This window comes from Ylistrum balloti, unplaced genomic scaffold, assembly GCF_031769215.1.
Source record: "Ylistrum balloti isolate Yb309-2 unplaced genomic scaffold, AGI_CSIRO_Ybal_v1 Utg370434, whole genome shotgun sequence".
In the NCBI taxonomy this organism is placed as follows: Eukaryota; Metazoa; Mollusca; class Bivalvia; order Pectinida; family Pectinidae; genus Ylistrum; species Ylistrum balloti.
The window spans coordinates 292576-364664 of NW_026782291.1; the positions used below are offsets into that span (position 1 = coordinate 292576).

Below are 72089 nucleotides of genomic sequence, written 5' to 3' on the forward strand. Positions count from 1 at the left end.
AAAGATCGCTGTATACCGAGTTTATAGTTTACAATTGTCTAGAAAAATCACTGTATACTGAACATAATATGACTTCTGTTTAAAACCTTCATTTAAACTTAGGCATGTATTTTTTTATGTATCTTAAAAGTCTACCTACAACAATTTTGTGTATGCAATCTTGTACTAGGATATTGACATGACAAGATTACATTGCTGATCAAAGCATGGAAAGAATACTGTATCTAAAAACTGAATAAAACAAGATATAAGCATCTGTATCATGTTTTTTATTATTATTATTATTATTATTTTTCCATAATGTCTGTCCACATGGAATTTGTAAGCACTCTTGTGCATTCTTATACCACCAAAAGGGTGGGTAAACTGGAATCAGGTTGTCTATCAGTCCATCCATCTGTTTGTCTGTCTGTAGACACATCTTGTCTGGACAACTCCAATGAAACTTTTCAGTAATATTCAGGACAATGTGTAGATGTGCATGCACCATTTTCCCTCGAAATATTGATTGCCATGGCAACTGGTCAATATAGACGGGTTTTGCTTGTCAGTCAACTTCTAAACCTGTGGACCAATTTCAACAAAACTTTGCATGAATGTTAGGGAACGTGCACATGCCGCTGTGTTTCAGAGGATGTTTCTGTGCAAAAGGTCACCATGGGGAGATAGCTAAGGCTGTGGGTGTTGGGGGTATTAGTTATCATTTGGATTACAGTTTCAGTTATCCCTGGGCAATGTGGAGAGGATATAGTAATGATTTTGAGGATTGAATGTAGAGGTCACAGTACTTGCATAAGTACTATATGATTACCTTGTAAACGCATTGAGACTAAGACAGTATACCTTAATCAAATTTGGAACATGTATCCCTTATGAGGAGAAGTCGGTTTCTTTAGAAATTCAGGGTCAGATGTCAAAGATCAAGGTCACAGTCAAAAAACGGATAGATGCATGGGGGTGTTCTTTGCATTACCCTCATTTTTCTATCAAATTTTACAACCTAAAAGATATTCACATCTTGCAAATTTCAAGGTCACTGTAAGGATGTTAAAAAATGATAATACAAGAGGAATAAAATATCTTGCGACAATTTTTAGAGAACAAAGAATATATAAACATGTCAACAGAATTGTAGAACCAGCAAAACAAGTGTAAAATTGAAACAAAGACAATATCTACTCAAGATTCCCTGAAAAAGTACAAGGAGAATAAGACCAGGTGTTCCGGAAGAATAGGCATCTTTTATTTTAAGTTATGGTGACATATCATATTTGTTTTAGAAAATTGGCACTCTTATGCAGTCGTTTACAAACAATCTGGAAAATGAAGCTGCCCAATATTTGTATGTAGCATGTTACTTGCATGATGATCTAACTAATGGTCTTAAACCAATAAGATACGCAGTCTCTAAAGTGATAATATGGTGTCCAAGATCAACATTTCCTACAATGTATCCAAAGAAATGGACAACTTCCCTATCATTGCATCTTTGAGCCTACTTGGGACATGTATTGCATAAGTAATACTACTATGCTTGTTATTTCTGATATCTGCTGGTCATTTTTATGGGCTGCAATGATTTACTGCTTGCATATAGTTGGTTTCAGTATATAGCAAGCTAATAACAAAGAACTTATTTTTTCAATGGTCTTAACATACCAGTACTTTCAGTACTTTGATTAATTTTCCTATAGTGGTTAAAGGAATAATTCTTATTTGCTTATCTTATGACTTCGTCATGAACTGAAGTTTCTTTTCTTAAATGCGGTTAAGTCAGTAATTATTACATGTTGTATATCTCTTTAGATATGTCTTCAATAGAGGGGTTATTTTCCCCCATTCAAGGCTAGTTCCTTTTTTTCCATATCATTGTTTCACTTAAAAAAATGCGTTTTGATGTACATTTAACGAGGGGCGTTTTCTGATCCCCATCTTAGACTTGTTTAATGTTTTTTCATAACATTGTTAACAGGAACATTTGGTATATGATGTACATTCATGAGAGTTTACATATGTACATTTATATACATACGTCGTTAATAAAAACGGCCAATTTCAATTCATATTGAGTCTTTGTGGTTTATTTACAAGTCTAACTAGCTGGCCATGGTAGCTGTTCATAGTGGAATCATTTATAAATAACAACAGCCCGCCGTGGGCCTCACAAGTGGTCAGCATCACTGTTCCCAGTCCGAGCAAGACCGTCACTCGGTATCGATGAGGGACATTAAAGGGGTGGATAGGCTATGCACGTTTTTTAATTCATTTCCGGTTTAAAAGATGTCTTGTATAAATACATTTTGTAGTAATTTGTATTGATTGAACTTAACAGAGAAAATTACATTTTACTACATTACTCTTCGCGGGCCCCTAGATACATGTACCCTTTGGACAGTGGGACCCCCTGTGACTAGCAGATGGACAGCAAGCTTCTGGCAATAATTAACGGGTGGTCACGCAAGCAAACATTCACACCTTATGTCTAAAATTATCATTACAAGCAACCGTGTTGGGATTACTGTCATTTTGGAGTTTGGCAACAAGAACCTCCTTTACAACATTGTGCTGAAAAGCTTGATTTTATTCTTCTTTTTCTTTTCGGTTATATGATTAAGGTGATTTTCATAATACATCTAGAAGGTAATTTATTATCGCAAATGGGATGCTGCGAGCACCTCCAGCTAGGCTAACGCATCACAACCTTCAGGTGTGTTTGTCCGTCCAAAACAAACATTCACACCTTATGTCAGAACTTATCATTTCTAACATTTTTCCGCCATTTTGTTTTATGCACTTCATGATTGACGCAGCACCTCATCCGCGTGACACATGTGGATATTTTATTTCTGCTCCTCATCCAGGCGGTTATACTGTGCCGCTATTTTGTTTCTGCACCTCATTCTCATGACACCTCCGGCCGCCATCATGGTTTTACACCGCATTTCAGTTGACACGTGTCACACCAAGGAGGTGCTGCACCACATTTTAGGCGGGCCTAAAATCTACATAATATGCTACTCAGAAGTCAATGAACATAAAAGTTTTCGTTGGATATTAGAAACTTGTGTATTATGGTTTTCTTGGTGTTTTTTCATCGGTTATGAAAAAAAACAGATAATAGAAATATGATGATGAAATTGAAAATGCTTGCTTTGCTTATTCAGAAACATTTTTTTCAGTTCTTCAGCAAATGTTACTTAAAATTACGTTCACAATCAATTCAAGAACATGTAACTTTTGGTAGATACAACTGACGAGTTTCATGCATTTTCAATGAGCCTAAGATTATTTATTTTATAAGTGTGCTAGATTAGCCACGTAATGGTCCCCGTTACAAGAAATGGTCACATTTGTCTTATTGGTTTGTCCATGTATGCTGTATGCAGGAATGTGTACGAAACGGATTTAAAACAAATCTGGCGAAAACTGAAGTTCAGATTTAATAAATAGACTAATTCTAGTTTGTTCCGTTTGTTAATTTATATTCTAAGAAAGGTATCACCCACGGTTACCGTCTTCATATGACCCTAGCTTTTGTGAGACAAAAGACCAGCCATGCACAGACAATACGGATTATTGTAAGGGTAGTGTGTATCTCTAATGAACCATAAAGTTATAAACCCGTGCAGGTTGATAATATATACTATTATCTATGATAGATATCTTACAACGATTTACAGAAGGAGACTTAAGGGACTGATCAGGGAACGAGATAACATCCGGGTACTCAGTATACAAGCTGTAGTGTTTTATCAATATCCTCGTTACTTGTCAGTTAATCACTGAAGCGTCGTCCTCCGTAGCCTACAGAAGGAACTACGGCGATTGTATGGTTTCCTGTCATCCAGTAATGAAATCGAACGTTCATATCAGTGTTCTTTAAAAACTGGATGTATCAAAAATACCACACGGAAAATTGCGGTTAGTATGTTTTCATTATAATTGTAAATTTCCAGTTGCCTAAACATTTGATAGTCTGTTACACCTTGGAGTAGCATGATTTTAAGTATTATTCTTGCCTTTCGTTTTCTTTCGGAAGCTCTTAACAGGGTCTTTTATTGATACCACAAAGCTTCTTACTGACTAACATTGGTAAAAAAAAAATAAAAACAAAAATAAGCTAGTTCAGTGGATATTCGGGGTTCCGGGCCGATCCTAACGGAAATAGTGCGGAGTTACAAGCACTGTTGTACATATGCTTTCTTGAACACCTTAGTATTGATAGTATTGTCAGGCTCTTTCCACTGGAGTACTGCGTTCATGTACTCTCGTCAGGCTCAACTCAAACCTATTTGCGTTCAAGCCAAATATAGATTACAAGAGGTAGGGTTATAACTTGACAACTGATAACGACTTACAATGTGGCTATGTCGGAACGTTTATTAATAACTACGTTGTCATCTTAACTTTCAATAAAGAACACGTTTCATTCTGTGCACTCTCAGACTTTCAACTTCTTTACTTATCTTAAATGTTAAAGTCAAGAATAAGATTGTTAATTACGACATTTAGATATGTAGATATGCACCATGCACTATTCAAACACTGATGACGTTATAGATTCCGGACTACCTAATCTGGGCACGGGTTGTGGGTCCTGTAATGTCACAGTAAACATTTGCGATAACACAGGGCTAGGCCGCTAGCACATGATCAACACACAATACTATCACTAAACGAACCGTTGTCAAACACCGCAGTCATACGTAAGCTATGTCGCTTGTCAAGTGTTTGTAAGATCTATCAGTATTTACTACGGAATATTTCTCGACTTTTTGGGGGTATTTTTCACCCAAAATGATGTGGCTTAATACATAAGACAATTGATACAATTGTAAACATGTTTTCCTGATTACATACGCATAAAACAGATGGATTTCCGGATTACGGCGTTGGACGTACTGAAACAGCTGTATTTATTCTAAGCAAAGGATTATGTTCTGTAAATTTACTAGATTCAGTAAGGTAGGTAGAAGTACATTTATTTATCATCAGACGCCAATCAGACTTATCGATACAAAAATGAAGTTTGCTTTTCAGAATATCCATACAATACATTGATTCCAAGCCATAAATATATACATATATGTTTGATTTTCAAATTTCCGATCTATTCACATAGATATGACTTTTCAACATCCGATCCATCCACAAAAAACGTCATTTCAACGTTCGATCCATCCACATAAATATGTTATTTCAACGTCCAATCTACTCACATAAATATGTTATTTCAACGTCCAATCTACTCACATAAATATATTATGCACATGAATATATTTGTTCAGAGTCCGATCTGTCCACTTGTCCACGATACAAATGTATTGTGACATGCTAGGATATATACATAAAGCCTGTTGTTTCACATCATAATTTTCCTTCACATGCATTAAAGTAAGACTCAGAACGTATAATGTAGAGCATTTATTGTTCTAAAGAGGAAGACACTGCCTTCTTGGGCATGACCTACATAGAAATATCAACAGTTTTAAGCAATACTATCTCCTGAAGCAAACGATGATGAATCGATCTTGGTAACCATACTAACATGAATATAAATTTCTAAATCCATATATATATATAAAATTTTTAAAACTGTTTATTTTTGTGTGAATTTCAAACACGATTTTAAAAGATTGCATTTCATTTGTTTTCTTCCCTCTCGTAACAAAACGAAGAAAATATAATTAAATATCAAGTGCCATTAGACATAAGTCCTTATCTCTATAATATACAAGATTCAAATAGTATGTCCAGACATAACTTAAAAACAAGTTATTTTCCTGGTATGATAAAGGGAAACCACATTAAGTCTATTTTAGAATATCGTTCAGTTATTATTGAATTCAATATCAGGAAAATCATATATAAAAAAAATAACTTAAATCAGTGATCTTCAAACACGAACTGAAACTCAACAGTTTCCAGAAATTGTGACGGTACTCTAATATTTGTTTTTACATAAAGATATTGAAAATATTTCATAGTTTTACCTGAGACAAGTAAACAGAAAACGCATTCGTGATACGCCCTATAGTGTGACTGTTTACTTTAATGCGTTTTGAATAAAGCATTATGAATACAGGACATAGCCAAGAACTCTGTTTCAGATGGTATAGTAAAGACGTATGTACTTTGACTGTATATATACCATGTATGATAATATTGGTATTACTATTCTAAAGAATTCTAAACCAGTGTGATCAAAATAATATGTTATTACACATTCCTAAAACACAAAACAGTTGTTAGTTATACATGAGACCATGTAGGCTCATAATCAGCCCAGTTACATTCTTTAGGCGTGTAGCAGATAAGCGGAAGTTTTATTCCCGAAGCTAAAAATAGATTCAAATAGCTCTCCTTGCTGTCACTCAACACGTTTTTTAAGAGAGATCACTGTTGAAAAAATATCATCTTTAGTTTTTTTAATTTGATAAGTTGCCTACACTCATAATATGGAAGATTTATCGTAATGATCAAAACAAACAAAAAATATAATTGAAATGACTAGACAAAATTTAAAACAATAACAACATACATATTAGATGTACACGTACGTGTATCTAATTATGAGAACATCTAATCGTTATCAATAGAATGATATAAACAATATCTTAGGAGAGAGATTTTCAAAAGAAAATTCATGAAATAAATGTTTGAAAAAGGTCAAATAGAGAAAGCCAAAATATGATAACTAAAAGGAAAATAGAAAAGAAATATTCTGCAATTTTCAATCCAGATGACGATAACGTAAGCATAGTTAGTATACGTTGAAACATGTCAGGTATTTGCAAATGTGTTCTAGTGAATAGTCAATGAATGTGTAAGCATGTCCGGCTTGTTATTAATGTGCGTGGTCATATCCTTGTAGTTTCCTGTAAGGAGGGTTCAATTTATAATTTTTTATTTGTGTAAATAACAACTTTAAACAAATAACTTGACGTACCACCAATGTTTTATAAGCAGCATACATTAAATAATGTTGATTCATCATAAAAAACACGCAAATATTTGGACATGGCGGGCCTCTTTTATTAGCCCACCATCATTAGATGGTGGGTTGTTCAAATCGCCCTGCGTCCGTGGTCCGTCGTCCGTCGAGCCGTCCGTCCGTAAACAATTCTTGTTACCGCTATTTCTTGAAAAGTACTGGATGGATCTTTCTCAAATTTCATATGCAGGTTCCCCTTGGTCCTTAGTTGTGCATTGTACCTTTTTTGAACTGATTTGCATTCAAGATGGCCGACAGGTGGCCATCTTGGATTTTGGAAGTGAAAGTTTGTTACCGCTATTTCTGGAAAAGTACTGGATGGATCTTTCTCAAATTTCATATGCAGTTTCCCCTTGGTCCCTAGTTGTGCATTGTACCTTTGTTGGACTGATTTTAATTCAAGATGGCCGACAGGTGGCCATCTTGGATTTTGGAAGTTAAAGATTGTTACTGCTATTTCTTGGAAAGTACTGGATGGATCTTCCTCAAATTTCATATGCAGTTTCCCCTTGGTCCCTAGTTGTGCATTGTACCTTTGTTGGACTGATTTTAAATCAAGATGGCCGACAGGTGGCCATCTTGGATTTTGGAAGTAAAAGATTGTTACTGCTATTTCTTGGAAAGTACTGGATGGATCTTCCTCAAATTTCATATGCAGTTTCCCCTTGGTCCCTAGTTGTGCATTGTACCTTTTTTGGACTGATTTTAATTCAAGATGGCCGACAGGTGGCCATTTTGGATTTTGGAAGTAAAAGATTGTTATTGCTATTTCTTGGAAAGTACTGGATGGATCTTCCTCAAATTTCATATGCAGTTTCCCCTTGGTCCCTAGTTGTGCATTGTACCTTTTTTGGACTGATTTTAATTCAAGATGGCCGACAGGTGGCCATCTTGGATTTTGGAAGTAAAAGATTGTTACCGCTATTTCTTGGAAAGTACTGGATGGATCTTCCTCAAATTTCATATGCAGTTTCCAATTTGTCCCTAGTTGTGCATTGTACCTTTTTTTGACTGATTCGAATTCAAGATGGCCGACAGGCAGCCATCTTGGATTTTGGAAGTAAAAGTTTGTTACTGCTATTTCTTGGAAAGTACTGGATGGATCTTTCTCAAATTTCATATGCAGTTTCCCCTTAGTCCCTAGTTGTGCATTGTACCTTTTTTGGACTGATTCGAATTCAAGATGGCGGACCGGTGGCCATCATGGATTTTGAATGTAAAAGTTTGTTACTGCTATTTCTTGGAAAGTACTGGATGGATCTTTCTCAAATTTCATATGCAGGTTCCCTTTGGTTCCAAGTTGTGCATTATACCTTTTTGGACTGATCCGAAATCAAGATGGCTGACAGGCAGCCATCTTGGATTTTGAGAGTAAAATCTTGTTACTGCTATATCTGAGGAAGTACTGGATGGATCCTTCTGATATTTCATAGATATTGGTTTCTCTTGGTCCCTAGTTGTGCATTGTACCTTTTTTGGACTGATTTGAAATCAAGGTGGCCCACAGGCAGCCATTTTGGGTGTCGACAGTAATACAGCACAAACATATTGTCCATTATCCACCTGTAACTGACTGCTATCTAATAATACTTTTGGATCTTTTTCAAATGATATTTGCTAATAGGTGCTTCATAAAAAGATCTTGTGCCATCATTGAGTACATTCAATGAAGACCAGTTCATGAACATTTACAACACCTGTAACAAACAAAAAAAATAAACAAATCTTCAAGAACTGAAAACAGATCCTCAAATGGTGGGCGCCAAGATCCCTCTGGGATCTCTTGTATACCATGACATCAGATTTTTTCTTATCACGACCAGCGAACGTGCTGACGTCTGATACAAGTATATTTTAAGAAATCGAAATTAGCCATGATAACAGTATGATAAAGAGACTAAAATAGACATATTACTTTAATGTAGGCCTAACGATCTCACATTTTATTCAATTATTCAATTTTTGTAAAAGATTTTTTTTTTTTATTTTTTTATGTTTGAATGACGATTGTGTTAAATCATTACACAGGTACATTTTCTGATACACTGAAGCGTTGTTGAGTATGCGCAGTAATATGATAACAATATAAGGTAGCAGTAAACAGTTAAATGGCCATTTTCTGAAAAATAAGGGACACATTCCCTATAATTACACACAGTAGATTAAGCGTGCAAATCAGACATATTAAAGTATATATTTTCATAAAATACACACCATATGCAGTTCTAATACACAATAGAGCATTTTCTAAATACATGTTTACTCTGTATTAAACACTGTTGAAATCCATGGTTACCACATTAAAAAACACTGAAAATAGCAAAATATTGTGATTTTTGACTGAAAATCTCACAAAGTCAGACAGAAATTTGAAGTATGACACATATCAACAATTTATCACTACATACCTGAGAGCAGAATGATTTATGTTTCAGGAAAATGTAACTCGGAAATTTTTCACAACATTACCTCGTGTCCAGACATCAGAATTTGGCTGCCAGTAAAGCTAGTTTTTCTGTATAGGTACACTTTCGTCTAATGGCCAAAATTGTAATCTCAAACTAGGTACATTTTTTTTCATGTAAAGCCCCAATATCCAACATCATCATGAATATACCAAATTTTGCCCCCTTTTTTCATTTTTATCTACATGCATTTACACAGATGTTCTCTATTGTACAAAAAAAATCACCCTGGCCACACCAAGAAACTGTGTACTGCTACCTAAGCAGTCCAAGATGAAAGCAAATGTACAAAGTCTTTATAAGGCTACTTTGTAGAGATACTGTATGGTCTGTTAGGAATATCTATGGTGATTGCATCAACATTTTTCTTATATTCATTCCGGTGGATAAAGTTTGATATTTGGATCTGAAATTGTGACTCATTATCTGCCAGTTAATGGGAAATTGACATTGGAAATTTGTAAACAAAGACTATTCTTCATATCGTCCAAACATTTCAAATGCCTTAAGATATTTCGCATAAAAATGTGTTGTGTATCGATCTTAGCTGAATGCCATAAGCTTGCTTTGATAACAGCCTCAGGAAACTCAATAAAATGTACATGTTTATATATTTACAAGATATTTCCGTTTTCATCTGTAATACATCTTACGTAAATGTTCAATCAAAGAAGTCATTAGTAAAACAACATCACATACAAACCTTCTCCCCCCTCCTTACCCCAGGCCTCCCTTCCTCCAGCCCCCGCTTCCCCCCCCCCCTCCTTCCACCCCAATAATCAATAATCGTTATTTACGTGAACCATTGATGATTACTTCATTTCTCGATTGTTTCTTCATTACTAAATTCATTTAGATGATTTTGTTGTCCTATCAATGGCGGCGTTTCCGTAATTAACGTTAAAACAAGGGTACTCTACGCTGTCTCCTGACCCAAATCAGTAGCATGTCCGCCCACCACTGGATACAGTCGCTGCTCTGACTTTCCTTAACATTGGCCCATCAAGGCGTTTATTGTCCTTTTAGGGATAATATTCCACTCTTGAATAAGGGCCTGTGTGAGGACTGAGTACAAATCTAGACTGTAAGATGGTCAATCAAGAAGTGGGACGTTAGCTTGAGCCAGAACGTCACGACAAACCTTAGCAACATGGGACTTACGTTGTCCTGCTGCAATTAGTTAGGGAGGTGCGAGAGACGTATGCTTCTATCGAATGAGACATTATGCAGCTCTGAATGTTTTAGTCAGCTTTTCGTATTATCCTTTAGTTTCGTATTTTTACTGTACTTCCGGATTCTGTTGTTGACACTGGCAATGCATTTACTACAACGCAATGCTATTTCCAAATTAATGTTTGCCATGTTTTATGCAACTGATATGGTATCTGATATTTTTCCACGCATAAAACATGTCGACATTTCTTTGAATCTTCGCTGTCCATTAATAAGTCGTAATTATATTTTTCGCCAGTTCGATTTTCAAGACTCTGCGACATAACTTCAGCCATATTTTTACTGTATGACAGCACTGAAAATACACAGTATTTGGTTTCCATGGAAGGTGCTGTATTAGTAGGTCGGTATCCATTATGTTCTATAGCAGGTCGTTATCCATTGTGTTCATACTGCCTAGAATGATCATGGACATGGATGGCCATTCGTATTCTTTGGTAATTAAAAAAAAACCCTCACAATGGAAACAAACGTATTATATTACTGCTTTAAGTGAGCTGGATGTTACCATCCGCATGGCTAAATTTATTAGAAATTCTACATGGATAGCCTGAATGTGTGTAATTCATGTTTCTATGTTATATATATATGATAATATGCAGGAAACTCTATCTCAATACAGTAGTATGTTTATTATATTCCAATTGTTTTAGACACTTTATGATGTGTACATTCTATGTTATAAGGATAGGGCGTTAATAATACTCGCATTACTTGTGTCCAACCCTATCGTCTTTTGGTACTGAAATATTTGAACTGGGAAAAAGAAATGTCCACTGGGTAAAAACTGAGATATAAGACAATATCTTAACTGCATTTTTAGAATGCATAGCAATCTTATACAGTCCATGTATTGAATTAATAATAACCCATAAACATCCTTAGTTCCATATTACTGACCAGAACTATTGACATAGTGGAGTTACACAGAGAGCCTATAATCAGTAGTTCAGTTAATATCTTGAAGTTTATACTTTAATGTACAGTCTCAAAGAATTTGCCTCTACAGACATCTGGTTTTCAACACTTGGAGACAAATGCATGAAATGTTTCACAGATAGGACTCCAAATTAACTTGGCACCATAAAAACCCAACACATTAAATTTTGAAACAGAATTTCCTTTCCTTTTTTAAACTTGTTAAAACGAAAACCAGAGGGCCATGTCCCTTAATGGTTATCTGACAATCTATGTATGGATGGACAAACCATATAATTCACTGATGGTGGACTGACAAATCTGGTGAATTCAAATTTTGAACATTCCTTGAAAATATCAAACTCATAAATGGTAGGTTCTGTGCATCAAAAACAGTTGCACAATCATGTTACAAAATGTGGTTAACATGTTGAAGTTTTGATCAGAACGAATAGAAACAAGAAACCATATCTTTCTTTAAAAATATCAAACTCCAATTATTTTTCTCTTTGGTTTAACTGAAACGTGAGAAGTTCAGACTATTTGTTCTAGATGAATCATGTTGGATTTTGGATCAAAACGTACAAATAAGAGGTGGTCAGGACAATCTTGGGATCACTCACACATGTTTGATGTCATTGACACTCCCCGATGTTTCAGGCCAAATGTTGGTTGAAATCTACCCATTTTGGAGCCTCTCCCCTTAGGCCCTAAGGGTTGAATCAACTTTCTAAATTCAATAAGTATTTGCTGACCCCTACTGATGTTACAGACAAACTTTGAATGGAATCCACTCAAGCATTAAGGAAGAGTAACGTTTTTAAGTGAAGTATCGTCTAACTACCCTTTTGGGGCATAAACCCCAGATGCCAAATCAGATTTCAGAATTTAAGAAAATATCCCCCACCCCAAATAATGTTTCAGACCTAATTTGGTTGAAATCTGCTTAGGTATTAAGCAGGAGTCGTATTCTAAAGGAAAAGTTTACGCATGGCAATTGACAATGTACGATAGCAATAGGTCATCTGTACCCTTTGGGTAAATATGAATTATTAAATATTGTCTTAATATAAATATAGTCACTATAGTAGTAAGATGCTCTTCTGATTAATTTTCCATGAAACAATCATGAATAATAATTACATTTTGGAACCATTTACTTCACAAATTCCTTACAAAATTCTGCTTCAAATTAAATAGAATACTATAAATTTCCACATATAGTGCACACTTTTTTAGGTTAAAAGTGTCTTGTCGAAGAGGGGGTGCATACTATACACAGGAATATGCAATTCTTGGGGTTATTCTCGAGATCTCTGGTCCGCCATATTGGACTTCTGTCTTCACCTAGTTAGATGCATCGGTCATATATGATAGACTGAAGATAAAAACAACGAAGAATAAAACAAATTTCTAATGTTTTAATGCAGATAAGTTTCATTATTATTTATATAAAGCCAAGTAACAAAAAGTATTTGATAATACTACAAATTTTAACAGAACAGGTTCCATAGTTCTTACGACTTGCACGAATGGAACAGTAGACCGATAAATCCATAGAGTACTTAGTAATTATAAGCAGTTCATAGTACTGAAGTCATTTTACACCAATCACAAACATAACCACTGATCACTAAACAAAAAATTCCTCATCATCGTCACTGTTAAAGAAGGATGCGGCGTTAAAGTCTGCCTCTATAGTATTCTCCGATTTGTCATGTTTAAAGAGGTCGTCATCCATCATCCTCCATGTCAACATCAATGGTGGGTCCACTATCATGGGTCATCTGTTCACAGAATGTCCCATCCCATTGATGCTTTGAAAGTAGTGACCTTATGACCTCTCTGAATCTGCATCTGTAAAACAATTTCATCTCACATTCATTTATTAGATATTTGACTAAAAGCCTAATATTTTTATCTTAAGAACATAAATCAAATGAACTTCCATCATATATGACGTTAAGATGTACATTTCTTTTTCCTTTTTTATGTTGGGAACATCATGTATGAAAAAGCATCAAGAAAATTTCTAATAAGCTAAGGTATTTCTTTATGCATGTGCAGACATATGCAAACCAGTCAAGTATTGACCACCCTGCAAGAGATACCAATTTTCCTGTAACCAAACCTTCAAATGTTCTAGAGGTAAGCTATCAATGGTACTTTATCTATTAAATACAAATAAATACAATAACCTATAATAAGAAAACTATGTACATGTGTATATCATATGTGTATATTAAGATAAAAAAGGTATTACCCTGCATCTTCACAGCAACATAGATTAAAATTCCATATAATAGCAAAAATATCAATGATGGAGATATACAATGATGTAAAATATACAGACAGTGTGAAGCATCATGAATGTCTACCAAAAGCATAATTACCTTTTAATGTTTTGTTTAGACATCAGTATAGTACAGCATTGTTTTAATTGAAAAAATCTACACAGGACACCTTAAATGTTGGAGAAAACTCTACAGTATATATTTAAATATAATAAATTAGTTTTTTAATCGTGGATTCTTTTGTTTTGATAATCTGTGGAATCCTTATGTATGCTGAATTTGTTCCAATATACAATCTGTGCATTCTAACATATCATCAGCACATCAATTATGTCGCGCTAGTGTGAACCGGATGTGGGATAAATATAATTGTACAATAAGCTATATTTGATTCATGTATGCTGAAGATGACCCTGGGGCCATGAAATTCACAACTTTGGTAAGCACCTTAAGATGCTTCCAGTTATGAAGAGTGCTTGATTCTACAATACCTAGGTATTGAGAAGACAACTTTTGAAATATGAGTCAATTTGACCCCACCCCGCAGGGCCCTGTGGGATGGGGACTGTATAATTCACAATTTTGGTTCATCTTAGGTCGGGAAAGGTTTCTGCAAAGGTGATTGCAATAGGTCACCATGAGACTTTGTCTCAGACGGCCCAATAATAACTTGTCAAATTCAAGATGATCACTTTTCAGCCATTTTGCTTTTTTGATCAGTACAAAATTCAAACGGCCTAACTACGGACCAAAGAGAAAGATATAAATAAGACAAACATTCCTGCATTACTTCAAAAATGATTGGAAGGAATGTTTATGGATGAATAGATCTGAGATGAAGGGCAATTTGAACAGCTCACCATCTAATAATGGGCTAGAAATGTCTAAATGTTCACACCTGAAGCATGAGGATCATCATTTTGACAAGATCATAAAATTTGATCTGCAAGGACAAAATAATATTTCCTACAAGAAACAGACTTTAATACTTCAACTGTGTGCTACGCAAATCATACTGAAGTCTGAAGCTTGTTTTAGCTGGATCCAAACAGCTGTCCATCTGTGTAAATGGTTTACTGAAGGCCATGATGATGGGATCAAAATAGAGTAATTTGATGACATCATCATGTATTGTCCATTGTCTACCTGAGAAAGATTGCGGAATCAATGTATCCAACAACAGCATACTACATGTAGATTATGTGTATGACAATGAGCAACCAGAAAAACTTACTTTAATTAATTATCTTCTAACTTTTAGCCTCGAAATAAAGTAGTTTTCGAAGGCTTTTCAAAGGTACTTGAACATGTGTTTTCCTGACATACACTATAGCCACAGGTAACAAGGACCACAAGTTCATATGGTTTGGAACACTATTTTAAAACATGTCAAAATGTTACTTTTCTGGGTTATGTGTTTTAGTTTTCTATAATTTTTTATGGCACTCCTCATGAAGTTTTAATTTTTGCATAAAATAAAAAAAAATCATTTTATTCACATTTCATAAAATCTCATATGAAATAACCAAAATACAAGTAGGTTTTAACTATTTCGTTTTTAAGATGTGTGATATATTATTATCTATTCACTATCTTTAAAATTACTGAAGTTACAAAGTTTTAATGAAATATAAACCATACTTAATATATTTATGTGTTCCGTCTTTATAATCAGGTTAAAGTCAATATTGACTGATTGCCGAATAACTCAACAGCTAAATGTAATGTGCTTCATAAGTAGCATCATTGAGATCACTGTTAGTTTGATGATTTTAATGAAAATATATTTTGTGATATTAACCTTTTGTAGTCTGACTGTCTGCAAGAATTAAGATTATAGTAATTAACAAAATATATAACAGTATCTATTTTTAGACAAAATTTTAACAAGGTGCGGAGTGTTACACAAAAATTGAATATTTTTCTAATTTTATTGACATTTCAATTATCTTAAACATCAGACACATCTTAATTAGTATAATTTAGATGTATGAAAACTGCTTCTAGTTTTTAACTAAAAGGTATATAAATCATTTTATGTATCCAAATATGCATTAAAATATTTCATTTAAACAAAATTGAGAAACATATTGGTCATGGCAACAATAATTCAACAGTTGTTTTCCCATACTCCTATAATATCTACAGGAATTTCATCTTTAAATACAATGCAGCCATGAACTCGTATATGCTGTCAACTACACAACCACTTCTCCAAAGGAATTTGGATACTGCGGTGCCACAAATCAACTCACCATCATGATTTAAACGCCTTATATGCGAAGATCATACAACTGCAATCCTAACCATATTTTCAGAACGAAATCTGCTTTAGAATTGGCTTTACAAACGAGAAATAGAATTTTTACGTACCCACATGCTTGTAGACCGGCGCGAAAGGAAACTTTCGGAATACTTTAATTTCGTTCGGGGAGAAGGATGTCTCGGGATTATACCAATTACTTTCAAGATATGTTTATGCAAGCTTTCTGTAGTTTTCTGATGGGCAGACTTGAAAGGGCCAGTTTCCAAAACGGCCCCTTCTCTGATTCAAATTTCCTGCAAAACAAAAAAACGAGAGTATTTTCTCGATATGTACACAGATATGAAAAAAGTGAGAGAAACACTTTTTCATAAAAAAAAATCCAAGATGGCTACTTCGGAAGTCCCCGTGGTTGAAGACAATGGCTGACAAATAGACAGAACAACAAACAAAACGTGTTCCTTATGATTTTGGTTGGTTTTCCCATTTACGGGAGTGTTCATAGCTACGGGCGATTGTATAATACCTATATTTATAAGTTTGGCTAGTCACATGGTAACGGGAATCTTTCATATCGAGCCCCAAACATACTTTCGACATATGCACTCTGTTGCCGCATGGAAAACTATTTCAAGTTTTGTCGGAATTTCTTTACCTGTGGTTGTAATGGTCGAGGGTTTTCCAGCGTCCTGTAATACCCAAGGTAGTACAAGATACTGGAGATGTGCGCACACATTCCCATCGTTCTCTCTCCAACTGGGCACTGGCAGTAGTAGTCCTTTATTGGGGCCTCAACATCGGGTGAAATGGTGAAGTGTATCCAAATGTTATATTTCGTTTGGCTTTTGTGTCAAGAATGTATTTGACATCGGAGAAGGTCTGGGGAGTGCTGGTAAAGCCACACCTCATAGTCGCCGTCATCACTTAAATGTTCGGCGATGTAACCAGGAGCCAGAGGTTCTCAAGTAATCAAGATCGAGACGGGGAAACAGTACTTTATTTATTTATTTTTTTTACATCATAAAACTGTCATGAAAATATCCGCTCTGATATTCAATATAAAAGTTTGTATATAATAAGCTATATAATAGGGTTTCAGACAAGGTTGTTACTCATTTCCCCTTTTCTTTCAATTTACAACCACATTCAGGCGGCGATATGAGAACGTTCCACCACATGGAATTAGCTGATTTTTGGTACACATATGAAACAAGTAAAGCTCTATCCGATTTTCTGATGGAAATTTGCATCCAAAACTATATAACGGGAGAAAAATGCAAATTTATGGCATTTTTCTTCATAATTTAGTCTCTGCAAGTGCATTTTCTTCCGAGAATATTTTTTTTTTTTTATGTTTTATGAATAAACACGATGTTTTGGAAATATTTATCAAAAGAAATTTATACTATGTTGCGAATTACAATTTCGAGATAACCTTCTTTTATTTACGAACTTATGTCTTTGATGCGGAAATTGACAACTTTATAAAAATACATTTTCACTGAAATTATGAAATCTGGGTGTCGGAAAGGTGTAAAATTATTTTTCGGAAAAGAAAAAGATAGTAGTTGAGCTAGATAAGAAATTATACGGGGGCAGGCTCCTATGGAGAATTAACATTACTGGAAACAGGCCCTTTACGTTATTTGTATGATTAAAATGGTAACCGCATGTGAAATTAAGTGAAATATAATTTTGACGCGAAAAAATACAAAACTAAAGAATAATACTAAAAGCTGACTAAAACTTTCAAAAGAGTTAAAGAATGTCACACTCGCATCTATCTTGACGTCGGGACGTAACGCGCGTGCCTCTGCTCATTGAGCGGTCATCTAATTTCCCTGTGGCTCTGAGACGCTCACCTAAACGGGATATTGTTGTTTTATATACACCATATTGCTGAGTTACGTCACGTTGCGAATGCCGATGTATTATCAAAGCAATGGCTCTACCCATATCGACTTCACACAATCGCGGCATTTCGCACTACAATCGTTCCGAAAAGAAATGTTATGGTGCAGGAGTTCCCTTGATGCACACTTTCTTACAAAATCTGCTCAAAGCATACACGTCAAGCGAGCTCACGGTCGGCTGAATTTTGATAAAGAACATTTTCACAGTGAACGTTCTTCTCCGCTAATGTATGTTACATTCACGTTTTTTGTTCTGTGAAATTACATCGCCAGCCTTTAGTATAACACAATTATAAAAATGATGATTGCTAAAAGATTAAGTTTCGTTACCTGGGTTTGTGGAAGTTATTTATTTTCCAACACATCCTTGTTTTGACCAAGATTTACATGGCGGGTAACATAATGTTAAGCCGTTAAAAGAAATCTTATTTCTCATTCGCAATTCATTTTCATATACGCTTTATCTAGGGAGTTAACTGCAGTAACTATATCATTTGTTAGATCGATTGCTGGGTGCATCGACTTGAGACCAGCCAGGGTTATTTTGGAACTCCGTGTAGCTAGCTGGCGGCTACCTGATTTCTCTCTGCCTCCATGACTCATGAAAGTTACGTAATTGCATACCCGTAAACGTTTGATTAGCCTTATTGTTAGAGACGGTAATATTTGTTCTGTTGGAGGGGGTAATAAATCATGTTTACTCCACAAGCTGTAAATACAGCTGTCATATTTGGGTGAGGTTCTGTGAAGTGTTGCATCAATAACGAAGTCAGTTAAACATACATTGTGTCACTTTAGTAATTTCACTAGGGACTATCCCAACACGACCGCACCTGTTTTCCTTATCTTCCTTACAGACATGTGATGAGTGATCTTCTTTCGCTAGGAAAATATAAATATATATCATACCCAATTTCTTTTCATCGAATAAAAAAAATCATTGTTTGCTTTGTCCGTTTTTTTTTTTCAATGTTTCTTTTATTGAATTTCCTAAAATGGATATCTACACTACCTCGACAGTAATTCTTACTATAAATGGCTATGGTCTGACAATGTTTACAAAAAAACAAGTCGGGTATGTTTGAGGTAACCGGTTGGTAAATACCGTTATATGTGTTATACCTTTTGATTGTATTGTGTTATGATAGCTGACATTAAAAAAATGCAAATACTGGTTGAAAACAGTTTCACTTCCAAGCAATTGAGAGCAGTCCATATCTTAATAATATTCATAAGAGTGTGTTGCATATCGAAAAATTTCAATGGTGTCAGATTTTCGATGGAAAATCTGCCATACATTTCCATGTTGACAGCACTTTTATCTTTCATAGATATATTGCGCTATAAATAAGTTGGATGTCTAGTCCTTCAGATCCTTGACTGTTTCGAGATATATATTTTCATAAAATGGCAGGCGTAGCCCGAACATTTATGGTATGACGCCGGTATACCGTTAATCCTAGAAGGACGAAACAATTGCATGATGCAGTCCCATTCATTGTCAGGCTTTTCTGTATCTTCATCATTTGTATTAAATTGTGCTATTCCCTTTTGTATCTTTTTCATTTTTCATTAATCAGTAATACACGCCACAATTATGTATTTGAAAAGAAGGTTCTAGAAAACTTCATTACATGCATTTTGGACTTCAATTCCTTTTAAGTTCTTTAAGTAGAATCCATCTTACTTACCAATTTGTCTATAATTTTCTGTGTACAGTGTCAGAAACATTATAAATGGATGTCAGATACTTCTTCAAACTGTAGACAAGAAAATAAAAGTTCTTTGCTTAAGCCAGCGAAATACAGAGCCGCTAAAGCATACAGGAAAGCACCCACCTATCCATTTGGTAAAAAAAATATCCATTGGTCATGGGTAAGGTATATCTGTCTACGCTTAGAAGGATAATCAGCACGCTGAAAACATCAAATTTGTGTACCAAGCGTAGATAATAAAGTTCCATATAGTTGCATATAAGTGAAAGTCGGTTGATCCTCAATCTAATTCATAATGACTCCTCATTAAGCTGTCAGTATTACTTAAAGACATGTTATTCTTGATTCCATTAATTATGTCAATTTGCTTACTTTTTTTATTTTGTGGAATAAATATACCCATAACCTATTCCGGTAAAAAACAAACTCTATAATTGCGTTTTTCTGTCTTTTTTCCCAATCGACTCCATTTGTAAGTCTGGTGTTCTTTATCATGCATAGATATTCAATGTGTAGTTAATTTCCTAATAGTCATTGAAGTGTTTGTTTTAATTGTGTTAAATATGGACAGTTGTAATCTAATTTTCTATAGTTAACAATTTTAATAAACTATTTTCTTACTTCCAGATCAGTGTAGATTAATCGCTACAATCAAACATGAAAACACCACATTGGGTCCTCTACGTCATCTTTCTTTTCATTTTTGCCACCCTTTATATCTACGTCAAGGGTCATTTTGGAATTGTCCACTTCAAGGATATGGTAAGATTTTAAATATCTAATAGCAATATTGTTCAGGTGATATAATATGAATGCCTGCAGGATAAATCACCATTATTTTCATGATTTCTATGATAAAGTAAACCCTTTTGGCTTTCAAATTGGTATGAAAATTGAAAATTAAACATCAGAGAAAAAGGAGAGCATGTCATCGTTTGATATCTGGCATAGCCTTGACAGAGGTATTCTCACTTTTACGGCTGTGAAATGTTTTGCCTTGAGGACGAGACTTGATCTTGATCGGGGAATCCGAGCCTTGACTGATGTGAAAATGTCTCAACATAATAAAGAGACTTTTTTTCTGGACGAGGACGTCCTTTCTTTTACCGGTATGAGATTCTCTTATCTCATCCTGAGGACAAAACTTGGAATGAAGTAGGGTTGGTGAAGGAAGTTTAATGAGCTGTTTTGTCCGGTATTTTTGTCAACGTTCTAATATTTAACAATGAATGTATTTGATAATTATTCGATGGTTAAACATTTCATCCCACAACGACAACATATCAGAATAAATTTCTACATCACATCCGTTCTTTTTATATATTTCTATATATAGACCTTAATGTGTATTACTAGTAGTTATGTTAAGCCATGCTTCAATTGAGAATTCTTCGAGGCTTAAATCCAGGTCCAAGCGCATTAAAATTATGATATTTTGGCGTTGTGCTTCTGAGGATATTTTGTTAAACAAGAGATTATTGACTCAAGCGCCGGCAGCTTGTTTTTTAAGTGGCGTGTTGACACCCATCAATAACCATGATGGATTCAAAATCACATAGCGTTTTATGAGCAGGTAATCATTACATGGAAAGCAAGGATTTAGTTATATAATATTGACGTGCCTGTGCACAGGTTTGAGGAAGTGAAACGTGATATCCAATTGTTATTAACAAGACCTATGCAGTCGCTTTAATTGGTTGTTGGAGTGATCTATCGAGTATTGTAATTATATGTATTGAAATATTTTTGTGATCAGACAACAATACAGTGACACCTGTGACAATAATTACAGTTAAATAATGGAAATAAAGCTATGATAAATAGAATGTTGACAATAGAACAACGAGAAACTGGATACTAAGAGATTTATCAAAGTAGAAAGAAACGAGAATATAATCTTCTGGTGGAATATTTTTTTATTACCATTATAAAGGCTTGAAACTGAACGCTAAGTACAATAAACAATGCCGAGATGCAAAAGCAAAAAAAATCTTGAAATAAATCGTCTGACTTCTATGAATCATTCAGCAGTTGCATTTAAAATTTTCAAATTTAAATTTCAACATTTTCGTAATATAAAATTTGGATTTAAATTTCAAGATTTTTAAATCCACTTTTTTAAATTCTCTCTTGTATGTTATTACTATCATTAACTCATCACATATCACGATTTATATTTTCGTATTGTGCAATAAATCCAACTATCCATGAAACACGGCTAGCCTTTGTGTATCCTTTTAAAAATAAAAATCAAATGGAGATTCATACACTAAATAAAATTTCATAAGTGCAATTTTTACAACCCAGCCGCTTATATCTCTTATAACTTAACCAACAATTAATAGTCATCTTTATGTATATAATATATATATAAATATATATATATATATATATATATATATACTGAGAGGGAAAAGAAACGCAATTAGGAATTTCCAGTTCAAGTACAGGAAATAGAAAAGGGTTTTAGAATGAAAATTATGGTGTAACTGGTAGATAGTTGACCACTCTGTCATCTACGAGAATTTCATTCGTGTGCGTTAAGTAAACCTTTCAAATTTGACGTTGATTCAAGAATATCCCTCCTCATTGGTATACGATTCCATTCCTCATCCAGGTCAGGGCTGTATAGGGGCCAGTCTAGGGTGGGGACATTGTTTGCTGCGAGATAAACACGGCAAACCCTCACTACATGCGGCCGGGCGTTGTCCTGCTGAAACGTCAGTTGACGCTGCTGTACTAGAGGAACAACATGCGGCGCTAGGACTTGATCTCTATAGCGGACGGCCGTGAGAATAACGACCAGAGGAGTCTTGATACCATGCGCAATCCCTCCCATTCCATGACCGATCCTCCTCCAAAGCGGTCATTCTCTATCACGCAAGCATCTGCATAGCGCTCGTGGGTACGTCTATAGACACGACGTCGACCGTCTTTGGTCTGGCACGTCGCCGCGCATTAAAATCTGGTCCAACATATGGCCGCCGCTGTCTTAGACCGAAGGCACGCAGTCGAGAACGCACTGTCTTTGGATCAATTGGAACATGATGACGCCCAATGGTGGTCCTTGCTGTTTCCGTGGCCGTCAGAAAGCGAAAGTCGCATTTCCCTATCCTGCCGACGCATCGTCACACGAATGCGACCGCTTCGGGGACGGTCTGCAACCCTTCCGGTGGCATGTAGTCTTGGATGAGACGGCAAATGTTCGATGGATGGGCTCCAAATAGATTAGCGACCTGATTTTTGCGGGGTACCTTGCATAAGAAGTGCAATGGCACGACCCCTATCAACTTCGAACAATCGTAGCATTTTTACGGTGAACTGTTATGCTTAAAATGTGGGAAATCAAGACGGATATGTCTGAAGATTCGCACACACAAATTTTGAACCAATCCTTTATACTGGGCTCGAGATGTCGTGCTTTTGTCTCTTATTCTTTTGTACAAGCGGCGTGCGCAGTTTAGTTATGCATCAGTGATTTTAATACGGTACCATAGGGACCTAACTCAAATGTACACATTTGTCAAGTTTCAAGGGTGTATGTCAAGGATTTAATTTACAATATTAACTTTCTGCTAATTGCGTTTCTTTTTCCTCTCAGCGTTAATATTTTTATCTTTTTTTTTCATATGCTTTACTATATTGATTGAAGTGACTTCATATATATATATATGGTAACAACAAACCGACGTCATATAGATGGTAACGACGTAGTGACGTCATCTATTTGGTAACGACACAGTGACTTCATATATATGGTAACGACATAGTGACGTCATATATATGGTTACGACATAGTGACGTCATATAGATGGTAACGACGTAGTGACGTCATCTATTTGGTAACGACACAGTGACTTCATATATATGGTAACGACATAATGACGTCATATAGATGGTAACGACGTAGTGACGTCATCTATTTGGTAACGACACAGTGACTTCATATATATGGTAACGACGTAGTGATTTCATGTATATTGCAACAGCATAATGACGTCATGTTTATTGCGACGACATACGGTAATACATTCAAAAACGCTACTACAATATTAAAAATGTATTCAATTTCGCCTAAATCAATTTGATGATATTTTACTTTCATCTTTCATTTATTGAATATTGTCTAGAAAATTTAGGAAAAGCAAAAACGAAGTGAATTAAATTGTCTTCATTTCTTTCATTGTGGAGTATTTATTTATGCAAAATGCAATCGGTTTTCTGTTTTACTTTGTAACAGTTAACGCATGTAAAGACCTATATTCGCATTTCTTATAGCAAAGGCCATCTTTATTCAAAGTTTGTCTCAAAGAAGACGTATGATTTTCATTTTTATTAATAGTTTCAAGTGTCCTATCGAATTAAATATTATTTAGGATCATCCAGTTCTAAATGAAGGCGTGGACATGTTTACAAAAGCTTACAGATAACGTTTTCTAGGATATAGATTGGCTACCAGTGTAGATATTATATCTATCGTAAGTGTAACACATTTGCATTTTTCTTCATATGTATTGTCATGACAGTCATTAATTTCGGAATGTTAAATCTGACGGAATGGTTAATACTGATATACAGCTGTTTGTTTATTGATTGCTTTATATTTATATATATATATTGTCTTTTTGGGGGGTTTTTGCTTTTTTTTGGGGGGGGGGATGTGTGGTTTGTGCGGTTTTTTATTTGTCGTTATTTTTTTCTACTTCTTCTACTCTGATAGATATATTTTGTATAATAGTCTGAATCAGTGTTATTGATTGTCATGATCGGTTTTCATCCATTTACAGAAATTCTTCCCTAAACCGAGGAATGTAAACGAAATGGATCAGGCTGTAAGTACTTGAAATAAGATATCAAGATATTAAATAATGCATTGGTCAAAGTAGTTCTACTACTCAACATATGCCAATCAGTTTTGTAGTGGAATATTTCTTAACTTCAGATTATCGAAAGGTTTTGATTGCATTGTTATCAGTATGTACAGCTGTATAAACCTTTTAATTAGCAAAAATATCTTTTATTTTGTAGCACAACATAGAGGGCTTCATCCGACGCATAGCTGGTACAAATAAAAGTTTGACGGTTGTTACGGGATACTTCAACATTGGAAGTTTTCCTAAGGGGTCCATTGCTAGTATTAGAAAACCGAAAAGTTATGAAAACTGGCTCAGGGTTTTAGGAAAAATCAAAAACCCTGTCATACTTTACACCGACAGTCCAGCTTTTGCAGAGGCGTTTGATAATATTCGCAACCACACAAAAGACCTTACAAAGTCTGTCGTCATCAATCGAACATCATTATGGAGTTTCCAAATTATTCCGAAAATTGCAAAATTGTATTCCACTCCGGGATATCCCAAACATTATCCAAACACATATGTGCCAGCCTACACGGCGCTCACTCATTCCAAATTACCAGTTGTGTTAGATGCAATAAATCAAAGCTATTTCTTGACAGATTATTATTGTTGGTTAGATATTGGGTATTTTCGGGATATTTTGGCTAGAAAACAATCGTTCTGGTTGGAAGTTCCAAGCGATTTTGATGCCACCAAAGTTGGTGTTACACGTGTATATAATTCTAAACTCTCAGATATACGACCAAAGACTATAATTTATGGAAATTTAAACTGGATTGGAGGAGGTCTATTTCTAGGAAAGCCAGATGTTCTTGTGAGATTCGGTAAGCAATACAAAGACACAGTGATGCGATACCTTAACGAAAGTCTTATGAATGTAGAACAACAAATTTTATACTCCATGTTTACAACAGAGGAACGCAAAGCACACCCTTTAGACGTTGACGTACAATTATACATTCCCGGAAGGAAGAAAGTGTTGTCCAACAATCCCTGGTTTTATCTTGGGTATCTTATGTACAATGAAACATAAGCTATGATAGATTGATATTTTTTCTAATTTTCAATTCTTTAGTATAACGGTGCTGGTGTTTAATTGAAAAATATATTTGATCGATTGCACAGATTTTCTAAGATCGTACAAATGTTTATTAACTTGTTGGAATTCGGGAATTGATATTTCCTTGGATCGAAACTGGAAGAAGAATGCAATTATTAGCAAAGTTGAATAGTTGTTATACCGTTTAATTGCAATAACAGATTGTTTTCTAAAATGTGACTTGCTTTACTTTAAAATGTTAAAGAGATATTTTTGTATGATATCTATTTTTAACTGTTATATATGAAACGATGCAAATGTGCATACATATCATAGCTGGCTTTTCCAAGCTTGGTCAGAATATCTGAGAATTAAAATCTGAAATGAGATACTCTACGTCTTTATGTCCGTTCGTCTTTCCAAGTCGTCTTTCTTCCTGTCTTAACCCAAAGATCAGGGCAGTTATACGTCGAATTCTTATAATATAATAAAATATATCTACTAATCATATTCGAAAATTTTGAAAACTTAAGGACACGTATGTAGACTCGTACGATTCACAAACATTAAACGTTACCTTCAAAAGAAATGGATTTTAATATACATGAAATAACATACTTGACTTTCATAGCCAAATGTTTTTGTGATAATAATGACTTTATTTTTAACATCTACACTGACTGTATTAAGGTACATTCTGTCATTAGTTTTGCTTTTGTTCGGTTTATAACCTTTTATGTATAATTGTAATTTTGTTTTCTTTGTTTTTACTTTTTCAATTTAAGTTTTATTATACATAAGCAAAACACAAGATGTAAGTTCCAGCACGTCGTTGTCGCAAGAGCCGTGATATTATTAAAATCAGAGTCCCTCCCCTCTTTGTTTTGGGGGAGGGGGTGTTGGTTTGTTTCTTTTTTAAGGGGGAGTGTTTGATCTTTATTAATAATGTTATCCGAGACAACAAATCAATATTGATTTATATTTCTAAAAATTACTTTCTGCTGAATTTGTTACTATTTCTTTTTAAAAAAAAAACAGTCCTTTTCCTATGGTGAAGCATACGTCCACACCAATTATTACACAAACAACTATACCACACAAAAATAACCAAGGTTTTATAATTCTTACACGGACGCAGAAAAAAAAGAAACATTCTGCTAAATTGAAACTTATTAATATACGCACGCGTACAATCCCTTAACCCTATCTTCAAATATGAACATACCAACATGTAAACAGAATCATTATCCAAACTCAAATACAATGAAACTATGGCAGGATATGAATAATAGAAAATTTACATAGATACTCCTAAAAACACAATTAGACTGTCTATAAGAGCAAAAGTACGTGTTTTCTGCTTCATTAGCGATTTCATTAACCTGCATCTCTCGAAATCACGTGGTCTTTTTTCCTTGCCATTATTCAGTTTACCCTAGTGTCATCAAATTTGAAATTGATTTATGATTCCGTCGACAAACAGCATTGGTTTAGTTGCTTTTGTCATTTTTCTATGGCATGACAAAGGGGCAGACCAGTTTGAAAGTTAATCAGCAAATTTATCCGTGGTGTTTGTATAACACTTGATAATTAAAATAGGTATAATACTTATATATTCCAATATCATTAATGAAATATAAGATAACGTATTGGTCTGTGACAGATTTTTTTTTTCGAGAATTCTTTATATATTTTTTACCTAAAAATATTCGTAAAATTATACTTTTTATGACAGTTTAGAACTTCTCCGTTAAATGGGAATCAGTTTCAAACAACTTTCCGATATACTTTTCAAAACGTTCTTGTTCTCTGCAAGGATTCAATAGTTATTTATTTAGATATTTCCTATAGTTTAGAATCTATATTTTCATAACAATATATATTATACACCCGGAGACAATATTTTAGGGTTGATATTTCCATAACAATATACATTTTTCATCTGGAGACAATATTTAAGGGTTTCTATTTTCATAACAATATACATTATACATCCGGAGACAATATTTTAGGGTTGATATTTTCATAACAATATACATAATACATCCGAAGACAATATCAATACTCCCACATTGACGATATTCGATCGATATAAATATTTTCCATATTTGCGTTTGAGAGAGAACTATATTTCTTAATACTGACCGTTTTAACTAGATAGATGAAATGCGATGTTATCATATCCAGGATAGAAATATTATTTCTACTTATTTGTTTGTTAATGTATGTTTCAACTGACATATGGTGTGGGTGATAATGGCGGATTTCTTACTCTGTCAAACCGGTGTCATTTTCAATTTTACGATTGATTTATTCTCGAGTTTCCGTTCTGAAGTGATGTCAACATCTAATACTCGATTATCTCCTTGGTTATGAAATAATCGAAATGGAAACAACTGGCGCATGTGTGTTTACCTTCCGTTTGGATGATTTATTACTAGAAAATTATATAAACGTGGGCGGACTTAGACATAAGAGATATCTTGATTGTGTTGTGGTTTTTTTTTATGTTTGCTTTATCGATAATCTTTCTTTCAGATGTGTTAACTATTAATCTATGCTCCCTAATATGGCTCGGGTTTTGCAACTAATAATCTTATAAATTGCTTCATTCTCATACAGGAAATCAAGGCAGGAAAGAATCAGAAATTCTCATACACACACATCTATTTTGGTAGTTCTAAGACGTCGGGAAAAACACATGCAGAATGTTTTTCTGATAATATTTCCTTATCCTTCTCCCTGGCAATCAGGTTTCAATATTCAGTCTTGTATTGGCAAACTATTTCTTCATTATGAATACAAAGGGATGAAGTTTACAAGAATTTGAAATAAGAGAGGAACGTGTTGTATAATAATTTGAAAAAGTGTATATATGGATATTTTCAGTGGGAATATGTATTTTTTTATTTCGATTTATCCTTTTTGAGCCGCAAGGCTCACTAATAATACATTTCAAATAGCTTAGATATTAACATGCAGCAGTGGATAAACTGGTGAAAATATAAACTCGTTCCCTTAGCACAGTATACCGTTTCAAAGGAAACTATTCTAAGTGAACCTTGTTTGTGATAATATATATTTGTCTATGCAATTTGTTTCGTTTAAAACGTATTTCTGTAATTATCAAATCTTGCAATATAAAACAACGATATATTTATATACTTACATTGTAGACAAAATATATCCAAATTTTTATTTACGGTTAATAAACTACTGAAAGGAGAAGACCTATTGGTATTTGTTAAAATACATTTTACACGGAAACATGAGGCCTAAACTACACTTCATTTCCTCGCGGCCATTTAAAATGTCATTATTCATTGCATGTCATTAGAAAAGTGTCATTAGTCCTTGTGTACAAATGTGTTTTAATGTGCCCTTATGTACCTTTTGAAATGTCATTAAATTTTGGGTAACATCATCTCATCAATACCTCTTATGGCTGTCATTTATAACGAAGAAGAATTCCATTAACATAGCCATATTACATCGTATACTTAATATGGTCCTCTTATTGCAAGGAGCCGTACATCATAATGGGTTAACATGTCTCTTTCAATAAATGATGTAATCTGTTATTCTAATTTTAGACCGAAATTTCGTGCCTTATCTCACTGTATGTTTCTTTAAGTAGCATGTTCAAGCCTCATTATTGGTCAGCTGTGTAGTTACGGTTATCATTGATGCCACAGACGACGTGTTATCTGCGTTGCGATAAATAAATCAGATCTGAATAACAGGGTTATTGATGTCTATTCCGAAAATGTTGATAATGTTAATAAAATGTACTCCTAATGATTTTTCATTTTTATCCTGACAGACGCATGGACATATGAAATTAAAGATAATAGTCTGATTTCGAATGAGTTTAACGAATTACAATTTACAGAATTTCGAATAAGTATTTTTTTATCTAGATGTCTTGAAGATCCTTGGATTAAAAGAACACATATACAATAACTTTGGTATTACTGTCGTTTGTTTGTAATTGATTTATTATGTACATGTTCCTTCTTAGCAGCACAATTCCAGAAAGAAATCGTCTTTTCATAAGCAGAATTTTCTACTCTTGTTAGTAGGTATTAATTTTACATTATTAGTTTGCGTGAGAAAATTATGTCATTCTGTCCCACAGATATGGGTCATACATGATACTATATATAGTAAAGAAATGCAAGATATTGTATCTTATTTAAAGCAGGGCATGACAGGCATTGAAAGTTTCCCCAGTCGTTATTTGGTGTAGATTGTACTATCACCAAGTTTTTTCCAGGTGAATCGTGTGATATACTTGGGCGTATGCTGTCCGCGATAAAACAGAAAAAACGATATTGTAGGCTTAAATAAAAACAATGCACCGCCCAATTTTGACAATATTCGACATATTTTGACAACACCCATGCAACAGTAAATCTGTCATCGACACTATTTAACTTACTGTCTTGCCTAAGACTGCACTAATGTTGTCGCTGATGGCATTGTCTATGTCTCACAATCACAGGGATTACATGAACAAAGAACAGGTTTTTTACTGCTAAACCGCTGCGTGTGCAATTCATCATCCTATAATCAGTTGATGATGTACACATGTAAGACAAAGTAAATAAATTTTAGTTGTCATGGTATGGAAGAATTAAGTTTTTAAAAAAATAGGGAAACTGTTATTTCCCCGTACCAAATGTTTATCTACATTATGATATAAAGTCAGATGTCTTACACAATAACTCTTACATTGGTTTCCAAATATCAAATGTCCACTTTTGTACACATGTCCCTTTAGGCACGCGCCTGTTGTTAAAACAGAAGTAAATCGATACGACAAGTGCTTAATATATCTTTTGATAAAATCTGATTGGATTATTTATTAGGAGATCAGGGACAGACTGTTGTGAATATTAAGGTAAAACCAGAAACAGATTATAGTGTCTATAACGAAGCCCTCCATGTGCCCTTTGCACATTCGCTACCCTTCAACAGTCCGTGAAGCAACAAAATAAGAAATTAATCCTGTGGAAGACATACCGGAAAAATACATATTTTGTGGGGCACTAATTTCGAGTTTTGATATACAGAACATCTATGTCTCCTGGCAATTTGATTTGAGAAGTAGTCCTCATATAAAATGAAATTGTAACATTCCTTACAGAGAATTAATTCGTCGTTATAGAAATAATTACAAAGAACTGTAAATGAAAATTCAACGATGCATGTATGACACATTTAATTATTGACATTGTGTGTAATGCCAGTTTACTGAATAGTCCTTGTAGTGCTAACAGCGAAGTCTTTCTATATGTTGTGAAACCTTGTATTTTTGATCGTCAAAGTCATAAAACTGACCTTAAAAATTCGCAGGTAGGATTTACGATTGAACCTCATAAAATATATATGAGGGGCTCGGTTTCAGAAGTTTAAGTAATGTATGAGATCATTTGATTTCCATAACACTAAAAGTCCAGAATTTATAACACTCTAAATTCTTATAAAATTGTGGGTATTGAATTGAACTTACTTGATTACAAGGAATCGTACATTGCATAACATACAGTCAAATTTACCTGTAATGACCCTACCTGTGGTATAATCAAGAAACGTTTGCTTTGATGTATGAAATATTCATTTTTGACCACGTTTTATTTATTAAAATATTGGTAACAGGTCGATTTTGTCTTGTTGTTTCTAATAGGACACAACTTATATATACTTGATATGACAGAAAGTAATATCATGGTTTTAGTGAAGAGACAACGACCATCACCATAACGGAGTTAGCTTATAATGAGCACCTATATATAGTCATATTGTAACAGTCACATGATTGGTGGGTATTTTAGTAACCGTTCTCTGAATCTGATGCCATAGCATGGCATAACTTTTTAATTTCAGGTCATGTAGACTAGTAATTAGTGATAATATTATGATATTTAACCTTAAGGAATCGAAAGCGCTGCATACATTTGTTTCAAATTCATTTGGACATAATACATAGAACAGTTACTTGAAGTGAATATGCTACTATATAAGCTATTTAGGACCAAAATAAAGCTCCTACCTAACAACTGGTTCAATTAAAACGGTGCCAAGGCTAACCCAAGAACATCACAATTGACAAGCTTCGGAAAATATGTTAATGTATGTTTTAATCATTTAACTTTGGCAAACGCTGATTTTACTTGACATAAGTGCGTGAAATATCTTCGAGTTGAAATTGACAATCTTATGAAATTCGATAGACGCATTTCAAATTTATGCATGAAAGCATCGAGGCAATTGCCAGTTTTTAAAGAATGGACATTTATGTATATAGGAGAGTTAAGACGCCAATTTACACATCTTTTATTTCATCAAAGTATCACTTCTGTCCTCTTGTTGACATTTCTGTAGCCAGACTGTAACGAACAAATCCAAAAGAATTCAAGAGAGACTAATGACTTGTTTCAAATGATTACAATACAGGTTCTAAAATAGATCTTTGATCTACAGGAACCGTAGACTACGTCAGATGTGGGATGGTCTCAACTGTCTGTTATGTGTTCGAGGTATTTTCCCGACTCTTGGTGATGTCCATATTCCTATTTATTAGACTTTTGTGTAATTTTTGCTAAACCCATTTATCTTCGGTGAATGTATGTCTTATTCAATATACATGATATACATGAGCTCTGTTTCATTAACTTTTATTCTGTGTCATATCTTTCATGTAGTGAAGTTCTTACTTCAGGTTTTTGCTGTTATTTTAGTTTCTTTTTACGTCATGCTCTTAACTCGTGTTTTTACTTACAAATGTTTGTAGAAATACAAACTCCTTATAACTTTTTTCATGGTAATTAAATTTGACACTGAAAACAGTTTCTTGTGTCTTGTATCTTGTAAATATACATCATAGGTGTTTTTGTGATCATTTGGCAACCAAAACGTTAAACGTATCAGAAGTAAGCGAATCCATTTGGGTAAGGTATCTACAAAATCAAAACTGAAAGTCTATCAGGTTAGATATCTCTATACCTAGTATACATACGTGGAAACTGTGCTGTAATTAAAAATTGATAAAACTAGAGTTATAAAGGATATGAGCAAATTTCAAACACGGAGAACAGCGTAGCGCTCTGGTCGTCGCCCCCTTATATGTGTCTGTATATCTAAATGTTTGAACTTTGTATCAGAGAACAGTCTCGAGTCGTAAATCTTCAAAACTACTATTTACCAACTTTCTCGTCAAAACAAAATTTAATATGTATACCTCTGGATTAGATATTGAATTCAACAAGTGTTTAAACTGACGAATCTCACAAGTTCTTTGTATAAGATTAGTCAGTACTGCTGACAGGTTGTAACTTTTCATCCAGTTTACATAGATTACACATTTCTTGCCGTTAATTCTAACTTCTTTCGATCACTAATTAGGATTCAAAATGTATGCCCATGGCATCACTGATGAGTTAAAGAAATGCGGTTTATATAATTCAAGAAAATAGTTTGGTTCAACTGTATTTATTTCAATTTTATTGAAAGGTGCTGTTCACTTGTGTGTCTTGTGCATGATCTTAGCCTCAGTCAACATAAAAGCATGGGAAATATTCATCTAAATATGCTGTCTTTACCGTAAACATGAAATTAGATAGTGTCCCCAGAAACACATCACCTCCTTAAATATCACTTATATCATATCTATTTAATATGTTTACGAGTTTTGGTCAAGTGTAGCTTCTCGATTATGGTTTTCACATTTTATCGCCTTTTCTAAATTCCAATAACTCGCCTTCTAGACTTTCCAACAAAAAGCCAAAAGCATCACGGGTGACTCCTTGCTGGTTGAAACAGCTGCCATAATTCAAACTAGGAACTACAGTAAAAACAATACACCACTATCAAAATACCTTGTTTTTAGAATTATACATAATCGACATTACTTCATCAAGGCAGATAAAACGAACCGTAACGATTAATCGTATTCAATAGCAATTTTTAAAGCTAGAAACACCTCTTATTCCTCTTAGATATGAAAGGAAATTGGTTGTAAATTGCAAATGCATAAACAAGTAAAATAAAGGTAAAACATCCCTCTGTGGTTCTGATTAAATAGCCACACGATTGAGAATGAAAAATGTCAATAACGAAATAACATTTTTTTGTAAATTAAAAGAGAAAAAATATATTAATACTGAAACATATAGAAAGTGACAAATAGAAAGTGGTTAATAGAAAGTGACCAATAGAAAGTGACAAATAGAAAGTGGTCAATAGAAAGTGATCAATAGAAAGTGACCAATAGAAAGTGACAAATAGAAAGTGACCAATAGAAAGTGACCAATAGAAAGTGACAAATACAAAGTGAGCAATAGAAAGTGACAAATAGAAAGTGACCAATAGAAAGTGACAAACAGAAAGTGACCAACAGAAAGTGACAAATAGAAAGTGACAAATAGAAAGTGACCAATAGAAAGTGACAAATAGAAAGTGACCAATAGAAAGTGACAAATAGAAAGTGACAAATAGAAAGTGACCAATAGAAAGTGACAAATAGAAAGTGGTCAATAGAAAGTGGTCAAAAGAAAGTGACCAATAGAAAGTGACCAATAGAAAGTGACCAATAGAAAGTGACAAATAGAAAGTGACCAATAGAAAGTGACAAATAGAAAGTGGTCAATAGAAAGTGGTTAAAAGAAAGTGACCAATAGAAAGTGACCAATAGAAAGTGACCAATAGAAAGTGACAAATAGAAAGTGACCAATAGAAAGTGACAAATAGAAAGTGGTCAATAGAAAGTGACAAATAGAAAGTGACAAATAGAAAGTTACCAACAGAAAGTGACAAATAGAAAGTGACCAATAGAAAGTGACAAATAGAAAGTGACCAATAGAAAGTGACAAATAGAAAGTGGTCAATAGAAAGTGACAAATAGAAAGTGACCAATAGAAAGTGGTCAAAAGAAAGTGACCAATAGAAAGTGACCAATAGAAAGTGACAAATAGAAAGTGGTCAATAGAAAGTGACCAATAGAAAGTATGAATCTCTTGCATCCAGCCTAGAATACAATTCGTCAAGGTGAAATAGCTGTAGTACAGCGTGTTAATCAAGTCTCATAATTATCATCAGTTCTTCGTGAAACTTGAATTTCGAATTGATGAGCTGTCTGTGTGCATGCAGTCACAATGCTGAGCGATGAAATATACAAATATATGAGAAAACCTAAACGAGACTTCGGATGGAAAGATAATGATGTCTATTAAGATATATACCTAGAGTTATCAAAGCTTTATGGTGTTATGATGAGTTACAAAATGTCACTGAAAAATAAATCTTAGCCAATCCAAATCCTGTCAACTTTTTAAAATCAGTGTCCGGTTATGGTTTCCGTCATAAAATTAGAATTACCAAGCACGCGAATCAGTAACGAAGACACCAAACCAACATTGCGAAAGGAAATAAAAACTGCCAGTTATAATGATAATCTCCAATAACCCTGTGTACAAACAATGTACACATTCCAAATGCAACATATGAGTGTCTTTATTAAAACTTGTCCAAAAGCCGAAGATTACCACTTGTAAAACATGCATAGATAGAGAAATCCGATAATTGAAACTAAAAGACTACAAATATCACGAACAAGGTTATGCATTTTTTATTAAAACAAGTAACACTATAACTATTAACCAAGATTAGTGATTGGTAAGCAAATATTGAAAAATACTAAGTTTAAATATTATTACTTGGAACAATACTGAGAAAAGCATCTCATATAGTTATCTTTAGCTTGAAATTAGCTTTCCTTCCTCAAAATTATGATATACTGTGTGTTTGAATTTTGCTTTATTTGCACGAATAACACCTGAAACAAGTGTTGAATATACAAAAAATGGTGAAAGAACTTACCAAGGTTTTTGTAAAGACACACAAGAAAACTTAAGTTCAGATTTAAAACATTCATTAAGCACTTTAATGTTCGTTCTGTTAGATGCCTTCCACAAGGCAGATTATCCCAATTCAATTCACGATTAATGCAAATACAAACTTACATATTTGTATAAAATCTGTCAAATCGTTAAAAAAATGTTAAAAAAAACAAACAAGATAAGTTGTAGTGTTAAGGTTGACACTAAAATATTGTTAAAATGATAAAAAAATAAAACGTAGTCATTTAATTGCCCAATATAATTCTAAGATTGATGCCATATCACATCTGACAATATATAACAATGTACAAAATTAATCAAGAGAACCATGATAACAATTACATATTAGTATAAATTTCAATTAGCATATAAAAAATAATCAAATGGTTAAGATAGAAACAATTATAAATTCTTACATCACTCATTGTCATAGCATCAATCCCAAATGGAGAGAGTGCATGAATTCAAAGTATAAGTTCAGTAAGTAGATTACTGAGAAAGAAATCCTTTCTGAGAAATACTGTCATTCTGATGAAATAATATAGTTTCACAATTTAATCATCAAAATTCAGAATTAATCATATATATATTAATATCAATATATGAGCATGATTCATCAAGCACATTTCAAGAGAAGGTGACCAAATCTTTAACTATCAAGATACAACATTTCGTTTTCCTACCAGTCCCACAACCAGCCATCTTTAAATTGACCTATTGGCAGACGGACGGACAGCAGGACAAAAATGTTGCTGTTTAAACTATGTCAGCAGGAAGCTGTAATAAAAATATGAAAAGGTAGAACACAAACATGGATACAGGCATTGTTGATAGTAAGTGAGCTAAAACATAATTAGCAAATATACAGAACACAAACATGGATACAGGCATTGTTGATGGTTAGTGAGCTTTAACCATAATAAGCAAATATACAGAACACAAACATGGATACAGGCATTGTTGATGGTTAGTGAGCTTTAACCATAATAAGCAAATATACAGAACACAAACATGGATACAGGCCTTGTTGATGGTTAGTGAGCTTTAACCATAATAAGCAAATATACAGAACACAAACATGGATACAGGCATTGTTGATGGTTAGTGAGCTTTAACCATAATAAGCAAATATACAGAACACAAACATGGATACAGGCATTGTTGATGGTTAGTGAGCTTTAATCATAATACTGAAACCATTTAATAAGCTTAAATAATGGATTTACAACCATCTCCCTGCGACATTGTCCAATGAGCAAAGATACAGAAAGAAGCACCAATAACGGATGAGCAAAATTAAAAAAATTACTGCTGGTTAAACGAACAAGATATACATTAATACCCATAGTGATTCCAATACATAGTACAATTTACAATATCAAATGACTCGGGAATGTAAAGTTCTGAATACGGTCTTGAAACGAAAGTACAAGTCTTGTTTAATGCTAGGCATTAATATAAAGTACTCCCATACCAACAACAAAATCTTTAAAATCTTTACATGGCATCACTTTGATATTCATTTCTAATTTTAATGACTTTAACACATCGTGTACCAGAAAGAGAACCCAAAGGCCAATACCAGTTTTATAGACTTAAACATGCTGTGTTCAGGGGAGAGAACCCAAAGGCCAATACAAGTTTTATAGACTTAAACCTGCTGTGTTCAGGGGAGGAAACCCATAACCTTTTTGCCTATTTTTGAAACTGAACAATATGACAAAGTGAGACAGTTTTTAGCAAAAATAAAATACATCTCTTTGATGTATCACACTCTATAGAAAAAAGTGACCTTTGAAACTTGATAAACCTCTCTTGATGGACGTCTACTGTATAACAGGAAATATCTTATGTACAGAAGTCTCTGGTGTTTTCATGGCTATTGTATCATGAAAATAAAATCTCAGAAATAAGATTTCAATAACACAAAATGATCACAGACACATTTCAGTTGTACCCATAAATTATGTACCCTTGAAATGATGTCTTCGGGAGAAAGAAAATTATGACGACAATTTGGTCTCTGTATAATATATACTGTTGATGCCTACTCCCAAATAAAAGCAGTGTTATTGCTGCTGCAGAGTCTCAATTAAAAATCATGACAAAGAATTTAACAATTGGTCATTCTAGTAGGTAAGTATATTCTTACAAATATGTATATATTATACGCAAAGGTAAATAGATTAATTTTAGTAAATACATTTTCAGATTTAAGGAAGTCAATTTACCATCTTTGGTTATTCATATTAGTAAGTAGTGAGATATAAAGTGGACAGCATTATTACATGAATGTTTGTATACATTCTGTTACACAACAATAAATAGTCATATGCATCATTAATCTGCATAGCTATAAATATTTATAAACTCTCTTGGTTATCTATGTACATTCTGATACAATTATGAATATTCAAATACGACAATGAATATGTATGTACATGTATATGATATTATAAAATATGGTATACAATTAATTTCGTTGGTGTGTTTAATATTCACTTATAGGCAAAGGTCACTTTCACTTAATCATGTTTATATGAACAAACCTATTTTTCAACATTTAAAAATATAGCATTTCTGACATGAATAAGGATGTACTTTCAAATATTGATACAGGCCTTTAAATGGTCCTTGAAATTTACATAAGATAAGCACCCTGATCATAAAATTTATAAAAAAAACTAGTTATTAGGATTGACTAAGCCAATATTTATATCAATCACCTGCAGGAATTTTGTATCAGAAACCAGTTAACATAAACTGAACAAGAGACATAAGGGCAAGAACAGTCATCTGACTATGTAAACCTATAAATTAAAGACACCAATTAGGCCTAAATTGCTCAACTTCTCAATGGCTTAAAAAGAAAACTTTGTTGGTCTATAAAAGCATTTCCTGCAAACTTGTTGACAAAGAAATTTTGATATCTCAGCTTATTTGACCTTCTGTGACCTTAAAACTGGGTCAAGGTCATTTATTCCAACATTCAATCCATCATGCTACAGACCAATTATCAGCACCATTGCCTTTTTAGCTACTGAGTGGAAGTTGTTTTAATATTACAACATAATTGACCTCTGTAATCTTGAAAGGCAGTCAAGGTCATTCATTTTAACAAACTTTGTAGTCCTTCATCTTTGCATGCTACAGGCCCAGTATCAGCACCATGGGCCTTTTGGTTATTGAGAAGAAGCCATTAAATTTTTTAGATGCTTAAAACATGTTACCTTGAAAGTAAGTACAGGTTATTCAAATTAACAAATATGGTAGCCGTTTATACCAGCATGCTAAAGACCATATAACGGCACTCTGTGCCTTTTGCTTATTGAGATGATTTCATCACATTTGACCTCTGTGACCTTGAAAGGCAATGTTATTAATATTAAGAAACTTGGTATCCCTTCATCTTAAGATGCTGCAAACCAAATATCAGCACCCTTGACCTTTTACTTATTGAGAGAAGAAGTCATTTTTGACACATTTGGTCAAGGTCATATATTTTAACAAGCATGATAGCTTTTTATCCTATCATGCTACAGGCTTGATATTAAAAGTTTGAGAGTTTTGGTCATTGAGAAGAAGTCATTTGAATGGGAAGTTTACGCATGACACATGCCAGATGAAACATTATGGCTCTACAGCCTTTACATCAGATGACCTTATCATGAAAGTGAGCAAATCCAAAATTAAAGACCATATGAAAACAGTCCATGTGTGGTAGGTAGGACAAATCAAGGATGGTTATATAGTGTTATCAAAATGAATTATTATACCCTGGACAAAGAAGTATGACACCCCATCTAATCACATTTTACTGACAACAGGTTAATTGGTCATTATGCTGCCAACTAATTTCATGTTGAATATAGATCAGATACACTGATGTTTGGTTTTACATCTCTGAGACAACTATCATCTAGTATTTTGTCACTCAGAAAGGTAAGCGTTCTGGGGACAGGAACAGGCAACCTGCATTTCCCTCATTTTGTGAAACCAACTTTTCTGGATAACATGGTTTTAGATGACGGTTTCTGACTCCAATGGTGCCTTAACCTACCAATGGTAGAGATGTTGCTGTGTACCATATCTGTCACCAAACTAGCTTGAGAAAGTAGGGTTAGGTTCAGTCTAAACAATATTAATTTTAGAAGTCCATCTAATTTACTATTAAAATCTCTGTTAATTTGAATAAATATCTCTGGAATAACATTATCAATCCAACTCTTCAGCATAAAACCACTTGGGGATCTTTAACATGCTACAAAGGACACTCTTAACACGGAACACCTTTTAAATTCTCCATCCACAGGACTGTGTATATGTGGAATGTCACCGGCCTCTATTCATATATTACTTATCCATTACAGCCTTCAAAATCAAAGGTGATAAGGTGTTTTCAAGCATATTATGTTTAAACATTATTTTAATTCAGTGTTATATCCCAAATCGGATTTTGATATTTTTAAAACATACACTCATATCAAAATCTTTCATCTGATTTGAAATAAGTTATCATAAAAAAATGTCGTTTTTTTCGTAAATCAATTCAGTCTCCATATACAGGTATCTGTTCATCACTCTGACTTTTCATTATCATATTTAGGATCGTATTAATATGCTTACAAGTGGTAGAGATAATGTTATATAATGAGTAAGGTATATATTATATCCAAGCAGAGTGCAAGACGAACCTATTTATAGACTTTGTTTGGTCTCGGCCAGGGGACAGAACTCAACACTTTCAACAATTGTGTTAGACTAGACATTTGACAATGAGGTTAAAAGTCTGATTATAGCAACGACAGAAACCATGAAATATTAAATAAAAAAACACAAAGCAGCCATTTTTGTATCCAACAAGAGATGATATGTGCAAAAGGGGGGAGGAGGGATGTTAGGTATTAGTATCATACTGTGAGTAGGTTGTTAGCAGATACTTCAAATAATCTCTACTGTTGACCAAATCAATTCTGCTCTGCACACAGTTTGCAAATATCAAAGTTATACAATCTCTTCCATACCAAGCAAGGCGCCTGTTCGAGCTGTTCTTTGCTGTAATTTTCTTGCATTATCAATCCGCAGCTTAATTGCACAAAGGAAGTTCCTACGCTTCCTTCTGTTTGAACCTTGGGGTTCATATGTCAATTGTTCGTAACGTTTCAGATCAGAATTCTCATTTCTTTCATCTTCGTGACAAATTACAGTCACAGTATCGTTAGAATTTATCTGTCCAAGAACATTTTGGAGCTTGGTCGTGAATTCTTCATCTGAGTTATCCGAGGGTGCAACAACAACTAGAGCTGCAGATGTCAGAATAAGGTCTTGAAGGATACCAGACTCTGAAATGTTAAAATAGTGTCACTATAATTGTCATACAAACAAAAGATCTACAGAACATAATTACCATTAGACAATTGACTTTTTATACTGAATCAATATGGCATGAAATTTTGCATTCTGACATTATCTTATACTATATTATCTTCACAATTTAACCTTATCTTTAAACTGTGACATTATGTTTGCATTCTGACATTATTTCATACTGGGATATTATTTTTACAATATAACTTTATGACAATCTTTATATAATGAAATTATTTTAACTTGGTGATATTACAGGACATCTTACAATGTAACACATTACATCTTTATACACTTTTTTATCCTCCTACCTGTAATGTGATTGCCTTCAGGTGCCCCTGCCTCTAATCGTTTTAAGCTATATTTTTCATTCATTAAATCCATTTCCAAACTTGATGCCAAGCGTATATCCTTACCGTCATTGCTGTGGTGTATAAACACATCAGTCAGATTTTCTACAAAAGACAAGGAAACAAGAAATAATCTACTTTTTCTTTTGTCAAAAGTTTGCTTTAGACTTTTAATTCTCAAATAGAATTTATTCAAATAAAAAAGGTCGGAATAACAATTCTGAAATGAAACATGAAAATGTTATGAAATATTTTAACTAAAACATGAATAACAGTAGAAGTTTATAGGAAAATTTTATATGAATAATTACCAAAAAATCCCAAAAATTCATGTTTTTTAGATACTCTACTCTTCAAGGATGGGAGAATCTTTGGGTCTCACATTCTCCCCTAGGGATAGGGTAAATTATCCTAAGCTTTACATCCATGAAGCACCTATATCGCTAACTTGGTTAGTTTGTTAAATTTGCTTCATCTAAACTAAATGAAAAGAAGTTCAAAGATTACCTATTTCCCCTCCTCTCTCACCCTGATTGGTCCAGAGTCTAGACCAACTGTTTATTCAAAATTGATTACCCTTCACCCAGGGATGATTCATGAATCAGGACAATCTAGACATTCCCAAAGAAGAAGAGGGTTGAGATCCACTACTAATACATTTTATTACAAATTTGGACACAGTTCAGGCATTCCTAGAGTAGAAGATGGATTTAAAAGAATTTGTTCTATTTCCAATTTTGGTCCTGCCCTCCCAGGGGGCTGAGACCCAACATTTATAAAAAAAAAATTATTTCTCTTCCCCTAAGGATGCTGCATTCTAAATTTTGACAGATCATAAATAATTCTACAGGAGAAGAAGTTGTATTTCAAACAGTTTGTCCTATCTCCCCTATTGCATGCCACTATTCTTGCCTTATGGGGCCAACAAAATTGATTTCCCTTCACTCAAGGATGATCCAAACTAAATTGGGAAAGAATCCAGGCAATCTAGCAGATGAGCAGAATTTGCTCTGTTTCCTCATTTGGGTCCCACTCCTCCTGCCCAAGAGAGCTGAAACCCTCCATTTATACAAAAATTCTAATATGGCCGCCTGTTTAAGGACGGACAAGGGACAATAGCTACAGAATGGTTTAAATAGCTAGCTACCAGATGAGTGAGTGCTAAAACCAAACTACTGTCATTGTGAAGCAATACTGTTTTCTTACTTTTAGCTGAATTTTGGAAATCTTTCATAAAAGGGGAAATATGGCCACTGAATTCTAAATGTTACCTACCATTTTCAGGCACTTGCCTCTTGTTTCTATTCCTTTCATAAAACTTCATCAGTTTATAATGTATCTGGGGTTTATACAGCCACACCACAACTATAACTACTGCAATTATCAGTATAAAGACCACAACCAATCCTGCTGTGACACCAATGACCGTTTCTTTCTTTACTGGCATCCCTTGAACAACCTTGGCTAAGAGAAGAAATATTTTTATTATATTTGTATTACTTTCTGATAACCACCAAGAAATATCAAGACAATTATTCATGCTACATTATTTAATACAGTGTAATAATGGGAACAAAATCAATATCGTAATAACACATTAGTTGCCGCACCACACACTTTAAAACATAAATTCTCACTGCGTACATAAAAAGTCATTTTGATAATGGAACAAAGAATTTTTAGACAAGTGTGTTTCACACAAAATGTTGAATTTGTGACATGCAGTTGTAATCACATGAGATTATCAAAATAAGTACATATTAATATACAGTATTAAGGTCATACCTCGCTTAGTGAAGAACTTTTCGGAAAATAATGTAAACTACAAAATATTCTATAATTCTTCCCTTGACTGAAAGCCTCTCACTACATATTTACAGACATCAAATCATCTCTCTTAAACATTTCTTATAGGAAGAAATTACCTGTACAAAGATAACACCTACAGAAAGAGATCACCTCTACAAAAAGGCCGCCTCTACAAGGAGGACATGTCTAAAACAGACACTGTCCACCAGAAACTCAGGTGCATAGCCAAGTGATTTTTATGTGTATGCAGACAGAATTGAATTACAAGTGCCCCCTATTTTGAGACAATCGGCAAAACCCCATCCTCCCAAACAACAAAAAAAAAAAAAAAAACAAGAGACCCTAAAGGGATCTTGGCACCCACCACTGTTTGTTCTTAATTTGTTCTGTACAAAGTGAATCTTTTTCCTTCTTTTCTTTTCTCTCCTCTGTTTTTGAACTTATTCATACAAAATTTGAACATTTCCCTTCAATTATAATCTTTAAGAGAGCCAAATCCGGTATGAATGCTTGCTGGAGGTCAAATAGTTTCTGTTTCAATCATTTAAATACTGCAAAATCAGATTTTTCATAGGGTTCAATTTTCATTGCTCTTAAAAAAAATCCCTTTTTTGTGAACTTTTGATTTCATGGGTAAGTATAACTCTATAAATGTATTTATACGAATTATGACAGTTCATAGACATATGAATTTATAATTTTACATCCACTATTTGAAAGCCCAATTTATGTATTTATACGAATTATGGCAGTTCATAGACATTTGAATTTATAATTTTACATCCACTATTTGAAAGCCCAATTTATGTATTTATACGAATTATGACAGTTCATAGACATATGAATTTATAATTTTACACCCACTTTTAGAAAGCTCTATAAAAATATCCATACTTATTATGACAGTTCGTGGACATATGAATTATGTGGATTAAGTGTGCCCATGAAATCAATGAAAATAAAATCACCACAAAAACTGATAATTTTACAGTATTAACTAAACATGTATGTAAGGACTATCTCCTCTTGAGAGTTGAGTGCTGTACAGGTTAGAAAGTGCACAGGTATTCTATCATTTCTATCCATTAATACTTAACCAGCTAAATTTCTAGGACTTAATACTTTGTGATAATCCAAGAATAGTCACTATAGACATACTTACAGCATAGTTTAACAACAAACATGAAGTTTTTGTTGCTAGACTCTCGAATGCTGCTCACATAACATCTGAAGGTTTTAGTAATGTCAGATTCAGTGACATTGGATATGATCAGCTGATGAATGATAAATCCATTTGTTCTGCAAAATGCAACAAGGTAAATGTACAAATAAAAATATCTAACGATATACACAGCTTTATCTCGACTCTTCATTCTAAACAGGTTTTAAAAGTTTTCTTTAAGGCTTTCAGTTTGCAAATATTCATTAATAAAAACTATACTGCTGGTTTTGAAAGGTTTTCAAGACATGAAAGATATCATTTGCAGTTTCAGATCTACAATTTTCATTAAAAAGAAAAAACAATTATCAAGAGGCACTGATGAAGGCTCCCAAAAAACAAGTTTAGTCAAGGCTTTTCTGTCAGTAAATCTTATTCTAGTTTAAATGTAAGCAAGCTATGCTCCTCACATGAAATTTCAATATATCACCAAGTTTCATTATCTTAGTATTAAGTACTAACCAAATTTACCTATGCTCTGGACAATAAATTTTATTAACGGGCAACAACTTACAAATAAGGAGTTGTGGGACTTGAATCTGCTACACTGCATACTACCTTAGCCTAACTGATGTATACACATAGTTTCATAATCTTTGCTTAACTTTGGAAAAAACTTTGGACAAAAAAGACAGATAGAAAGAAGGATGGAAAGACGGACATATGAATGGGTAGATGGGCAGACAAAGTATTTAAGAGAAGCATTAAATTAACAACTCTGATGCATCTTGTCAAAACTCATTGTTCTGAATGAGAAAAATAAAACCAACTCTAACACAAGTCAGGGGAGGGAACTCTATTGCAGTATGCATTATATAATATGATAACTGTAAATGTTTTGAATTGATTAAACCCGAAATGAAAAGAAATTGATAAAGCCAACTAGTGGAATATTTTGCATACACAGTTTGAAGGGAAAAGTTGTTCCTGTGAATAACACTACTTAGTCAAATATCACTTGTTTTCAGTATCTGTGCAAATATCTTTTGAAAAATTTAATGATATTCAGAGTGATTGAAAATGGACATTTCTTTTGTTTTTTGTTTGAAATTTGTCTGAAAACTTCTAACTGTGAGTTTGGAGCTAAATCTATCTTTTCTTTTTCATCCATAAGTTACAAGTGTGATTGTTAAATCTGAATGTTGCCACTCGGAACATTTTACACATTGTTATAACATGTCAAGCTGTTTGAAATGTGCCCCCCCGTATTTGTAAGGGGAGGAAACATCTATCAAAATTCCAAGATTAAACAGTAATTTGTGGTCAGCTGTAAAACTTGTCAAAAAAATAAACTCCCAAATATGTAGGTCATGAATTTAAGAAAAAAGCTTATTAGATAGAGAAAAAATTTTTTTTTATTTATTATGTTGGAACAAATATTCCATGGTAACTCTTCTTTGAGTAAGCTAATCAGGTTTAGAAATCTTTAGCCATCATCATAGTCAGATAATTGGGAGTTCAGCAAGTTTCTAGGCAACTGAACAACAGCTGTTACTTTTTTCTACAAAACAGCAGTAAATAAGTGTTAATTAATTACTAGTCATTAGCTTATTACATCAATAAGCCTGTGTCTGCTAATAAGTCTGTTCTTTAATTTCTAGTTTGAGGTAATGTATTGCTTTAGCTAACCCCTGTGGTGATTTCTTCTGGTTGGTAATATCAATAGAATAAAAGTCTCTAACACAACTAGAAAAGATTGGAGAGAGACGTTTCAATTCCTACATGGTCACCTTCATCAGACAAATGACCAGTGTGGAGCATACTAACACTGACATACGTAGTGTTCAAGATGGTAAGGAATCTACCAACTTTTCGGCTGTACTATAATTCTACGTATATTAAGGTTGAAAATAGTGTGATCAGACGGTAATCAGATTATGAAAAAATTTAAAAGTACACAAGATCATATCAATGAACTGTAGGTGATTTGGCTGTGCTTTGTTTAACACCAATTTCCCCCAAAAAAGGGAAAACTTTTCCCAAAACAGAGTTAATTGGTATAATTTCCTTAACACACTTTTAAATTTTGCTATCATGAAAAATAAATATCAATTCAACCTCAAAACATTTTTATTTTCTGTTCAAGTATCAAATGTGTAATAAATTTTTACCCTATTCCTCTTTTGAATTCTGACCAAAAGGGCTATCTGAGATTTTGCCATTTCTCAAAATAGGAAAGAAAAATCCTTTTTTCCACAATAGGTAATATTCTCCAAATTTCATGTTGAACTCTTTGTTTAAGTTCTATTTACTTAAAAATTTGGTTGTATTCTTGGCCACATTACATAAAGTTTCACACAGCTATTAGCAAATCATAACGTTTGTTTAAAAATTTTCTACAAAAATCTAGGTAAAACAATAAATGTACCTAAGTCTGAGTGTATCAAACTTAAAACCTTTCTATGAATTTAATTATGAACTTGGTGCATGGATATATAAGGAGCATGTAGACAAATTCACACATATTATACAATTACCCGTTGTTGATGGTAATTTCATATACAGGATAATAAGCATCATTCCTCACTAACGATAGATTTCCTTCGTCGTCTTTGTACCACTGGACATTCCACTCAGACGAACCCAACTGTCCAAAATCTGCTGAACAATTAACAGCAATTGTCTTGCCTAGTTTAGCACAGGTGTTTGACGAGGGACCAAATGCTTGGGGATGCACTCTTCCACTGGAAGCTAAAGAGAAAAGTTCATATATATGAAACATTTTTTTTAAAACAACGAAGCGAAGGCTACAATAAACAAGTAAACATAAACTTGATTGATGAATATGATATCGTCAGACAAACAGAGCACTGAATGCTTGAACTTTGATCAGTAAAGTCAGGGCAAGACTGCAGATATATCTAATTAAATGAGAAAATCTATTTTGATTTCAAGTATATATACAAAACACATGACAATGGTTAAGCATTTGTTTGCTTTTTGTCTACATAATAAATATGAGTGGCATCATCGCCATGGCTTTCTTGCTGGATAAACAAGGTGTAACTACTGCCACAACATTTGTAGAGACTAACCTGCAAAAGCAAGGTCTATTTGGCGTACGATGATGTCATTCTGGGCGTTTGTAGCGATACACCTATAGTAACCTGGTAGGGGATAGCCATCGTCCTGATCAGGTGGCACAATCAGCAAAGTCTGATTTCTAGTATTCTCCTTGAGTCTGTAGATACTTGTCCCACCAATATTATCCCAAGTATCGTTTTCTGTGGCACGAAAGGACCAGGCCAAAGAAACAAAGCCAGTGATACAACAGTCAAGAGATATCTGTTCGCCAATGTAGGCAAAGGTAGCATTGTTCATGTCCTTACTGTACTTCAGGGGGCCTGTCAGCAACGAGAGAAGCAAAAATAAACTCAATAATAAATTACAAAATTCCTAAATCCATCGGTAACATCAATAGGTTCAACTACACATACATAAGTCAAGTTCAAATTTCAAATTCTTTTATTGAACCTCAGATCATACATGCATGACATATGAGGATGTCCATATGAAAACATGGTGTAGTCAGAGTTAGCACAGTATACAATAAATAGTTGTACAATAAGAATGAGATGTTAAACATTTTAATGTTTTGTAGTTTAGGTGTTTATCCAAAACTTCATTTTACCAAATAAATAAAGATATACAAATGTATGTAATTTAAGCAGCATTTTTATGTTTTGCTATTATCAAATTTACAAACTATACACAGAGTGGCATAGAAAAAATGCTACTTTTTAGACATTTGCCCAAAACTTCAATATGTGAGATTTAAATTTACCTAATTTTATACATACATCATTATCCTTTGTCGTTATCAATCTTACAAACTTATACCTATTTGGAGCATTATAGTAGACACTATCAATGAACTGGTGTCTATATCAGAAAAGTGATGACACCCTAATAAGTAGTGGTATTCATCACCAACTTCATTTACATTACATAATTCACATTCCATCTGCCAACCTCAACCTTAGTAATGTCAGGGTTACCTGTGATGTTGTTATTGTTACCTGTTATGATGTAAGACTTACCTGTAAAGTAATATTTACCTGTGATATTATACATTTTTTAAGATACAACTATGTAATATTAAATACAAAATCATGTTTACATATGAATTAAGATACATGTTATAAGAAAAATGTTTTCTTTGCAAGACGGAAATAAAGAATGTCTGTCTGTTACAGTTACCTGTGATAGTGGTATTGTTACCTGTGATGTTGTTATAGTTACCAGTGATTGTGTTATAGTTACCTGTGATGTTGTTATAGTTACCTGTGGTAGTATTATAGTTACCTGTGATAGTATTACAGTTACCTGTGATAATGTTATAGTTACCTGCGATTGTGTTATAGTTACCTGTGACAGTGTATATCAGTGAAGGTGTAAGAGTTACTTCAATGCTTACCTGTCATACTGCTCTGCGGACATTCTGTTCTAGCATATTCTGTCATATACATCAACAAGATCAACTGCAGCAATATGCTGGATGTGCCCAGATGTCTTTGAACAGAACCCTTCATCATACCTAGAAATAATAACCAAGTCTTGGTGCTAGTTACTGTATAAAGCCAGTTATAGGTATAAACTGACCATTAATTCGTAGTATCTCTCCTAATCTATTCCGTCATTCCATGAAAATGTCACACCTGGAATTTGTATAAACTAAGTGTCTTATTGTCTAGCCAAATCAAATGAAAAACCTACTCTGCCATTTCAAGAAAATTATCAAACCTGGAATTTGTTTAAACTAAGCATTTTCTTGTTTACCCAATTCAATTCTGAGAAAAAATCAAACCTGGAATTCGTATAAACCAATTGTCTGGTTGTCTGATCTATTCAATTCCAGAACTATTATGTAATTCCGAGAAAACATCACACCCGGAATTCGTATAAACCAATTGTCTGGTTGTCTGATCTATTAAATTCCAGAACTATTATGTAATTCCGAGAAAACATCACAACTGGAATTCGTATAAACCAATTGTCTGGTTGTCTGATCTATTAAATTCCAGAACTATTATGTAATTCCGAGAAAACATCACACATGGAATTCGTATAAACCAATCGTCTTGTCTGACAAATTGAATTCCAGAACTAATTCCTGATACATCTCACCAGGAATACCTCTCTCTGTTAATAATAAAAGTCATGCAATTGTAATAATAACAAACTCCTTAATATGATGCTATGTCGTGTATTGTTGGGTTATATCAAACTCTATCATATCCCCTAACTGCCATATCCGACAAAATGAAAGTAGTTTGTAATTCATGTCGTAGTACACATACATTATAGCATACGTTTACGTCTAGTGTTTTGTACTAAATAAACACTTGTATAAAATCAACATAGATAAAGTAAGTACCTTGTAAGTGAGTATTGGTGACAAGTAGCAGGATAATTCCTTATGCACTCTATTTAGCACTCTATTTACTACCTTGTTAGTTTTTGTGCCTTTCTCTGAGTTGTCGCCCCTGTCCTTTGAACACCGCTGCTGTACTAAAAGCCCGTAATTTAATATGACATATGATGCGGAAATATTTTATGGTAATGTGATATTCGATGTGTTTTTGAACAGCTAACTTGAATTCATGTTTGAATATGTCTATGTCCTGTACGTATTACGTCAAGACAACCAACAAAATTATGTAGAAAACGTCCCAATATCTAATATGATAGCATGCCGTTGTTTCTCATCATACAACGGGTGAAGGGAGACAACTGCGTCACACCTGTGAAATTCACCAACAAAATCAGGAATAGTTCGTTATCACTTCAAGAAAATAAAAGTATCGCATTTTATTCTAAACCAAAAACCGTATACATCTTCTGTAGTAGTGGCTTTGTTTATGTGAGTGTGTGTGTTTACTTTCTTTTTCCTGTAAGTTTGTTTTATCTATATATTCAGATAAGTAGTCATTTTGTCTGCATGGTTTTGAATGGTATTATTCGATTTCTGATATATTTTTTGAAAAGCCATCTACAAAGAGAAACATATTGCTTCAGTCGTCTTTAATTAAAACAGATTCATGTAAATCCGCCGTGAGTACGTTCAGTTTTATAAACACAGCTTTACATGCAGCAGAGTAACTTTACTTTGTATAGTCACTTTTTAGTTTACAAAATGAATATTAATCATTTCAAACACGACATTCCAATACATTAGTTATATTTGTCGGGATACCCAAAAATGTTCGAAAGAGTCTTTTTTCACCGTCATCAGACAACCGCTCTAGTCTTTCCGTCATTCTGAATCGCTTTGATCGAAATACGTGAATTTTTTTAATTTCCAGTATGTACGATAAAGCTATGAAAACAATTTTAAATTAAAAAAAAAAACACGATAGTGTATTAAGTAATGCCGAAATGTAAATATAACGTTGGACGTCGGTCAGATTGTATTTATTGTCTATATGAATGCAATCTGGGTCCCTGATAAATAATCATAACATTTTAACGGACTTCATTGCATTTATCTAATTTATCCTAACTGATTTCATTCCATTTATCTGTTTCCAAAATTGCGTTCTTAGTGACAATAAATATAATTTGACCGACGTTCAATGGTCAAATAATAGTACTGAGCATAGCCAAAACTAAGGAGACATTGTATATCTCAATTTAACATAACTATTCTGAACGAGAAAAAATAAGTTCAAATTATACATAATAATGAAGATAAGACTATGAAGTGCTGTCCGAGATGACCAGTGTCCAATTGACCAGTCGGGTATTTCCTGATTGTTAATAACTTTGTTATTTTAAACAAATGAGAGGTCATATAGTATGCACTTCTCGTAAAAAAGTGAGGTAGAGAATTATCATCAATAGATGATTATCACGGACTTAGATCCAAATCGGCATTGTTACTCCGTTCTGGACTCCACTGTCCTGTCCAGTCTCCCTGTCGGCTGTAAAACTCCTCCCTAAGCTAGATGCAGATGTGTTTCCAAGCATTAAAGATTATTTTTCACTCCCTTATCACAACATATTATGTATCCGTTTTCGCGTATATCCCTTTAATGGTCCCTTACTCTCTGTAGAAGCTGGAAATCCGAACACATTCTTCGTTTACACACAAAAATGTTGTAAATCTATTTTTCTTATATTAGGATGATTTAGATAAAAATTGTCCCCATAACAACTCTAGTCGCAACCACTCATCTATCCCCAGGGGTCAGTTTAGGCAACACGGAGTCCCCATCCGCCCAAAGGATTTTTTTTTTTTTTTTTTTGTAATTTTTTATTTTTCCAAGATTTTTCGGTACATGTACATAACACCGGAGACCCACACACACAAACACACACACACACTTAAGTCATGAGGATGATGACATCATCATCATCATCATCATCATTATAATGCAATCATCATCATCTTCATTATTATCATCCTCATCATCATGAACATGTCTTTTTTATAACTGCAATCATCATCATCATCATCATCATCATCATCATCATCATCATCATCATCATCATCATCATCATCATCATCATCATCATCATCATTATTTTTTTTTATTATTTTAACACTTAAACATCATTTACTTTCACAACATGACACATCCACAGGAGCTTTCGGTATATGTTGTACACATATAATAAAATTTTCCTTTTATGCTCACTCATACACCCTTACATTTCACTCATACACCTTTACACCTCATTCATAACTCCTACATCTCACTTGTACACGCTTACACCTCACTCAAATATATCTCACTGTACTGATACACTAAAAAGGAAATAAATAAGGAACAACAGACAAGACAGACAAGGCAGACAGACAGACAGACAGACAGACAGACAGATAGAAAAGGATTTAAGAGGATAGTTTAAAAATTTGAGGAAGGGAAAGGATGGTAGTTACTGTTAAGTTGTATATAGTGTGTTATATAATGTGTGATAATAAGAGACCAAAAAACTATACATGGAACTTTGTCAGAGACTGGCGATTTCTGAAATTCCTACATGCGTAAAAAAAAAATCATTCTAAAATTTTAATTAATTTTCCCCATTTTTTCCAACCATTAAAAAACTTTCTTTAGCAGTCTGTTCCTTACTATCAATGATACATTTCTGGACCTTATAGTGGTCAAATATAGAATAAAGAAGTGCACTTATATTCAGGGACTTGTGCAGATACCTAGTTCTGTGTATATATTGTTTTATCACCAAAATGACTTGATTGTCTGCTTTGTATAAAGCATTATTGTTATTATTTATCTTGCCAAAAAGTATTGTTTGCTTATTTACTGTAAAGGGTATAAATAAAGCCTCCAAAACCCTGTCTAGATTTTGAAATAAGTTTTGAACTTCATCACATTCCCAAAACAAATGCACAATAGTTTCTCTATCAGAATTACAGAAGGAACAAAAAGGATTATCTACTAATCTTGCTTTAAACAAGAAAGAGGTTGTAGTTAATATATTGTGCAAGATTCTAAATTGCAACCACTGTAGTTTTGAGCTTTTAGTGACTAGATAAGGAAGTGAATAAATACAGAACCACTCATCTTTACTTATATCAAACGGACCATCCCACTTTTCTTTGCCCTTTGCTTCAAGAGTGGTTTTACTGTTTTACAAGTCATAAAATTGTTTTGACCTTTCAATTTCTTTTATAAATAAAGAAATATTCACTGGTAAAACAGGTCTGGCTAGTTGATGGTCACGTAACTCATGGTTTGATAAACATCTTCTAATTGCTGAAACTAACCATTATACTGCAAAATGTTAACATTGGTATTATATTTATGAATTAATTCATTATAAGTAAATAGACCTTTTGTACTTGAATCTTTGACAAAGTCACCAATAACATAAATGCCCTTTTTATGCCAGTGTGGATAAAAAAAAACTGCTTTACCACCAATAGTTATATCATTATTGTGCCAAACCGGTACTAACAAAAGTAACTTCCCCTTTAATTTTTTTTTCATATTTTCACAGCTCTCTAGTCTGGACCATGCCTGAAAGATATCTTTCCAAAAGATATTTGTACAATTTTCCTGGCTTACTTTTATATAACTGCCACCAAAACACATTAGTCTTTTTACATTTAACGATTTCTTCAAAAGTGTTTTCCACTTACTACTAGACAGATATAGTCTTCTCACCCAACCTAATTTTAGAGAATCAATCAAATTGCTGATATTGAGCATTTTAATGCCACCAAAATCATAATCTTGGGTTGTAATCTCTCTTTTCACTTTATCAATCTTACTGTTCCACAAAAATTCATACAAAGTTGTATTGTCTTCAATGTTTTACTGTTTGGATTTGGTAGTGATATAAATAAGTGGTTAAACTGTGAGATCATTAATAATTTTATCAAATGAACCCAATAGGTGTTAATTTTCTTCTGCTCCATGTATTAATAAGACTTTTTAGTTTAACTATTTTTTTTTATCAAAATTAAGCTTTACCATTCCATGGAGATTTACACTAAACTCAATCCCTAATAAACAAAATTGTTCTTTTCCACATTGTAAATTTATATCTGGTAGGAATTTGTCTTGGCTATACTTTTTACTCCCAATCCATATGATTTCTGTTTTATCAATATTCATCTTTAAGCCTGAGATATTTTCAAAAGTATGGTGCTCATTTATTGATTCTCTAAAGACTGTTCAGTACTATCAAATATCAAGTAAGTGTCATCTGCATATTGGGATAGTAAAATCATTTCACCATCAACCTCTACTCCTTTTATAATTTTGTTATATCTTAATCTAATTGCAAGAACTTCTGCACATGGAATAAAAATATATGGTGCTATTGGATCCCCTTGTCGACAACCTCTTTTGATATTTAGAAACGAAGAAAGATCCCCCCTTGATTTACAGATGCACCTACATTTTTATGAAAAAGTTTCACCCAATCTAAAATAAGGGATGTTGATATAAATAAAAAATGGTTGGGAAATCCAATTCTTTGATCATAAGAAATAAGGAATCTAAATGTAACAGAGGTCATTTTTCATCTCAATGCCTCCACTAGGAATCGAACCCAGGACCCCTGGCTCAACCAATCGAGCTATAGAGAAGTTCTCTCTAGCCGAGTGGTATATTGCGGTTAGTATTTTACCAGGGTTACATAAACACGTTTGACACTCATTACTACGTCTTATATTTCTCCTCAAGATCTTCAATCCCTTGTCCTCGGAGGTTGGGGCGGAAGCATTCTAGCAAGGAGAATAATTTAAATTATAACCACATTAAACCTGTATTTCTCCCTTTTGGGGCACGTGTCTATCCTTAGGGCTCTACGTTCCCATCTGCACAATACAGCGTCTCTTTTACCCACTTTTGTCTGTAAAACATGTTTTAAAAGGTCGCCAGAGGGACCCATGTGTCGTAACAATATTTTTGAAAGGTATGTGTTTCGGATGATTTTCATTCAGCAATGTCGTAGTGATGCCGTTTGTCTGTTTTATTGTTTTATAAAAAAAGAAGCCCAAGTTGCTTTAATGACTCGAATGACGGGAGATATTACGTAGATCTAACGATACTTGACAGCGAAGTTATATCTTCAAAGACAATCATGATGAAACGCACTTATTTGTATATCAAGAAGTTAGATAACTTTTCTTCTTCTTCTTCTTCTTCTTCTTCTTTACTTCTTCTTACTTCTGATCAAAGCGGCATTTTAAGATCGAAGATTTTTGAAAGGACTGCTTAAAATTCTCAAAGAATTTCTTCAGTCTCTTATGAAATGGAAACGAATATTTTATTTCTTGCAAGCATTCATGACAGAAAACAAAAAAAAATAATAAATAAAACTTATATTATGCAGGACGGATAAAATATTTTCATTACTTGGCGATATTCCCACACTCTATTACCTTTCTTCGGTGACGTCACAGTGTATATGACGTCATAAATTTAATTTTGACGTCACCATTGAAATAATGAAAACCTTCAGTCAATCACAGTCCGTTATGTATTATTACACGTGTGATCAGAAAATTCTACATAAGACATAATTATCTTCACATTTTAAACTGATGATCGAAAACCATTTTTTTTTATTCTATAAGTATTTATTGTAGCGTGTACTTGTAATCGCATTATAGCGGTATCGCCCCGATGTCCGTGAACAACCAGTAGAAAACCAGGTGTCTAACTACATCTAATAGATTTATCCATTTAAATCTTTAAGAGATAACAATTATTTTACCGTAAACCATGTCTCCTTTGACCTCTGACCGGCTACGTTGACCATTTGTATGATTACTACCATACCACCTGTACAGAGGTGACTCAAAGTTAAAATTCTGTTAAGAGAAACCTAATACCTCAATAAGCCATGCCTGAGATCTACAATAGCAAACTTCAAAGTATCCTTCTGATCCTTAAGTCGCTTTACCGGACACCAGGCAGATCAGATTATCGGTTCTGGATCGTTAATTGGAGACTGCATGTGCTTGTGTAACGTGCTAGTTTGTAATTAATTACAATAAAGATGTGTCAGATAAGAATTTGTGTCAAGTATGCATTCTTTCCTGATTAATATACAGGTACAAGGAATTGTATCCGAAATGCGGAGTTTTATAGATCCATTTTATTCAATTGCTTTGCCACCCACCTACAGACAGAACAGCTCCTGTTTAGAAGTAAACAACACACGGGTTACACGTGACATAGGAGGAAGGACACTTTGTCAAAATAAAACATTTGATAAAAGGAGAGTTGGTTTCATTCGCAAATTGGAGTTCGAAATTCGATTGTCATTTTTACAAGTTCAAAAGAAAAGTCACATTTAAGTTTAAGAGTCTTGTCCCTGGGAACAAAATGCAGAATACAACTTGATTGGCGTGCAATGGACATGTACTCTTTGAATATGTAGATCTCTGTTATTTCCATCACAGATCAGATTGATTAATAATAGGTTTATTTTAAATGCCAAATCCCGTTTTTTAAAGATCTGAAAAAAATCACCACTCACATTAAGGTCAGTCAAAGTTTCATAGCTTCCTATTTTTCTTTACGCTGAAAAATGTGGGCGTATCGTCTGATGGTTACCATAGAAACGTAATTGAAATGAGGGATTAATCGGACTAAAGGCAGTGGAAAAACTCTTTAAATTTGACATGGTCCTTTCTGCTAGATTAGGTCAATTTGTCCGGAGACGTGGTCAGTCGAGGATCGTAGAACATTAAAAATCTTTAGAGCCGTGGACATAATTAGCATCCTCTCATTTAGATAGTATTTTTCTCGTTCTCATTTTCGATTCATAAAATACTGTTTGAGTGTTTGTGGTCACACGATAAAATTTCTCTCTATTCTGTAATTACAATGGAATGTATAAATATCTTCGCGGGGTGTCGAGTCGAGACAGCCGCTGTTCGCTATTCGGCTGTTTTCAGAATGTCAAACCGGTAATTTCTGTTAAATATCCGTGTGTAGTCCCGTGGATCTATCAGCACTAGAACTCCATAGGCGTAGGTGCTAGATGAAGCCAATTATAAATAGCCCTTTAATTTCTATCCTAGACATTTTGTCGGTGCCAGTGTTAAGGCTGTATACTACCTTAATGGCAGGCGATCATATGCTACTTGATTTTCATGGAGTTCATACATATACACAATAATGTTACCACATGGTATATAGGATATTAATTTATGCTGTAGATAATGAACAGCAAATTTTATTAATAATTTCCTAAAATTAGTTGCTTCATTCAAAAACACTCAAACCCTTTGACATTTGTAGTTTTTAAAAGTTTAACACATTTGAATACTAATGTTGTTTTTTATTTTCTTTCTTCCAAAAGTTATATTTTACTACACACTAAATATGAAATATAGTGTACTTAAATAGTGAAAAACAACATCACTGAGGTGACAGTTGGAATAATTCATCAAAAAATTACTCTTGATGTGCAATGTTATTAATTCGTTCAAAGATAAAACTAGTTGAAATATACGGGTTTAACCGGACATCGCCAAAACCAAGGTAAAGATTTTACATAATTCATCCAGTTAGCTATATCAATGTGCTTAGACAAAATTCAACAACACTTCATAAGCGGTTTTCAAAATACGATTATCAAATTGGATGATTTTAAGCCAGTTTATTATTATACGATATTTCCTGGTATGTACAAGAAGAAAACTATCTAACTCTAAATAAATCATAACGTTACATTGAGATTTTAAAAACAGGATGTGCTATAAACCATGCGTCTGTTGTAACGATTCCTTACACATTTAATTTTTGGCGGTGTTAAGGTGGTATGCTACCTTACACATCTAATTTTTGGCGGTGTTAAGGTGGTATGCTACCTTACACATCTAATTTTGGCGGTGTTAAGGTGGTACGCTACCTTACACATCTAATATTTGGCGGTGTAAAGATGTTAAACAAACTTACACATCTAATTTTGGCGGTGTTAAGGTGGTATGCTACCTTACACATCTAATTTTTGGCGGTGTTAAGGTGGTACGCTACCTTACACATCTAATATTTGGCGGTGTAAAGATGTTAAACAAACTTACACATCTAATTTTGGCGGTGTTAAGGTGGTATGCTACCTTACACATCTAATATTTAGTAGTGTAAAGATGTTAAACAAATTTACAGATCTAATTTTGGCGGTGTTAAGGTGGTATGCTACCTTACACATCTAATATTTAGTGGTGTAAAGATGTTAAACAAACTTACACATCTAATTTTGGCGGTGTTAAGGTGGTATGCTACCTTACACATCTAATATTTAGTAGTGTAAAGATGTTAAACAAATTTACACATCTAATTTTGGCGGTGTTAAGGTGGTATGCTACCTTACACATCTAATATTTGGCGGTGTAAAGATGTTAAACAAACTTACACATCTAATTTTGGCGGTGTTAAGGTGGTACGCTACCTTACACATCTTATATTTAGTGGTGTTAAGGTGGTACGCTACCTTACACATCTATTTTTGGTGGTGTTAAGGTGGTACGCTACCTTACACCTCTAATATTTGGCGGTGTAAAGATGTTAAACAAACTTACACATCTAATTTTGGCTGTGTTAAGGTGGTATGCTACCTTACACATCTAATATTTAGTGGTGTAAAGATGTTAAACAAACTTTCACATCTAATTTTTGGCGGTGTTAAGATGTTAAACAAACTTACACATCTAATTTTGGCTGTGTTAAGGTGGTATGCTACCTTACACATCTAATATTTAGTGGTGTAAAGATGTTAAACAAACTTTCACATCTAATTTTGGCGGTGTTAAGGTGGTATGCTACCTTACACATCTAATATTTAGTGGTGTAAAGATGTTAAACAAACTTACACATCTAATTTTGGCGGTGTTAAGGTGGTATGCTACCTTACACATCTAATATTTAGTAGTGTAAAGATGTTAAACAAATTTACACATCTAATTTTGGCGGTGTTAAGGTGGTATGCTACCTTACACATCTAATATTTGGCGATGTAAAGATGTTAAACAAACTTACACATCTAATTTTGGCGGTGTTAGGTGGTACGCTACCTTACACATCTTATATTTAGTGGTGTTAAGGTGGTACGCTACCTTACACATCTATTTTTGGTGGTGTTAAGGTGGTATGCTACCTTATACATTATACTTCTGAAATATGGTGGTGTTCAGGTATAACACGAAATACGAAAGCAATATGCTACAATAGGGTTCCTCTCTCCTTCAACATGCACTATGTTCTAACTAATCTGTCACGCTTCAATATGGTTTATCTGCGATGACACCTGCAAGTATAATTAATATATTTATTACACTTAAAGAGTCTAATTATAATTAATTATATAAGTAAACTTCTTGAACACCTGATATTGGCGAGTTTTCTCACGGCATATAATAATTAAGTAATTATAGTAATTTTGTACAACTTAGGTCGCTACAAGTACGTACAAAGTACTATATTGGCAATTTCCGTTACCTTTGGGGCATCAAGTGTATGCTATGTTGATGGTCAAAAACCTTCCTGTGTTCGTAAAAGAATTATCAAACTTTCTATTTAACGAAAACATGAATATTTTATTCTGATTTTTTAGAAAATAAGTTGTTACCAGAACACACCAGGTGCTCATAACTTCAATATTACAATCAACTGAATATTTTTCCAAACGTTTTAAAATAGTTCATGTCATTAACATGTCTTCTTTTTTCATCATTTAATGAAAATTTTATAATTCCTAATTATCTAAATATATATCAAGATTATTAAAGTTCATAGGAACGTCAAATCATCTTAGTTGCCTTGGTGATATACGTCATAGTATTGTGTGCTCTGATTTCGACACTTTTCAATTTTACTTCTTAGAAAACTGTAAAGGATAAACAAAGCCTATTTATGATGATTGAAGCTCCTGTGTCATTTGGTTGAAAAATACAAAATTCGTGTTTATATCGATTTTGACTCGCCATAAACATGGAAATCTTCATTGAATCTGCAGAACTGGTAACCTGTTTGCGTTTTAATTGCTTTTTAATGATATGGGGGATAATTAAAATTCTAATAATAAATGATTGTCCTCAAGATTAAAGAATTTCTGTCTTTGGTAGGAAACGACGTCTTTGTAACTCCATAATCTGAAACAGAATTTTTGAAGAACCATTACTGGGGAGGCTATTAAATCTTAATATGGCAAATTTACAAAGAAAATCGCACCAGCACTGACGTAATAGATAGAGACTATTATCTGTCGTCATAGACTATAAACTCGAAACAAAACGAGCAAGATCACATAAAGCCGTATTAGCCCGAAGTCCATCTGTATTAAATCGGCTGGCTCTGTTCTGTCCCTCCCATATTTTCAATAACCTAAACCCGGTACGTATTTATTTAGAATGTCAAACGCATGTTTCACGGATCATGGTAAAAGTACATATACACAGCGGGGTGTCAACGCGCTCAAACAAAATACCTTTTGACACGGGATATGAATGATAAAAGCAATTCTCTAATTTCTAATTTCACCATGTATTTTCCGTCGTGTTAAAAGCCGCGTTTACACCTCTATCATAAAACTTACTGACAAAGGGCACAGGATTGACCCCGAAGCTACACCGGTTCTAACATGAAAGTCCCAAATAGGGACATAAATTCGCACGTGATGCAATTAACACCGACGGTGCTATTGTCATCAGGTCCAGAGTCATCTGCCATAAATCTCTAAAAATTCCTTTAATTCTAACAGGCAGTTTTTGTGTTATTGCTGGGACCTTCAGGCTTATTTGATTAAAGGGACAAGGGGCGGCCCTGGAATGCGCGAGCCAGTCTACCCTTCACTTCGATAGCTGTCCTCACGTTCGTTACATTGAAGCCTTTTTTGTTTTGTCAAGAGATAGAGCTTGTTTTCAAATAGATTTGTTTAGAGTTTAAACTACAGCGATCCATTGTTCGTGGAAACAGATATATGTTGTGTCGTTGCAGTGTGCGTGCTGTTTGTCGCGGAGATCAACGGATGAAAAAACTTATGAGATATTAGCGAAACGGTAAGTTCAACCTAATATTGATTTTTATTTAAATCGAAGAGTCATTTTATTACTGGTTCGGTAACAGTAAAACTTGAAATTCTTTGTATGATTTTGTCTGGTTTTCTATAGTTAAACATAAAATATATTTCTGTATAAAGCATTTTTTTCACTAACACGCGCTTTTAAAGAGTTTTTTTTCTTCATATTTACCAATTCATGAATCTGTATGAATTAGGCTATAGACATATAACTGGCTAGATGAAATGAACATAAGAATGGTTTTTAAACATAAAATACACTGTTTCAATATTACTTAATAAACGGTTGTAATTCGTGGACGATCCGCGCTTTTCAATCTTAAATCGTTGAAGAAATCTAAGTTGATTACAATAAGATGTTAACTGTCAGGTGTAGTAAACCTAGCTAAGATGAGACATAAACCATTTTAATTAGTAAGTCCAGTCTACTCCGGTAGTCTGTCTGACTGACCTCTCGGATGCAGCTCGGTGTGTCAGATAGGATGAAGTGTGATTGTATATCTCCAGTACTTTGAGTTCAATTTTCTCTAAAAACTCAGTTTAGACACTGTTAATCTATCTTATATACTAGAATATTTTGAATCGATTTACCAAATAAGGGTTATATAAGTTCAAGAGTAATATTGTCCCTTTTACATAATACTACAGAGTTACTCCAGACATCATTTCTATTCATTATTATTTGCAAATGAAGGAGATGAAATATTTTCATACCATATTTAAATTCATTTCTTGATATTCATATTAACTGTGTGAGGATTTATAGGAGGTGCGAGTGAATTATTGCACACCGAAGCTTTTAACTTCATGTATTGAATCTTCAAGTCACCCGATACTAACTTGCACACTATTTTTTAGATTGCGTACATTGTACATAAATGATAAAGGGCTTAGAATTTTAAAAGGGTCAGTATTGCAGTATACCATTTGGATTCAGATATCCATTCAACGATGTTTATTTACTTATCTCCCCCACTACGTCGATATATCGACATATCTTCTTATGTAATATAAAAATAAATAATGATGTCAGTTTGTTTTTGAATGAACAACTGTCCCTGCGAAATAGGAAAAATATCGATCTTCCTTCAGGATGTATAAAAATTTTGATCAATGTTTGAATTATAAATATTTTCTCAAGTGACAAGGTCAATTGAACATCATGTATGTCGTTTATAAGATAAACATCTAACATCTTGACTTTTGTTGACAATAAACACTATGATATTTACACAAGTCCATTCTAACACTAGGAGTAAACATCTACCTGTGTTAAACGAACACTCGTTAAAACTATCACCTTTTGTCCGAAGAGTATCGTTCACACACACACACTTCATAAATAAGCGATGCTTGTCCACTGTTACGTCAGCATTTGTTTACAAGGTGGCGCGTGTCACCTTACGTGCTAACCTTTGACCCCCACTGGCTAAATATGTAAAACCACGTACCTGCGGGGACAATAGCCTTCAACCTATCACACATAAAGAGCATGTCTCTGTATCAAACACGTCATAAATCTTATTTATGGTACAAATTACTGACAAAGTTAATCTTTTGTGTTCAGATAGCGCAAACATCACAGACGGCTAGACTTTCTGAAACAAGTCGTAAACTGACAAGAATTAAGTTCATCAGCATGAATTGCTTTGAAGTAAGTCGGAAGTTGTCGTATTGTTACATCATCATTTTTAAAGTTTCCTAATATGTTGATAGATAAATAATGTTGTTTTTTAATGATTCAAAGTCATTCATGACCAAGGGCACATATGGGCATGGCGGAACTGGTTAGATGTATTTACAAAGTACAGATAACTTCATTTATTACGTCACATGATATCATAACTCGCTTCAAAACTTACAAATGACATCATCAATTTGATTTTAAGAGTAGCATATGAAATTAGTTGATAGTAATGGATCTGTATAAATGTTTTAATATCATTCAAGTTTAGCTCGACACACTTTCTAATCAGTGTATATAATAGTGTTTCATACTATGTAATTTTTAGAATACGTGTATTTTAATCTAGAGTTGTTACCGAAAATAAGTGTAATTCACGTGCTTTTGATTTTACTATTATTTAATAAATCTAGGTCATAGATCTCAGCATTCAGAAAATTTCGCGAAATTCCGAGCTCGTTTTGAATAAGATAAATTGAAAACAATATATTTTACCGAAAAGTATAAAGTGACAATATAACGAAAGACGTTCCTAAATATAGATGTAAGCGCCAGTTGAATATAAATATTCAGTTTTTCGAATGTCAGATAGAATTATCCTTCCCACGACTTCAAACAGATGTCTAACAAACATTCAACACGTGTTCAATAGAAATCAATGTAACAGCTAAATTACAACCAGAAAATAGAAGATCGTGCGACAGACGAATTTTTTTCTCGAAACTGTGCAGGTGTTGAATATGCCAACATGTCTCATTTCCGGCTTTATGTGTGTGATTTATGAAGAAAAAAATTAAATAATTGTTTTCACAACTGAAAAAAACCTAAAGTGTTCCTAGATTGGTAGTTTTATTTTTAGATCATTTAAATGACTGATTTGAAATAACTGTTAGCGTCCGTCACGTGATCATTATTATTTCTTGACATTTGGGGATCATGCTTCGACAGAGAATTGTTTCCCACCTGCATGTAAATCACACGTGCGCATGAAAATCAATAATACTTCCCATATGCCATTATATTGTTTAAACGATTTTCGTAATTGATTTCTTTCACTGTAAACGTCTGTCTGTATTTACACACGAATGTCTTAATGGACTGGAGAAAGTGAGTTCCTTCATGCTTAGCTCATAAAAAAAGCCATGTACACCTGTCTAATTGGTACAGATATTAGACAGTATATTATTAATGTTTTAATAAATGCTCCTGTTCTTGATAGCAAATTTCTTCAGTCTGATATAAATGCATTTTCTTTCTTTGATATCTCGTCCTTTTGAAATCTTTTTGAGACTTAGAATTTCGTTTACAGAACATGCTGTTGGTTTTAACGCTGGCTAGTGTAGTCTGCTCAACAGGGGCGTGGAAATTGGCCCATGGAGAAGGAATGCAATTGCCGGGAATCAAGGATATCCCTCCGAATGCTTATTTTCATGAAGAATATTTAGAAATTCCATCATCAAACACTACAGAAGGAATAAATGTTGACATCAGCTCTGTATTTCCGGTAAGTTTAGAACCCAGGAGTTAATTAATTCAATTCAAAGTTATGAGCTGATAAAAAGGCACACACAATTAATGGGGACTGACCGGGCTTGTGCAAGTCTATAACACCTTTCTCTGTTCAGTCGATTTACTGATACGGCTCCCGTAACAGATCTGCGAATCCTAATATTATGTCAACTATATACTGCCACAGGCAACTGTAGCTGAAACGTACTAAAACTTTTGCTTGAGTAGATAAGTTCCTGTGGTCTGTGAAACCTGGGCTAATTAACGAACCGTTTGAAACAAAAGAAACAAAAAATATGTTAGCAGATAATTTCAGTCGTGAAAACAACAGTATATATATACTTTCATGTTTTACATAAAACGATGTGCTTCGATAAACCAGGGATGTATAATACATGTATTATACGTCCCTGGATAAACATAGCCTACATAGTCATCGATACCTGAACGGCGTGGCAACAATACTTTTATACAAATTTCTGTTATCAAGTATGTAGGTCTCCGTGGCGCAATCGGTTAGCGCGTTCGGCTGTTAACTGAAAGGTTGGTGGTTCAAGCCCACCCGGGGACGCTTCATTTTTTTTTTCAAATTGTATATTTTTTGACAAAGATGTTCTCTTTTCCTTTGTTCATGTCCAGTATATAGCAGATTACTTTATAAACAAGTAAGATATATACAACAATAAATATCGTGCTGTCAATCTTATTTACAGGGAGATGTCGCATGGATTGAATCCTCCGATGGTAACGTTGGGATTTATGCCGTTTCTTATCAAGAAAGACATGGTTATACATCTAAAACGGAACCGGAAATACAGATTAAAGCTTCATTAACTTCCAGGAAATTGGAAATTCGGATTTATCCCATGGATCCCCTTCCACTTATGTCCTTGCCCCTAAACGGGGCTAAGTTTGTGTCGGTCAACGTATTGTGTTTAACGTTGGCCGTAATGGTCAGTCTGCTTGATCACCGAGTCGGTCTGTTGCTAGGCATTGTGGTGTCCTGCAGTCTTGTTTCCAGTGTGGATACGTTCCCAAGGTCAAGTGACGTCAGGTGCAACGTGGTCATACATTACCCAAAGTTAGTAATTTTACAAATGCACCTCTTTGTTTTGACATTACTCGTTGTGGTGTCTGTGTGACGTGTGGTCTATGGTTAAACACAAAGTCAATAAAACGCCAACATTGTACGAATTTTTAAAAATTAAAACTAAGCTCTACTTTCCCATTGATTTTGTTAGAGTTAAGGCTATATACTACCTTATATATACGTATTACATGTATTTTACCTGTAATTTGCATTCAACCAGGGATAGAACTTCCGGTAAGCAAAATTTCAATAAACTAGAGAACATTTTGTATGTAATTTGTCAGACTTGAATAACTGTATTACAGATAGATAAGATTTAATCTTCTGTATTATTTCTGATCATTTGTCAAAACCGTTGTTAATACATAAAATATAATGCTTTTTCTTTCTCTCTATCAGAAATATAACATTCTCCAACATCAGCATCGTGGTTCCAGAGGGAAATATTTCCATTCCACCTAAAGAAAAAATGAATCAATCCGGAGATGTATGGTGCTCAACGAATCACACAGCCACTGGTAATGATAGCTTTTAAAACCGATACACAGTGTTTTAAATTTGTACTTCGTAATGGAATTCTTCTTGACATAAGAAAACACTAAATACATCAATTCAAATTAACGATGAAATTGTCAGTAGTGTTTCTTCGTTCGTCAAAATTTATTTCAATTTTGTAGCAGAGAACAATCTGTGACAGAACGCTTGTAAGCATCTTTTGCGTGCATCTTGCTAATTCTTGTTTTTGTTTCACAGGGTGTGCATTCTGTTGTCACGGTAACGGATTCTGTGGTCCAGGAAATGTCTGCACGTGTACAGGAAATTACGACAATGAAAGCGACTGTGGTAAGTTGAGATTGTGTTTATGCATCGTTCGTTTGTAACCTCACAGTTTCTTGGATTCTAAAGACAATTCAAGGTGGAAGGAGATGCATTCAATTAAATTAATCAGAAATTAAGAAACATAACCTCAACTTCCGTTACACTCTGAGGAAAAAGTACACATGAGTTCCGAGTTCAAAAACAGTAATGAATCTTGTTTTCAATTTTCAATTTCTTTGTAACCTAAGAAACTGTGGCAAAACAACCAAACTTCACCGACACATGCGCCATGGTATTGTTATACTTAAAACTAGAAAATAGTGATCGTGAACAGTTTTGTTTCAGATAAAGACACTAAAAATGCATTAGATATCATTCTCCAAACCACCAACAAAGAAAAGATAATCGGTCAAACCATCAGATATCAGTCTAACAACACTCAATACTCATATCATCCTAATTGATTCGCTTTATTCACAACGAAATAAATATTTGAAGATAACATGGCTGTTTTGTAATGATACATTAAGCAGTTATGTTGTTTAACGATAAACGGTAATATTTTGTTTTCATTTTTCAGAGAGTGAATTGAAGCCAAAGTTCAAATTATATACCGGAAGAATGGACCCAAGATTAGCAAGATTTCATTCTCTTGACCTCTATCAGCATTTAATCATAGGCAAGCGTCGAGATGACGGAGTAGCACGAATGGTGACGGAAATAATGTCACGTGACGAAGCTGGAAACGAGATTGTGATTGGTGTCAAAAAGGGAAAGCAGATCAAAGATATTATTGTTACCGGAAGTGAGAGGAAACGTATTCAGTGGATTAATTCATGTACTATTCTTGTGACGTCAGAAAACGAACATGACTCAACTGTTTTAAACACATGTGATACACATCACGAAGATAGAAAGAATGATACAAAGAAAAAAAGGAAACGAAAGAAAAAGGATATCACCATTTTGTCGATCAAACAAGAGTCAGTCGAGGCTATTGTCGAAAAGTCGTCACGAACTGTTGTCGAACCTACCAACGAAAATGATTTTTTATCTGCTAGTTTTAAAATTTTAAGTAGTGATGATAATCATGCAAAATGGAAAAAGACATTTACAAAAGTCCCAATTGATGTCAAGCGTTGTGGCGAGGGAGATTTATCATCTACGGTATATGCAAGCGTGTTAGTGAAAGAGAGTGACAGAGATATGATGCCTGTGCTAGAATATAAGGCAATCGCGGATTATTATCCTGGCAGTTTTTATGTGAAATTACCTGCAAAACAAAACACAGACAAAATATTATCAAATGAAAATGCACATCCTTTGCGCATATGTAATCACTTCCGAAAGACAGCAATCAAAGTGTGTCACAAAAATAGAAGATTGCTGGCTTCTAATATATCAGAAAGTTGTGCCTCACTTGTTAGTCGGACGGATAGACAAAATATCAGTGAGGACGTGAGGCAGAGTGTTAAAGACACATGCGAGCGTGGTTATTTCGCTCTAAAATCTTACTGTGATAATGCAGCAATGATAGCTGACTCAAACTTGTGCCTGGAGTTATTCACGGAACAGGAAACTTTCTATGTGAGCGAGGACACTCATGTAATATTTAATGTTGTTTTTCCGGACGGACATACCGTCCGTTCTCCTGTGTATAGATTTAACAGTAGTGCTGCGCATGTCACGGAAACTGTAGTTTTGAAGGGAATAAACGTAATTCCTAAAATATTAAACTTTAGCATCAATCCCCCTGATCCTCATCCAAACCAGGGGTATGAAGCGATAATTCGTTACAAGTGCGTGTCGGACACAACAAAACTGCACATGCGCGTTGAAGGGGACGATAGTTACACCAGTGACGTCACTTGTTATGGAAACCAACAATGTAATTGTTGTACGCTTCACGTTGCTGGTGCGACTGCGCATGTAACAGATACGGTAAAAATAGAGTTATCTGACTCAACTTCCGGTGTAAACATCACGCAACAATATCGCGTGATGTTCTAGTTGTGAGATGTTTTATTATTTGTTTTGTCGAATAAAATTATGTTTACAAATAACTAATTGTCTTTTCTTATTAGCGTGGATATATTTGATTGTGGAGCCAAGACAAACAAAAGGAAATAACAATGAAATAGTCCCGAATCTCGTTTGTGAACAGACGTTAGGAGCCAAAACCTCTTCTTATTCTGTCAAAATCGAGTTTTATTGTTTAATCTGGCTTTGATAGGTTCTGTTAAGAGCAGTGTCTTACAATTTCCCAGAGTGCATTACGACAGTGAATGGGACGACAACTCTGGTAGGTATTGTTTTCTAATGGACAGCAACGCCATTTTTATGGTTGCTATATCAAGTGATAAATCACGTTTTCGTATATAAACCAGACTGTCTTAAACCGAGAACATTTATATGTATATAAAGATCTATATATATATTGTTATTTATAATTACATGTACCTGTTCTGTGACGTCACTCAAGGACGAAATCATTAACATTCATATCAGAACATAGTTGTCGTTCGCCAAGAGTTACGTCCCCTTCACATCTCCGTCGTAACAGGCTTCCCATTAGAAAGATACGACATTTGGCATGTTTTTATTAAAGTTAAGGTACAAATGGTTGTTGCTACACCTATTACATTTCGTGACAACGACACAAGGATGTTTTATGCATGCTCCAGTAGTTATAATGAAAAGCAATCAAAGGAAACATCCGTAAAATTACTCGAGTTCACCTTGCAGCTTGCTGCTATTACAACGTGAAACACCATGGCGGACGAACGGGTTTCCCCAAGTTCAATATAGGTTGCTATAAATATTTATCCAATAAGCTATTACGCTCGATATGACGCATTAGGGATTTAATCCCATCTGTCAAATGAAATTGGTCAACAGAAAATCTATTTTAAGCCCGTAATTACCGGCATGACGATGCAGTGTTGATGCAAATAGACGCCTTCAGAAATAGTTCCGGGCCAAGGAAAAACGGACCAATGACAACAAAATTGAAACAGTAACTTTATTAACAACAATAAATTGACATTCCTTGTCAAATAAAGCATATATCAAAACTAGATATACATATATCCATTATCAAAAGCCATCACTCCACAACTATTTTTTTTATTTAAAACGAAGTCAGAAACACTTGCATATTTATATGTAGCCACAATGGCTTGTCTAGATAATTAAGATAATAAAAATAATTTCGAAAAGTCCCTATGATTTTGCTACTTCTGGTTATTAATTTTGTAAATATGCTTTTTTTTCTCACATGATGTACAAAATATTGCCCCATTAGGATATTCTGACAAGGTGAAGTTAACGACGCCATCAAAAGACCATGGCTGCAATAGTAATAATGGTATTGACTTATCTGCAAATAAATTGGCAACCATACAACTTAATGCTAGAATCACTGTAATTCCTCCACCAGTATGAGTGATTTACATTATTCTGATAGTGTAACAAACAAGCTCTGTCCCGTCAGTTTATCCTAATAGGGATCTATGAAGGTATAATGGAATGCTGACAATATTCATATATTGAACAATCATTTTAATTTGTCACACGAAAAAAAAAAAAAAAAAACAAGAGCCTGTTTCAGGTCACGAAATACGCCTGTGATTTTGTCTGACTATCACCTACACTATTTATGCTGTATATAATATATTGCATTTGTTTCAATGGTAATTGCGTAATACTTTGCAAAGTTATTGCACCGACATTGAAAAGGTTACAGACATTAATGGGCCGTAACTCTAAAAGTTGTGGATCAAAAATCATGGAAATCAAACTCAATCTAGCTTTGATTGTACTTAAGCTTGCAATGAAAGTTAAAAGAAATCTGTTAAGGCTTAATAAATTCCAAAATCGCTGGGACATTGAAATGTTTACGAACAGAGGGACATACGGACGGAAGATGGACGGATGGAAGACGAGAATACCATAATATGTCCTGTCATTTGACGGATGTATAAAATACATAAATATCAAACAAAAAAAAAGAAGTAAATAAATGTAAAGATCATAAATCTAAAATAATAAGCAAAATCACTTGAGGTACGCATATTGTGCATAAAAATACATTGAAAAATTAATTTAAGATTAGAAACAAGAGGCCCATGGGCCTTATCGGTCACCTTAGAATCAATCACTTCACAAGCAATGGTAAGAACTGACAGTATTTCTGATATTGATTTACATTTATTATTAACAGCTAATAGTTGTCTGCTGTTTAAAGAATTATAAAAAAAATCATCACATGTTTTGTTTTTTATTTGTCTATTTCATTATATCTAGGAACATTTATCTTATAGTGATATAGTGACAGCTGTCAGTTGCTCACTTATTATGAGTCCATACTAGTTTATGGAGAAATTACTGAAATTAGCATGTCTATGTGTGCTTGATGATGAAGATAATGATGTTGACTGTGTCTAAGAATCTGCAGCATCCTTATGCATGGAAGTTAAAGTGTGTGAAGAAGCTGATAATGAGGATGTGTGATGCTGCTGTGTGATGCTGCTGATGTTGGTATATATGATGATGTTGAGGTGTGACGATGCTGATTTGGTATGTGATAATGCGGATGTGTAATGCTGCTGAAGTGTGATGATGCTAATGTTGATAGGTGACCATAATGATGCTGATGGTATGTGATGATGCAAATGTGTGATGAGGATGATGATTGTATATGATGGCGTTGATGTCAGATGCTGATGTTGTTTGTATATGTAACAATGCTGGAGTGCTAGTATGGCTGCAAGTTATAAATATATGTTTAGAGTGATTGTGTTACATAGTGTCTATGATAGTTAAGATATAGTGTGCAACTCAAAATGCTGTGTGTTTAGTGGTGAAAATGATGCATGACTATACTCTGTAAGTGTGTGACGATGGGAGTTATAGACTGATAGTATATATGAATCTATTTATTCCTCATGTGTTTTTCGATAAATAAAAAATAAACAAATATATATAAATAAATAAAAATAAAATTGATATTATCCCTGTTAATAATTAACATTTAAAATTACTTTTGCTAAATGATTCTCTTGGCATGTTTAAATGGGTTAAAATTTCCCTTGCACCGGTTGCAGTGCGCTTCCATAAAATTCTACAACGATACTACGCGATCTCTAAAAACTACAGCTCAAGCACCATTTCATCAATTAAATAATATTAATATAATACAAAAAGAACTATTACTTACGCATAAGAACTCACCACAGTTCCCCTGTAAGCAATTTCTTTCCGTGAGGTGCGCGTAATACCCGCCATGCTTACATAAAAATAAAATCAAGTAGGAAAGCTCCGTTACTGCTTTTACTTGAGGGACAGGTAAATTCTTTTTAACAACCACTCGTGTAAGATACAACTGTTTCACAGCTTCATATTTCAAATCACCCAATATTGAAAATTATTAAACGTATTAAATTATCCGCTTAATACATTTCCCCATCTATAATGTATCCTTGACTTCGGCCAAATTTCCTCAAGTCGTCTCCTATATTGTAATAGCTATGTGATAAGATACAAAGTTCTAACGGTCCTACTATGTTATATGTTTGTATTTTGCTACATCATCTATTAAAGTAAAGAATATACACATATGTATGAGTGTCGGATAATTTGTCTGTAAAGCACACATCCACGTCTTCCCCTTTACACAAGGTGTTAGGTATCATTGTGTACAAGGATTGGATTAAAAACTTCTATTTTGATATGGATTAATATGTCCATATAATCTGCACTTTCACGATAAAAGTTTTTTCTGTGTTGTTTTATTGATATCAATCATAGTTATAACTTTCATTATGATACTTGTACAATTTCAATTCATCTTAGTCTTTCAAAAGATATAAACTTCATGTTAGCAAAATTAAACTCACGTTTACTCTAATTTGATCTATGGAGCATGTAACCCCTATTAAAAGATAATACGGTGGTGTTGTGTCATCATAATCCGTTTCAATCCAGGTAGTATACTTTGGCCCTGCGGACTCTGCACTAAACTATCTGACTAGTCTCGGAATATCATTTCTAGACGAATATAATCCTGCCGATATTTTGTGTAAGTAAAGGACGGAATTTTTAACAACAATTAAAATCTAAACCTATTCTGTTACCATATTT

At 33.9% G+C, this 72089-nt stretch overlaps 3 protein-coding genes, 1 long non-coding RNA gene and 1 other non-coding gene across 5 annotated transcripts in view; 4 read left to right on the plus strand and 1 right to left on the minus strand.

The window, feature by feature from the left end:
* LOC132554734 (uncharacterized) overlaps nt 1-256 on the plus strand; it is a 2852-nt gene extending 2596 nt beyond the window's left edge. The window contains exon 2 of the long non-coding RNA XR_009554404.1: nt 1-256. This exon is cut by the window's left edge and continues 529 nt beyond it. This is a non-coding gene — a long non-coding RNA (uncharacterized LOC132554734).
* Nucleotides 257-24615: 24359 nt separating this feature from the next.
* Nucleotides 24616-25687, plus strand: LOC132554725 (uncharacterized). The gene is made up of 2 exons (XM_060219036.1): nt 24616-24627; nt 24824-25687. Exons 1-2 carry the CDS (start codon nt 24616-24618, stop codon nt 25685-25687), a joined length of 876 nt encoding a protein of 291 aa, XP_060075019.1.
* Nucleotides 25688-40596: 14909 nt separating this feature from the next.
* LOC132554726 (uncharacterized) lies at nt 40597-50597 on the minus strand. Its single transcript, XM_060219038.1, has 8 exons — nt 50534-50597; nt 48755-48874; nt 47373-47681; nt 46815-47028; nt 44281-44417; nt 42585-42773; nt 41271-41414; nt 40597-40934 (listed from the first exon to the last, which is right to left on the minus strand). Exons 1-8 carry the CDS (start codon nt 50595-50597, stop codon nt 40597-40599), a joined length of 1515 nt encoding a protein of 504 aa, XP_060075021.1.
* A 12024-nt stretch (nt 50598-62621) lies between these two features.
* Nucleotides 62622-67958, plus strand: LOC132554727 (uncharacterized). The gene is made up of 6 exons (XM_060219039.1): nt 62622-62633; nt 63840-64034; nt 64753-65120; nt 65529-65647; nt 65883-65972; nt 66529-67958. The coding sequence occupies exons 1-6, from the start codon at nt 62622-62624 to the stop codon at nt 67956-67958; spliced, it is 2214 nt and encodes a 737-aa protein (XP_060075022.1).
* On the plus strand, nt 64537-64610 carry Trnan-guu (transfer RNA asparagine (anticodon GUU)). Its single transcript has one exon. It is a non-coding gene; the product is annotated as a tRNA-Asn (tRNA).
* Nucleotides 67959-72089: the final 4131 nt, after the last annotated feature.

Coding starts and splice junctions, on each gene's coding strand:
- LOC132554726 (XM_060219038.1), bottom strand. CDS start 50,597: ATGACGGAAAGACTAGAGCGGTTGTCTGATGACGGTGAAAAAAGACTC. Junction 41,415..42,584: donor GAGGCAAGTGCCTGAAAATG/GTAGGTAACATT, acceptor TGTCTTTTGTAG/AAAATCTGACTGATGTGTTT. Junction 40,935..41,270: donor TGAAGGCAATCACATTACAG/GTAGGAGGATAA, acceptor TTAACATTTCAG/AGTCTGGTATCCTTCAAGAC.
- LOC132554727 (XM_060219039.1), top strand. Junction 64,035..64,752: donor ACATCAGCTCTGTATTTCCG/GTAAGTTTAGAA, acceptor TCTTATTTACAG/GGAGATGTCGCATGGATTGA. Junction 65,121..65,528: donor GTGGTCATACATTACCCAAA/GTTAGTAATTTT, acceptor TCTCTCTATCAG/AAATATAACATTCTCCAACA.